This window comes from Malus domestica, chromosome 13, assembly GCF_042453785.1.
Source record: "Malus domestica chromosome 13, GDT2T_hap1".
NCBI classification, from domain to species: Eukaryota; Viridiplantae; Streptophyta; class Magnoliopsida; order Rosales; family Rosaceae; genus Malus; species Malus domestica.
Window position 1 is genome coordinate 20726163 of NC_091673.1, and position 71641 is coordinate 20797803.

A 71641-nucleotide genomic window follows, 5' to 3' on the forward strand; every position below is an offset into this window, starting at 1 on the left:
CCCTTTCATTTGTAGAGATTCAAACTCACCTCTTAGTACTTGAAGACGAACCTTTTTCACTTGTTCGGCTCCTTTATAAGAGGTTTGAAGCTTCTCCCATGTTTGCTTGGCAGATGAGGTAGATGAGGTAGAGAGCCTTCTTGTCTCTCTTTCTTGAATCTTCCAAACTCTCCTTCTGGGGTTGGGACAGAATAGCTTCATCTTCTGGCTCAATGTAGCCTTTCTCCACGACTTCCCATACATCATGTGCTCCCAAATGGGCCTTCATTTTGATACTCCAATTATCGAAGTTGTTGTTGTCGAGCACTGGAACTTGGAAGGTTGACATAGCGTTGCTAGCCATAGCTCTGGTACCACTTTGTTGGGGCTTAAAAAGACTTCACTACTTTGGAGACGTTTATCTCACAAAGAAGAATGTAATGTACCGGAATTGATAGGCAAGAGAAAGAAAGAACACTCAATGTATTACACAAGATTTTTATTCACTCACAAACTTAGTACAAGAGGAAACACTCAAACACTCTTAGAAGCTTTGATGCTTCTTCTCACTTCTCACTACTTGCTCTCTTGGTTGTTACAAATGGTGTGGATGCCTTCTCCTTTTATAGGCATGGATGGAACCTTGGAGAAGCATGGAAGCATCATGCTAGAGATATCTAGATAATTCCACTACCTTCCTAAGCTAGAATTATCTACATTAATCTTGTATGTTGGTAGAATCCTCACCATTCTTCTAGACTCTTCCACCAACTTGAACTTTGCTAGAATTCTCTAGCATGTGCATGGATCTTTCTTTGTGTATGGGCCCGATCAATTGTCTTAGGCCAAGACAAGATTACATTTCAACAGCGGTAGCCACAGGAGAATTCGGCCATGTTTTGATGTGGACACTGTTCTGTGTGTTTGTCAGGGTGCAGTTCTTGACTATGATTCCAGCCAGGGATTCCTCATTGTCGTATCTTCCGAGACTTCCAATGCTTATGCCATGACTTGGCCCACAAGAAACGTTGGTCACGGCGATTTGGTTGTTGCCATCACCTATAGAAACACAGTCATCCCCAGTTCCAATGTATGTATGAGTAATGTTGATCCCCGTTGATTTGCCGATATGGATTCCATTGGTATTTTTGCTGTCTCCAAGTGCTGTGATGTGAACATGTTGGAATGTAACATTGTTGCACCCGTAAACATGGACATGGAAGTTTTTGCTAATAAGTGAAGTTACGTCCTGAATTATGGAATTTGTGACGAAGTCGAACCTCAGATTAGCGAAACCAGAGCAATGTTTGCTTTTGCTGCAGTTATTTTGACTCCAAGCAAATGCTCCTTGGCCATCAAAAGTTCCGCCACCAGATACAGTGATCATGTCAACGTGCTTGAAACCAACCCAAGTCCCCTACATTGTGAGCTCACTGTCCTTTTCTGGTGCCTGCAATGTTCCCACTTGAAGCTCAATCGGAGCCTTGCAAGGACCTCTGAAACTTGCTCCACTTAACTTGTATGTTCCACTCGGAACAACAACTTTACTAGCGGAAGGTGATGCACACGAGTCATTCCAAGCCTTGGCCAATGCAAAAGTAATATCAGAGCCAGGCTTTGCACCATATTCCGCACTTGTCACGTCAAAAACACTAGACTCATGAGCTTTAGTTGCAGATGCTAGTAATAAGAACACAAACATTCCCAGTACACTCATTTTCGGACTCATTTTGATTTTCGCTTTCTTGATTATTTTTCGTTTTCTTTCCCCAAGGGATGATGGAACTCCAGTTTCGTTTTGGGCCAATTTATAGTCGGATTCGAAGGCTCAATACCATCGACATATCAACCAATCACTTGCTATTTTTATACAAGTCCTTAAGGAGTCGCAATGTAGTTCAACTTGGTTTTTTTTTTTTTTTTTTTTTTTTTTTTTGGAAAAAAGGTGCGAGATTTATAAGCTTTTTGGTCTTAGAAGCATCCATCACCAACAAGAACTTGCTAAGTTGTTAATAATATGCTTTCCTCCTCAAAGTCACTTGTTATTTTTAGTTGTTTGTTGGTTCAACTTGTGTTGTGTATCTTATAATTAGTAAGCTTTTTGGTCTTAGAAGCATCCATCACCAACAAGAACTTGCTAAGTTGTTAATAATATGCTTTCCTCCTCAAGGTCACCATAATGTCAGTTGATATTTCTCAAGTTTCGGCCGACTAATGGCCAGCCTTTCCAGAAAACGTTACGCCGAGGCTATGATGTTTGGTGTAAAACAAACCTCTACCATATTCTCACAAAATACGCACAGCAATGCCCTTTATCACCCAAAGAAAAGAGAAAATTCTGTCGTACGACGTACATCAACTATTTTAACCATTAGATGAGACTCTGAGACGGGTTCACTTTTTCCTCCAGAGTATAGAATAATAATTGTCATTGGATCTGCAACGTGTGGTAGATACAAAACAACACATCTATATTGCACTTGTAAAAATAGACTTAAGGTCATCTCCAATGGATCAGACCATAAGGTTATAGGCTCTTTTATGTACCGTTTGGTACGTGGGACAGGACAGAACGAAGTAGGACAAAGCGTTCCGTCCCACGTTTGGTGTGCCTAAAACGGGTGGAACGCGTTGTTCCATGAGACGAGTATTGGGTGAATTTTCGTTCCGTCTCACCCCCTGGAATGACTCGTTCCACATATATAGAACACAAAATTATAACATTTTAAGACAAAAATGCCCCTCCCCCATTGTCTCTTTCCTCATATCTCAACCTCTCTGTCTCCTTCTTCATCCACACTTCCATCCGAGCCCTAGTTTTCCACCGCATCTTTGCTCCCTCCCTTCGTTTTCTCTACTTTTTATTTTGTATCGAAGAAAAACGACGATACAAAATTCACATAAATAAATTATTTCCAATAATCAAAGTAAATAAATAAATAAATAAAGCGGAGAATAATGGGAAGAGAGGTTCCACAACAACAGCAGGTGGCGCTCACGGTGGAGCAACTGCTCGCCGTGAATCCGTACAACCCTGACATCCTTCCCGATCTCGAAAACTACATCAACGAGTAACTATGTATCTCTCTCTCTGTCTCTATCTTTGTCTCTTCATTGACGGGAACCGATACTTGGGTTTCATTAATTTTGATTGAATGACTGGGTTTATTTGGTTGTTTTTCCAGGTTTCTTCGCAAACCTATAGTCTCGATGCCAATCTCTGCCTTCTTCGCCTCTATTAGGTAATTTGAGAATTGGGTTTTTAATTTTAATTGATTTTTGTTTTATAATTATTGCAAAAGTGAATTCTTTTTAATTGGTTTATGTTTTGCAATCCATAATTTCCTACAAAGATGAATGTTTTTTAATTTGTATTGTTTTAGGATTCATAATTTACTGAAAAACGGAATTTTTAGTTGGTTTTTGTTTTAGATTATATAATTTACTACAAATTCTTTAGTTGGTTTTTGTTTTAGATTGTATGATTTACTGCAAAGCTGAATTCTTTGTAATTGGTTTTCGATTTTCGATTCTATAATTTTGCAAGCGCCGAAGAGTTTGCTGAGCGTGATGAACACTTACAATGTCAGCGGAAGCCCCGCAGTCTTTGCACCTCCAGTTGTGGCTCCATAGTCATTCAATCTTTTGGTTCCGTTCAGTCCAACACATACCAAACACAGAACGCGGAACAACCATCATGTTCCATCCTGCATGTACCCATTCCGTCCTGTCTCGTCCCGTCCCATCCCATTCCGTTCTGTCATGTCCCGTCCCATTCCGTTCCATCATGTCCCGTCTACGTACCAAACGGTACCTAGGAAAAAATCATCTCCAATGGAGGTCCATGCCAAAGGAAAAAGAAGATCCACTGGGCCAAACCTCAGCCCATGGCCATCGGGCTAGGCAATTGAAGCCAGCCAACCAGCCCGAAAAGCTAGGCCCAGCTGTCAACAACCTAAATGTTAGCTTACATAAACTAGCCATTGGATTTAAAATAAAATAAAAAATTATTATATTTTTTTAAGACGAAATTTTTTTTAAAAATTAAAAATTCTAATTTTTCCTATAAATATTTAAACCATTTCTATATCATTTCTCACATCCTTTTCACCCTTCTATACTATCTTACCTCATTTTATTTCAATTCTTCACATTCTTTACACTCCTATTCGAAATTTTTTTTAAGCAAAACAAACATAACGTTCCGAAAATTTATTAAGATTACATAAAGATAAGAAATATGGAGTTACTCAAACAATAAAATTAAAGAACAAACTTAAAATAATAAATCATTGAAGGGACTAAAAAATAACCCCATTCGGTTGGAGATGATATATAAATACGGTATGTCAATGTTCATTAAAAAATAATTTCTTGCAGGGCTATAATCGGAAGCTAAATATAGCCATTTCGGTTGGAGATGACCTAATCGACCGGACTTGCATTAGAGAGGAGCCAAGAACTTGTAGGCTGCAATAATGAAAACTAAAGCTCAAGATTGAACACCGTATTTGAGTGGTATAGAAGCAAAAAGTAGTTTGATTAGCGATCAGGCATGCCTTACAACAGAAAAAGTGTGAAAAAACAATAAAATCAAGGATCATAACTTGCGAAGATCAATCCCGGCCTTCTTGGCAACAACATCAATCCCATTCTTCTCTATGGTCTTCAATGCTTTGGTTGACAAGCGGAGTTTGAGAAAGCGCTTCCCAGCTTCCCACCAAACCCTCTTGTACTGCAGGTTCACAAACTGCAACTTCTTGGTCTTGTGGGCTGAGAAGGAGATCTTGTTTGCCCTGTTTGCTTTCTTCCCAGTGAAATGACAAATTCTACCTGCAACGGTCGATCAAATCATAAGGTAAATCAATTTTCAACATTCTAACGAAGATTAGTAAATTAATGAACGACCAATTGGCCGCGAGAGTTGAGAACAAATGCAACTACAAGGCGGATGCTATATCTTAAACCCCCAACAGGCCAAAGAAACACCGAAACTCTAAAAACTGCTAACGAACTAAGACATTCCTTTGAACTCTGGGAAACAGAAGCCTAGGGGGCAGACAAAAAACGACGCTATGCTAAAGCTCAGTTAAACCAGCTCCGACGAAATCTTCAAAAATCCATCTATTCCTCTCCATCTAAACCACCCAAAACAAAGCAAGGATCATACTACTCTTTTCAAACAATCTGATAACCAAATTGCCAATCAAGACTGTCGACATCGAAATTTTCGTGTTTACAAAGACAACCCATTTACATTTTTTTCGGATTAAAAAAATGGAAAGCATAGTCAATTATTCTAGCATCAGACTATCTGGTGACCAAAATCACTGTGTTTCCCTACTACCATGTAAATCAAATGCATTTGTACCCATATATTCCCACTCCTAAAAAACTAACGAAATGAGTAGACGTGTGTTAGGCCAGTTGGTTCGAGCAGCACGCCCACCCCCCTCACCCAAGTTTGAATCCAACTCCCCACAAATTACAGTAGTTTAGAATATCGTTGTGTCAAATAAAGAAAAACAACGAAATGAAACAATTAGCTGAGCTTCATTTCTAAAAAAAAAAAAATGAACAAATAGTATTATCTACGCTAAGGGATAAGGAAGTAAACTAAGCCTCATAATGGACACGCAACAATATAGTTAATGTGGTTCAAATTCGTCTTTGCAAGAAATGAAACGTAAAACCTCTCACTTGAGCAATACCACATAGAAATGGCACATCAAAATTTTCATCATGCAGAACAATTCTCCCATTCTTGTCCAAATATGAGAAACTAAATATTAAGTTTCCATAAATGCACTTAAATTACATAATTGACAAAAATTAAAACTGATTAACCGTAAAATATAAAATACCAATATATTAAACTGCGAAAGAATACATGGGATGGGAGATAGAAGGCGAGAGAAATTACGGGCAACGATGGGCTGAAGGCCGGGAAGGGAAGGAGTGGAGATACTTGGCAGCTGAGACGACATGTCGTAGGAGATTCTGACGCCGATCAGCTGACTGGTAACGAACCGACGTCGGAAACTGCCTCCGCCTTGAAGGGCTGCAGGAACCGCTTGGAAGCGTCGGCCCTGTGGAAGCATGGAGTTCGGGTGGTGCCGAAGAACACGGTGGCTGTTGCCGATGCTGCTGCCATTGCTGCTCTGCTCAATGAAGAGCTCTGGGTGCTCGTTATCTGTATTTTCTGAAAGCGGAGTTTGCAGTGGATTGAAGCCTCTGGTTTTGGAGGGCCATAACCTCAAGTCTCAAACCTGTATATTATTCCCAACTTTTGTAGCCATTGAATTCAAAATTTATAGAGTAATGTAATTAGAGAGTGGCATTTTTGAAATTTACATGCTATTATTATTTCTGAGTACATTCGATATATTTTTACTCTAAACTAATTTACAGGGAATTGGAAGCAAAAAAAATTTTATATATATATATATATATATATATATATATTTTAAGAAAATCGGAGGGTTTGAACATGGAACATACTGGGTTAAAGAGGATTCTTAATCACCAAAACAATTCACCACTTGTTATATTTTTACTCCCTACTTTAAGTAAAGAAAAGGGAGCAAGCCAAACTAATAAATGTAATTTTTCTTTCATATGACGTTTTACTGAGTGATCTGAAAAATCAACTATTAGCTTCTAAATCTTTGCAAACATTATATCTTGCATAAAATCCGTACAACTGAGTGGGACATAGCATTGTAGTGGGATCCAATAAAATGAGAACAAAAGTTACAAACAATAATTATCTATAATTAAAATAAAATTTAAAAAGAAGCAGATGACATTTTACCCCAATAATGAAAAGTAATATGTGTATGCACCCTGGTATGAGTTCGATTTTCACTGATTTCCTCTCCCTAATAGCTAACTGTCTAACCTTCTAACTATATCGCTCGAGTATAAAATTAAAAAATTAAAAAATAAAAACCAACATTCTCCTTCCCTTTAATCATGACAATTGCGGTGAAGTAAACAATCTTCAAATTGGGGATGTTAACTTGTAAGGGTAAAACGGGTATTAGAGCAACTACAATAGAAAAATGCAAATTTGAGATATAAAAACAGTATTTACATCTCATTCTACACTTGAGGAAAATGAAGCAATGGTTCCTCATTCGTCAACCCCGTTAGAGCTTACAAGTGTCGTTACGAGAGTCTAATCCATCCATTTTGCAGGTTTGTTTATTTTTATGAGGGTAAAAGTAAAATAGAGTTGAGGGAACAAAAATAGAATATTCAAGATGGGTTTAGAAAAAAGAAAACTAGACAGAAGACAGCCGTCTCAAGTACGTAGCTGGATAGAATGAAAGACGAGACAAGCATGCATGTACAGAGGTTGTGTTCGTCGAATTCTTTCTACTTGTTTTACTTATTACTTGGATTGTTTTCCGCATCGGTACGAGTCCGTTCAACAAAAACACAAAATATGAAAAAGAGAATCATAATCCTAGTCCCGCAGAAGACACAACGCAGTTGCTGCCGCCACCACAACCACCTCGTCAGCAGCCACAAGGGTAGTTTCCCTAAGAAAATCACCTCCGCTTTGAATTCGACCTAGGCATTGCAGCACAAAAATTTCTAACCTGCAACAAGAAAACAGCCCCAACCAGATTTTGTCACCAAAATCTCCCCACCAGAATTCGACCAAGGCATTACGAAATGAGCATTGTCACGAGCAACCAAATACGCTCAATTTGGAAACTGAGCCTTGTAATGATCAAGTGAAACATACTCCACAGTCACAATACGATCCTCAAAAGCCCGTCCATGTAAACAATGTGCTGCCTTTAAAGAGGCTTCTGCTCTAACAAACTCCACAAAAACACACCCGGGCTCAAATCTTCTTGCAAGATCATAATCCTGGTCCTTCCCATGATCCTTTTCATTAATTTCACTCTTTCGAATAGCATCTGATTCTGTTCCAGCACTGCCCTCCTTTCCAGCAAAAGTTTCTTCTCTCAATACCAACTTCCTTTAGAGTTGAATCCTCTTTAGCCATTGATTTGCTTTCCAAGCTTACGTCCTCTATTTTAATATCAGTAACCAAATCATCACAGCATTCCGAAGCATCTTTCATACCGTTCAGCTGGTTCGGGTGTTCCCCAAGAACATTGTTAGGTAGGTTGTCGCTTCCTTCAGCTTTCATATTATCATCTGATTGACCCATTTGACATGATTTTTCCTCTCTAAAACCATCTGCAGGCTTATCATAATAGAACCGGTTGTCTTCTGTGACTTCCTCTTCTTTTACTTGTTTGGCATTGTTTGGAATCTCCACTCCACTAGTTTCCCTGGTCTCATTTGCAATATGTTCTTCTTTAGCGTCTATTTTTGCTCCAGTTTCTTCGGACTCTAAGCTCTTCTGGTAGCCTCCAGATTTCGCATCATTAACAGCTTCAGATGTCCCTGGGGTGATGATGTGATTGTTGCGATACTTGACAACCTTTGCAGATTTAATAGTACCAAACCTGCATGATTTAAGGGCTTTAACACTTACTCAGATAAAGTTTAAAAAGAACATGAACAAAAAATGAATGCGAAATTTCTCGGGGACCTGGCACACTCTAATCGCACATCTTCCAGAACTTCTTCCATTTCTGGTTCTGAGAGCAGTGAGAAGTGCTCAAGATTGAACTAATTCACATCGAGGAACAATTAGGAAAATGATAAAAAAAATTGATCCCAATTTATTATACTAACAAACTCAAATATCCCACAAAAATTGTCAGATAAAAAACAATTCATCAAATAGTTCTTACTACAAGATACCCATTGTGTATTGTTTAGTTTTTCTATTCACCGTATGATTTTAAAATTTGTCTTGGTGACGAGAAAGTAAAAGACAAAGTCAGTTACTATAAGAAAAAAGAATTGAAACATAAAATCAAGCACAACCGCCATACCACATTTCTAAGCTTTAGGACCTGCGATGGTTGTTGGAGAAGTGGCTTTGCATATTCTGGTATCTCATATGATGTATTTCCACAATTTTCCTAGCATAAGTTTAATTCTTCCATCAGTAAACATGTCCAAGTAAAATAACAAAAACGGATAATGAACATCGTCTGAAAAGGAAGAGGGTGAAATTTGTACCAAGGATGATGCACCATGAATTGCTTGAACTGCAGTTAGCACTCTCCCTCCCAATTTCATACCGTTCAGACCCGCACATGCTTTGAGAGTAACTGATTGGTCTACATACTGACACAGCATCCAGATCTCATTAGCAAAAAGAAGGGGGCAATGGCAAACAACCAAACAACTAAAAGATACAACACTAGAGAGTTCAAAATCAACAATGGCAAACAACAACAAAAAGGCATGCGTCTTTTCCAAATAAATGTACTAGTACAACATGGTAATCAAACTACAAACAGATAAAATTGATGCTTACAAAAAACTTAGTACATATGTTTATAAAGAATATGCTTCAAAATATACTTCAAACAAAAATTAACTTGAGCCTTCAATATGCTCTATTACCTCCACAAAAGCACACGGTTCATTAAGTTTCTCGTTGACTTCAAAGTGGTATGCCTTCAAAGGTCCAAAGACACTAATTATCTCCAAAAGCTGGAAAAGCAGCATTAATGGCCAAGTCACTAAGTAGGTCAATGAACATAGGAACTGAAAGATGGGATCAAATTTGTTGGGAAAAGAGAACTATATGAATAATTAACATCATTTCATATTACCATTGTTGATGAAAGAGCATTTGAAATTCCACCAATGAAAATCTGCATAAATAAGCAGAGAACATGAAAGAAGTTCCAGGTATCAACAAAAGAAACAACATATCACAGCATTGAACATGTGGTACAGAATCAAAGAAGAAGAAAACATTTGAAAATTCAAAAAATCTGAAGCATGGCTATATTAGTAGAAGGTAGAACCTAGATGCTAGACATCACATGAAAAAGGGTTACGACCTCCCAGAAATAAAAAAAAATTCATGCAATAAGATAGATGACAGCACGCATAGATTTAGTCACAAATAAAAAAGTAGCATGTTGGTACACACTAAAGAGACTTCACAAATCACTAAAACACAAATGTTCTCTTGATGCATAGGAGCTAGACAAATGATTTATGCATTAAGGTATAAAGAGTAAGACTTAGGTACAACTCCTTATGTCAGGTTCCATAGGTTACGTTAAAAAGGTATAATTTGATGATCAGATTCAAGATTACAATTCATTACACTCTTGTACAATAGATGTGTACTATCACAAAAGTTCATTAAATTTTAACATCATAATGAATGTCACAACTTGCAAAACAAGTAAACTTTTCTTAATAAACTTTTTTTTTTTAAGACATTGGTCATGACCATCACAGTTGATGCTGAATGGATCCTAATGAACTTCAACTGTATATTTCACATTATGAAACCCTTGACAGGGAGAGTGAGTCACAGTTAACTGGTTCATTGTTTATTCTTTTGATAAAATTAATCTGTTGTTTATTGCACACAAACCTTTTGACCTTTTAATGTGCTACCCATCTGTATGATATTTCTAGTACAAATATTATCTGACTCAGGATACCTTGTTGGGGGAATCCTTCACAACATCACTCATTGTCTCAACCGCGGCCATTGATTTCTCTGGATCACCAGTCTGCATGAAAATAGCAACTGTCTGAAAACCTGCTCCATGGATAGTAAGCACAACATACCTCAGAATTTGCAAAGCAGTAGTAGAAAGTACTTCAGCCAAATAAAGTTTAAGCTTATAGCAAAGAAGAGTATAACCATATTGTAGGAACTAAAACTAAAAATTTAACGAAACCAGGGCTTCTGATTTCACTTATGTTATCCAGAAGAAAACATGCATAAATACGATTCATTGTAATTAATTTGTTGGTCATATTTATATTTAATCAGATTGAATCTACCAAACTCCATAAAAGATCCTTTATGACAATCTCAATTTCAAATTTGAAAAATTGGTAAGGTAAACAAAAATCAATATGGTCTTTTATCAATGACATTAATTCGCATCCCGAGTAGGAAACCATGTAATTGACATATTAGGTATTATTTTCATCCCGTGCTAATGGTTCCATCAAAAATCTAATTAATTTATCATTCATTGAGTAGAGATATATAAGGTTCAAATTTGATAAGAGTATAGAGTCAATCCAATGAGATCATCCATTATTCCAAGAATACCAATAAGCATTTACAGATAGAAAAATGTCAGGTTAGTCATTTAAATGGAAGATAATTTCAATAAATTGTTAAGTTGAAAAAAAAATAAAAATACATAATAGACTATAGTGCATCCATGATAAGCTAATAAGCTAGCCTGTAGGAAAAATGAATAATGAATACAAGTCTACAAGAGAAAACATTTGGCCAGATGGTTTGTTCCCATGAAGGTGTGCAACAAGACAAAAGGCAAGACTGATAAGGATGAATGAGTTTATTCGGCAAAGGACAGACATATGAAAATCACCAGAGGACTTGAATTGATCTGTAACTGTAATAGTCTAATAGTCTAATAGTCTAATAGTCTAACACTGCTACTATCTATCTCTGCCCCACTCCCTGACGTCATAATTGGGCATCTCTGGACTGGCTGGAAAAACTGGATGGCTACCATCTATTTGTCTAGAGCTCAAAATGGCAGTACTTATAATTATACTAATTAAACAATTAAGCACAGAATCATCCAGTGACAACAGCTAGACTCCTCAAAGCATGTTCCTTTTTTTCAATTATGTGTGGTGATGCTAAATACAATACTCAATGGACAACCGAAATTTCAGTAAAGTTTCAAAAACACTATAAAATAAGCCTATTACAACATGCTTATCGTGAAAAGGATGAAAGCTTATCCAGGCTCAAGGAGCAGATAATACCACTGGGAATGAGAGAAGGTATCCTAAAAGACAATATTAAATGCAATTTTTATGTTGAACATTAAATCAAGCCAACATTGTGGTCCATATCATTAATATTACTGCTTAAAATCCTAGATCAGTGACCCAAGTCCAAATCAAGAGAAGAAGCTGCAAGCACATCAAACTTGTCACTACACCTGGAAATCTTCTTATTTAGGAGTCAGCTTCATCACCATCCTGAATGTGAATTACGACACACCCAACATAAACATCCTATTTAAGAGATTACAACATGACAGTCAGAAAAATTCTGGTGTAACAGGACAAAATAAATAATTCCATGTACAACAGAAAGCTTGTGAAGCTACAGAAACGTATCCCAATGTTATATTTAACAAGCAATCTTGATTCTGCTTCCAAGGTGAAATAAATAACAAGGCACCTGTGAAAACTAAAAATGCCACCAACTAAAATTTCACAGCAAATAACCAAACCCTAGTCTTAAGGATATGTCTCTATGACCAGCTCCATCTACAAAAGGTGCAATGACCAGGAAGTCAGGAACTCAAGAATAGGATAGATTCAATCCAATTCGGCTCGGCATTTTCTTGCATTTCATATGTCCATCCCTTCCATTTCATAAAGAAAAGAAGCGATGGAAGTATGAATAAAAAAAAAAACAAATAGCCAAAGAGCAAACAAAATAGCCACTTTGTTAGATTATGTAATTTGAAAAGCTATTTGTATTGAATGATTTCGTAGTAGTCACCCCTAAGACATATATGAAATAATAGAAAATAACAAGAAATAATATGTCAAGGATTCCACAGAGAAAATAACTGAAATACATTGTCAACATATAACAGAGAAAAATAAGTGGTTAAACAGCTAAAATAAGAACAAAAAATTCAAGTAGCATAACTGCATAGATCGTATATCAAAAGAATAAGATCAAACAACTAAAAAGCAACATAAACCAGTATAAAGTAACAATGGGATAAAAAAATAAATAAATAAAATAAAAAAGGTAAGATGAGAGGAAAAAGTTATTTAATCATTCTTACAGCCACTTCAACAAAGTCTTTAGGGCGCCTTATTTTGAGAATAGAACCAGAGATGTCGGTGCCATCAAAAGATAGAGCAGCTATAGCGTCTTCCGGTGTAAGAAACTCCACAACAGCTTGACCTTTGTCTTTGGTAATCTGCAGTTAAAATAGTTAAGGCAGGCCTCATCCCTAAGTCATAATTGCTGTATCACAGGGATAAACATTCAAAATTTACTACGCTTACCGCACAACTAATGCATGGGCGTGTTCCTGGGATATGATTGACACCGGAAGACAACAAAACATTATTAAGAGATTCCACTAAAGTATTCTCAGAGGTTGTAGACGGAACATTGTCTACATAAAGCCTCCTCATAGGCCGAGTAGCTTGTGTTAGTTGGACCGAGTCAACAGAAGCATTCTTCTTAGTCAATAAAGAATTAGGATGAACCCCAGATATAGATTTCCTAGTAGCCGAAGCAACAGCAACAGCAATGGCCATCTCATGTACATTTGAAGACATGTTACAGTTTGATGAATTAAAAATAGAAGCAATCGAACCAGATAATACCTTGTCAGTTGCCGTAGGGGGATGATCCCACTTGGCACTTTTCTTTTCAGGCGAACGGTCAGGTGGGGATGGAGTCTTAAGAGCAGACTCGGTTCTTCTCTTCCTCGGTGAATAACCACCAAGCCTTTTCACCGGCCCACCATGTCGGCGATGGTGGCTATTGGAGCCATTATTAGATATTCTACTCCTGTCAATATCAGAATCCTGTGTTCCAGGCCTGTCTTTGAGTGAATGTGAAGATATCTCGCTGCGGATCCTCAAATTATGAGATGTATAATTGTGTGCCCTTGGTGAGGGAGACCTAAATCTATGTGTATCCTCACGGTCTCTACTCCTTGACCGTTCCCTTTTTAGCCTTGAATTTTCGAAATTGGATTTTGATGATTTTTTCCTCTCCTTTCTCTCTGAGGTTTCTAACAGATGATGTTTCCCTGAATCATGCTTCTTTGAAGCATTTCTGTCTCTAATTTTTTCATCATATTTATTTTGGTATTTTCTCTTGGCTTCTCTTTCAGATCTTCCTCTGTTTTGGCTCATGTGTCTCTCCTTTCCTGTCAAATCCCTTGAATGCTTCTTTACAGATTCTTTTTGGAAGTTATCTGAGCGCTCGTCAATTTTTCTCCTACCATGTATTTGTTTTTCAGTTGTGCCTCCTTTAGCTTCAGTTCTTCTATCCTTGCTCGGTTTATCCTTCAAGCTTTCTGGCTCATGCCCTCCCCTAACTTTCCCTTTGGAAAAACCGTCTTCCGTTTTAGAACTCTTGGAATTATATATTTCTTTCTTTCTGGAATATGCCTTCACTGGATCCTCCGAGGCAGGCTTTTTATCAACAGGGGGCAAATCTTTATGGTGTCTGTGATCCTTTTCAGACTCAAAACTCGCAAAAGAATTTTTAACCATAGATTCCCTTGGTACATTACCTACATCTACGACTTCCTTTACAACACTATCACATAACTTCTTGTTATTCCTCCTAAGCATAATCTCTTCAAAGCTGAAAGGCCTTGTTCTAGCAGCGCTTTCTTCATCATGGTTAGGCAGGGCAATCTGGCTAGTTTTTCTGTTAATTTCTTGTAGCTGACTAGACGTGCTCATCTGTCCCAATGCAAGTGCAGTTAAACAATAATTGCTGAGGTTCTAATAGAGCATAGAAACAGTTTAAACCAGTGCGCAAAGAGGTTAGTAGCAGCCTTGTTTTCTATTGACAAGTCAAAGTGAAAATCGCTGCACCAAGAAAAAAATGCACGTGATATTAGTCAAAGACCCATGTGGATCAACAAATTTTAGCCCCACTCACTACATTCCAGAACATAATGATAAAATAGTTTCGAACAATTCATGGATACCAAGAAGACTGTAAAAGGAAAAGAAACTATAAAATCATGAAAACTAGTGAAGCAGATCTGCATATTTGTTTTATACATGCTACATGATTGTGTGTCTGTATCATGTAACAAATTTCTTAACTATATGCATGATAATAAGGACAATTTTCACTCCAAAATGTACACCATTCATGCAATGCAATCAAAGTTAAAAAAAAAGGCCATTGGAAACTACCCGTGTCTTTCTGTGTGGTACAGTAATACGCATTTGTAATAGCACATTAACGTCTTTTAGAAAACCAAAACCGATCCAAAGTTGATGAATTGTCTAGTGCATGCATGTGACATTCACTGCTAATGTATGCATCCATAAGTCTTTTACACTCCTAAGCTGTCGCACTTTTGATACATTATGATTCGTTTCCTACATTACCACACCAAACCTACCTAAATTATGAGTTTCATTCAAAAATACAACATTAAGATATGGAAAAGCGAAAAAGGTTAAAAGTATACAATTATTTATTCATGAATATATAAGTTACAAAATATGGGTAAGAACATTAATGATTTGTCTCTTTTGAACATTATGTACTATACTTCATCAAAATTAAAATGGCACCCAAGAATCAAGTAATTCAGCCAATTCTTTGGATTAAACACAGCATTCCCACTTTCACTTTCATTATCTTTTCTCTGTTTTCTCAGCAACCAAAGGCAACAAAAGCCCAGTTAAACCCCAACTCCAAGTTGCAGAAAAGCATTACCTCAACTTCTTAAGAAACGAATAAAGAAGCTACTTAGATAAGAAACGGTTATCTTTGCAGAAAAGCAGAAGAAAAGGTTGTACCTTTGGGCCGGAGATCCGGCGGCGAAGTAGGCCGAGAGAGGTGACGTTTCCGAAGGCTTAGCGGCGGCAAGAGGCGGAAGTGGTAGTGGGGTGTGGAAGAGAGTGCAAAGGCATTTATGAATTGGTGGAGAGGGAGTTCCGGAGTTTGGGGGAATTGGGAAATTGCGAAAACGGGAAAACCTAATTGAGAAAGCAGAGAGGTGGTGGTTTGTTTATCCGCACACAAGGAATAGGGGTGTGCATTTCAGTCTACCGACTAACCCACCCGATTTGGGTTGGGTTGATATGGGTTGGGTTGGGGGTAGGGTAGGGTAGGGTAGGGTTGGGTTGGGTTGGGTTGTAAACCTAAAAAAATTTATTTCTATTAAGTTACTCAGTTAATAGGTGGATTGTGTTAAGTTGAAGTATTATTATTTTGATTAAAATTTATCCACTCGAATGACAATAGTTTTTAAACATACATGTATGATATATATTAAATAAATTTATACATGAAATTTAGTAACTTTTAAATGTACTTGTTTGTAATTTAATGCTTGATTTGAATGGTGAAATTTATGTATTAGTAACATGTACTGATATGACAACACCAAACATGATTTAGGCCTAATTTGACGTATAATTATATGCTCTCATACTTACATTAAGAATAAGAAAGAAACCGACCAAGCCCAACTCATGGAATCTGCCCAACCCAACTCGCCTAAGAATGACTTTGGATGGGTTGGGTTGCCGATTTTCTTAGGTGAAAAGAGTTTGAACAGTTCCAATCCAAGCTTATTGGATAGGCCAACAAATTAAAGTCTAAACCGACCAACCCACCCGCACCATCCCTACAAAGAAGAAAGTTGTGCTTCTGCGAGGAGTTTGGTTTGCCCTTTTGCCCGCACTTGTATTATGACACTTTCATCCATCCCTCTATTTCTTTGACACTTAATTGGTTTATGTAAATCGTCAATACTTTACATAATTTATACCAAATGGAGAATTTTTTCTGTTTGAAACCGGACTAGAGCCAATGAAAGATAGGGTGTGACTAGAGAGTGTTGTAGGTGTGGGCTTAAAAATCAGGAGATGCCGTAGGTGTGAATTTTTGTTTCTTGGCTGGTCGTCAATTGTTATGCTATTATTATTATTTTTATATAATTACAAATTTACAAGGAATATTATTACATTAAGCTAGATTTGAACTTTGAATGTAATATGTCGAAAAAAAAGGCTAGCTATTAGTGTAAAACACCACTTTTGCGTTGTCGCATAAGTAGAGTAGTAGAATGATAAGATCACGTAAATGTACTTCGTATTAAAATAAAAAATTATTATTGGCACTTCAAAAATCTCATTTTACACTCCAAATTTTCTACAATTAGAAAGAAAAATACACGTGTGAGAAGTTGTTTGGGCCCAAAATATTGGTTTGGGCCGAGTTTAGAATTGTTCTCAACCCGAAAGCGTTGCTCAGGGGCTGGCCATGTCCTATCAGGAAGGGGTAGTTGAATCCTAATACAAAAAGGAGTCTCGGCAGGATGAGGATGCAGAAGCTTGGGAATGAATGTGGCCTGATAAGGGGTTGAGTTCAAAGTCCTAATAGGAGTAGGACTGGCCGAGATAAGATTGGATCGGGGTACGGAGTCCTAATCCGAGTGTAGTTTTGATTCGATCAGAAGCAGGTTTGCTACTATAAATAGAGGGAGGAGTGCATCATTCAAGCCCCCTCCAATTTAACACACAAATTGCCCTTCGCAAACTCTCTCAACAACCTTGAGATTTTTATTTTCTTTTTCCGCCAACACATCTTCAGTTTGGATAAACAGCATTGTGAAGGCAACCAGTGATACCTTTAGTTTGGATAAACAGCACTATTGCCGTATAACTAGCCGACCGCGGAACACCTTCAATTTGGATAAACAGCACTGCGTCGAGGTTGACTAGTTATCTATCCAAGTCTCGGTCGAGAAAGACTTTCGAGTCTTTATTAGCAAAGGTCATCTCATTAGCCCTTTTGGCGAGGTGAGGTGTTACAGTTTACCAGCGCTCAACACATTGAATGCCGAGCTATTTTATGATTGGATACTCACAAGTACATTTTAGAGTTCGGCACGCCAACGGCCGAACTACATTCACCATCAAGACATTTATCTCTTTCGAGTATTTGTGTCCGTATAGTCTAGTACCGATTCGGCGTAGTTACATTCTCACAACTAATATAACTAAGACCGAACCCGGCACCGACAATCCGTGAACTTCGCAGAACTAGTAGCCTTGTCTTCAGGCTGTAGAACCCAAAGGTTGAGAGTGTTCCTTCCTCGGCCGCACATTGGCCCCTTTGTTAAGTTACACACTTCCGCTTTTTGGAATGACAAATGGTGTTAGTATTCACAACTTTAAGGGATGTTTTAGCAAATTATTTTAGAAAGTGACCAAATTGTTACATACCTAAACCAGACAATTGCAAAATGTGGTTGCCTTTAGGTTGGAGAATTGCGAGTGTACCGTAGATATGAAGACACTATGAGAAATCATGTTTCTTGTTTTCTTGTTGGACAAAGCATATAGAAACAATCTGGCTCAAATTTATGGTGGAGTGGAGTCACCCTCAATGTCTCCAAAACATGGCAATATGGAGGCACTCCCTTACGGTTGGGATCCTCTCCGGATTATCTTTGTGAGGATTCTAGGGATCTTCATATCCTATCCGTTCATCGTACATCGTGCAGTCAATTTTCGTTAGATACTGTGTGTGTTTAATCTAAACTACATATGCTAAACTACATATTAAAACAACTCTCATTGTCAACCAAAACATTATGAATTTACCATTTTAATCATCTAATTAAAACTTAACATGAATAAGAAATATGGGCAGAAATGTAATTTCACACAACTAAAATTTTGTTGTTTTTTTTCAAGGCCTCACTTACATGTAATTCATTTGGTTCCATTCGGATTTGTGAGGATCTTAAGAATCCTCACCCCTTATCCGTTCATCGTACATCATACGGTCATAAATTATTATGATTTTTTTATTTAAAACTAACATATGGCCACACACAAAGTGCCTATCAAAATTTGTTTGTTTGTTTTTTTTTTTTTTTTTAAATAGGAGAGCGGAAGAGAGTGAGGGAACGTGGGAGTGGGGAAAGAGGGAAGGGGAAGGGAAGGGAAGGGGAGGGGAGGTGCGGGGGAGGGGGGAGCTTCAATTTTTTTATTTATTTTTTAATTAGAGAGAGAATGGCTGCCCTACGGGGAATAAGGATCCTCGCTAGATCCTTTTTGTGAGGATCCTGGGAATCCTTAAATCACATTCATTCATCATATATCGTGCGATCAGAAATTATTGTAAATTTTTTTTATTTAAAATTGAATATAAACAGTACATAACGAAAACTGATTATCCAGTGTACAATGAACAAGTGTGATTGAAAGATCTCCGGAATCCTCCCAAAAAGGGTCCAGCGAGGATTCTATCTCCCCTAGGAGAGGCCTTGTTGTAGCCTTGATGAGCCTTAACAAGGGGAAGAGAACTGTAAACAAATTGAATCATCCAAACAACATAAGGAAGAAAATAGGCTGAGAAGATTAATAAAGGCTTATTATATTAACACCCCACAAATTGTTGAATAAACCTCACCCACTTAATACACCCCACATTTGCTTTTTCAATTAAAAATTATCTAAATACACCCCATATACTTCCTCATAATATTCTCACACCCTACATTCTCAACATACACCTTACATTTTCTACATACACCCCCACATTCTTTATACACCCCACATTTTCATACAAACACTGGTTTTTATATCTCATTTCTTTTTTTTGTTTTTTTTTTGTTTTCAGACATAAATTTTGCAGAGTTGCTGCTTTCCATGGGGCAGAAAATGAGATGGAATCCTATCTCCAAATTTGTGGGTAAATTATAAGGTGTCTGGACCTGTAAATATCTTAAAGGCTCGTTGTCCAGCAAGGAGGATCACCTTCTATAAAGTGCATCCACTTTCATATGTCTAAGCTTGTGTGTTATTTTTCTATTAACAAAGATTTTATAATTCTAAATGGAAATCTACTTTTGTCATCTTTTTTAGGTGTGTTATTGTGCCATTGTGTTCCCAATTTAACTAGTATATATGGTTGGAAAAGACCAGATTCTTTGGTTCTATTTCAATATATAATATCCGTCAATACTTGTCATTTTCTTGGGATGCATTCTCTAAATGATTATTGCACGCTTTCGGTTTACCTCATGTAAAACTTCTGAAACATCGAATTCGTGTTCCATTTGTCAAAAATAATCTTTCTCAACAACTTTTTGTAGTTTCGTTAGTTAGGATTTTGTTCAACAATGGAAGGTGGAAATAGTTTTGATAGTTGAAGAAGATAAATAATACATTAAGTGATTTGGGGTGTATTTAGAACCTAATAAGGTCGAAATTGTCATTCCACATTAAGGAACACAAGTTATTTAATATTAAATTTTAATGTGATATACATTCAACATTATGTGGAGTGCTAATAAAAAAAACCTTAATAAATAGTCTGAAATTGCACAAAACAACTAATACTGTTCAAGGTTTAGAATAGTTTATAGCCTTGAAGGTTCATCACGAACTCAAGGGTTTAACAACAGACAATGATAAAAAAAAACGTTCAGCTACTAAGCAAACTTTGGCATAATCGCCTTTTCACCAAGATATTTACATTGCTAGCCTTCCGTTTATTTCAACGGACATTTTCCCTTCGGCGCACATAACGGGTTCTGTCATTGTATCTTGGTCTGTCCTGAGCTCTCGAGGGCTGCGGCTCCACCCTCCTCTGCCTCTCAGGTGATCTTTGAACAATTTCTCCATTCACATACAACTCAGCTGCATTGAAGAAAGTTACATGAGTTACGAGGATAGGTTGCATTTAGAAATTTGAAAATAATCGAGATAATTAACAAATTTAAGAACAAGCATCCATTTAAAACAGGGGTGAACTTGGAACGGAGGGAAGCCAATAAGCAGAAAAAGCATAAATCAAAGTTAGCAAATTGAAAGCAACACAGAGTAAACGAGAGAATATGGCATCAAATATGAGTTAAAAGCCTAAGGTGGTTGAAATATCAAATGACAACTTGTCACCAAATGTATCGACTCCAATGATTCCGTAACTCCACAACATAAAGAAGCAACAGAACAGGATGGAGTGGATCATTATGAGTCCATTAGCATTCAAAGCAAATCATCGCCACTGAAGGCTATTAGCTTTGCCAAGATGGACTGGAAGTTATTATAAAAGAAAAATATTGGTTTAATCAAAAGAACTGTCAGCAAGGTTATCTTTTTAATGATAAAGGTCATCAAATGTATCAACTCCCATGATTCCGAAACTCCACAACATTCAAGAAGCAACAGAACAGGATGGAGTGACTCATTATAAGTCCATTAGCATTCAAAACTAGACATCGCCAACTGAGGGCTATTAGCTTTGCCAAGATAGACTGGGAGTTTAAAGAAAATAAATATATATGTTAATTGGACAAACTGTCAAAAAGAATTTTTGAAAATCTAATGTTAGTCAATAATCAATTCATCGGAGCAACTTCATAAAATAAAATAAAAAAACCCAAAGAAAGATGAATGTGCATAAAAATTGCAAAACACTGAAATTTCATATAGCATGCTTCATCTCTACTGATCCGCATCTCCACAAAGTATAAGAAGTCCATAAGCATTCAAAGTTAAATAATGCCTGCAAGGGCTATTTAACTTCTCCAAGACGGACTAAGAATTTTAAAAAGAATTCCAGTGAACCGTAGTACATGCTAAGATACACATATGGTGAACCAGCAGTATCTCTAATTTATGTGCTCCACTAAGACAAGTACACACATGACCAAAAATCTTCTCTAGCGCAAATATGCCGCTTTATTGAAAAGACCACGCTGATTAAAATAAGAACACACGAGATCTAATTCACACTAGTGCTTATACTTTAAATCCTTAAACACTTACCACCGTAGTCTTTGTACTCAGGATCAACATACGAATCCGGAAGAACAAAAAGAACACCGGGCAAGCCTGATAACAAGAAAATAATTCATAAAGTCAAATGATACAAGGAGACATGCACTCATGAGCTCACAAACATGCATAAACAGTATGTATAATCTAATAATCACACAGAAACTATAACACAGTTTCAATTTAATAGCACAAACCTTCAAGCTTATTCGAGGTCTCCTCATCAATCTCACAACCAAAACCAAAATACCTCTCACAAGAGACATTGTATATCTTCTTCTTTGCTTCTTCCTCGCTGGCACACCACAACAAGCAACAAAACTTTAGCGTAAACAAATTCCGAAGATACTAAACAAAATCAACCATTCAATTATACACATATCTTGATTCACAATTAAGCAGACATATCTATCAACGTCATTCGTCACACCACCAAGAACAATAGCTAGGAATATATAAGCTAAATCTCCTAAAAATAGAAATCCCTGTAGAAAATACACTATAAATATAATTCAGATATATCAGAAACGTTAATTTTCTTTTTCCAGTTATTTTCCTTCATTTTCCCAGCAACCAAACAATAAATCAAAGAACCCATTACCTCCCGACGACCTTGGCCAGGGTCTGAACATAACAATCGATCATCTGCTGCTTTGTAGCACCCTCGCCGCCGGGCTTATCCATGACGATGAGCCAGTGCTCGTAGTCACAACCAGGAAAAAGCGGGGCCATTTCAGTGGGTGGACGGTCGCTGAAGTTCGAACCCGAGTTGAGGGGCGAGTAAGAACCGCCAGATCGGTTGACCCGGCAGCGGATCGGAATGTAGCGGGTGGTAGGGGTAGGGAATCGGACGGCGTGGGAGAGAGGGGCGAGGGATCGACGGCCGAGCATGAGGGATGGGATGGAAGGGGGATTTGTGAGTTTGGAAGTGGAGAAGAGGCGTTTGGGTACTAGGAGAGAGATTGTGGGGTGGCGAGCGGTTGCGGTGGTGGTGGCGGTGGCCATGGCAATAGCTCGGATTAGGGTTTGAACCATTTTTGGGGGACTGGGGGGGAGTGAGAGTGAGGAAATGAGATGAGGGTTTAGAGTGGGGGATAGGGGTGACCGAGCATTTATCTTCGAGTTTTTTATTAGGTCTTTTGGGTTGGGCCACTACAACTGGTATTGGGCTACTTTCTGGGCTTGAAATCGATTTTTTTTCAAAATAAGGCCCACTTCTCTATCGCTTCATTTCTATCGTGTGTGCAGTCAGATAGTTATGTAATAGAGACTAGGATCCTCTCTTGAGCTAAGGATGAGGATCCTCCTCATCAAAGGGTGTAGGCCGTTGGATGAAAATTCAACGGCTACAATTATTATAACTTTAAAGGGACCCCCCTGTTTGTAGCCGTTGAATTTTCATCCAACGACCCATATCCCTTGATGAGGAGGATCCTCATCCTTAGCTCAGGAGAGGATCCTGGTACATGTAATAGGATTGTCCATAAACAATATTTTCAGAATCCATGATCAATGTTCATGCTTTATATGATTATGCACATCAAAACTAAATATGAGTAGCAACTCATTCTCTTATAAGTCCATGTAAGGTTGTTCCTTTCATCAATGTAGGGTTCATTCTCAACATGCCATCTCTCGTATCTATGGATGGGCAACGGTTATGGTAGGCAGGTAACTGCGGTTATTTACCTATAACCGTTTATGCTCATACCCGCATTACCGTTTACCCGTTGGGTAATTACCTAAACGGTTATACTCATACCCATAACCGTTTATAAATGGTTAATCATACCCATAACCGCATACCCATTTAACTGTAACCGTTTAATACCCGTTTACCCATTTACCATTTTTAACCCGTTTATCTTTTTTTTTTTACCATTTACCCCTTTTCACCCGTCTACATGTTTTTTAACAACTTGAAAATTAAAAAAAAAAATTGTCATAATTTTTGTTTTTTTTGACAATTAAACACCGTTATAGGTACATTCATCACACATTTCTGTATTTTAATTTTTTTAAGTCCTTATACCATTCCAATAATTGAAATAATAGTTTACGGACGATATTTTTAACTGTTACCAAATGAAGGTAATATAATATTTGCTAAGTATTCTTGGGTTACAAAAACTGTTTAGAAGATAGTATTAATGGATTATTTAACCCATAATGTAAAGTATTAACATAATATATATATATATATATATATATATATATATAATGAGCTACATTATATTATAATTAGCTATATAAACCATGCACTATAGTCAATAACATTGATATAAGTTTTGTCCGATAAAGAACATGGTTAAGAGAAGGATTACACTTGTTGACCATGAATCATGTCTTTTCGGCAACAATCAAAAGACGCAACTCAAATTGAAGAAATGTGATTGTTGGGTTAATAACACAACTTCTGATCCCCCGTCAAACAGCCGCATATATATATATATATATATATATAATTTTATTTTATAAATATTCAACATTACATATATAAAATAAATGGGTAAACAGTTACCCGTTTATAACTGCGGTTAATACCCATAACCACCCATTTAAATTTCAGGGATAAACGGTTATACCCATAACCATTTATTTATCTAAACGGTTACCCATAGCCGTAACCGTGAAGTTTAAATGGGTGGGTAACTGCGATTACCCATAACCGCAGGTATTTTGCCCATCCCTACTCGTATCTCCCTTTGCTACTTCAGTCAAACAAGAAATAGCCAATTACCTGGATGATCTAGCTCTTATCCTCTTTTCATATGTACCTAACAACATACAACACAAAAGTTTCAGAGGTTCCTTCTTTGATTCACTTGGGGCGTCCAAAAACCTTTTTCAGTAATATTGTCTTGCCTTTTTTGCTAATAAATGCCTTTCAAATACTTAGGGTTCATTTGGATGTGTTTTTAAAACAACTGAAAGTATTTTTGGTGAAAATATTTTTGGAACTAATCCTTAGTAAAAATGCAAGTAAATCATAGAAAAACAATTAAAGTGCTTCCAGGAAGAAGCACATAACTGGTGCTTCTTGCAGAAATCACTTAAAGTGCTTTTAGAACCCAAAAACATTTTCTCTAAAAGCACTTTCAGCCATTTTAAAAGTACATCCAAACGAACCCTTAAGTGTCTCTTTTCCTAGTAGACTGTGTTGATGCACAAAATCGGTGAGGACTTTGGTATAACAGAAAGTGTTAAGTTTGTGACCTTCGCTAGATTGCTCAGGTCACTAGTGTAGATAAGTATGCAAATGGATAGAGACAAAGAAGCAACCACAAAATGTACGTGGTTCACCCAGATTGGCTACGTCCACAGAGTAGATGAGTTCTCATTAATTGTGAAGGGTTTACACAAGTACATAGGTTCAAGCTCTCCTTTAGTGAGTACTAGTGAATGATTTAGTACAAATGACATTAGGAAATATTGTGAGAGAATGATCTCTATTTATAAAAGAGAGTTTCTAGTTTTATTCTGACATTGACACGTGTCGTGTTGTGATTGGCTTCTGATGTTGACACGTGTCGCGCTATGATTGGATTTTGATGTCGACACGTGTCGCGCTGTGATTGGCTTTCTGGTTGAAGGAAAACTCTTCTGGGTCCTTGACGGTATAACGTTGATCGGTGCTCAGTAGTTTTGGAATTGGTCAAGTATGGTACAAACAGTGCTCCCCTTAGTTCCCGAGTGAGGGAAGCTCCTTGGTTGGGAACTTACAAGATCCAAGCCATTGAGTAATCACGAAACTTCTAAGTACCAAAGTGTGGTATCATTTTCACTTGCCTTATCTGTCTCATATGTAGATGTGACATCTTCTCTAGAAGTAATTTTCCTCTATCCATGGGTGGTATCTTTAACCGATGAAGATGCACAAGGTAATGTATCAATTTCACTTGAAGCTTACTTGTAGTTTTGGGCTTGGTCAAGTGCGATACAAACCATATAGTAGGAGTCCCCCAAGTCGCCGAGCTAGGAGATTTGCCAAAGGAGGTAACATACAAGGTAAGCAATCAGACTTCCAAGCAAGCAACCTGGATCGGAGGTTTGACTTCAGCTTCCGGTTGATTGTTCTCATTCTCCTTGTGTCGTAAACAGCAACAAGGATAATGAGAAGAAAATAGAGAAGAGATGATATGAGATACTTTTGCTTTTGAAGAAGTAACTTTCCACATGCTTATTCTTGAACTGGGCTGGAGGGTTTTCTGGTTTCCTCTAGAGTATAAGGCCGATTCAAGAATTTGAGGGTCAAAACAAGTTCATCCAATCTAGAGTACGTTCGACCCTGATGATATGGGATACTTTAGCTGTTGACAAAGTAGTGGATGTATTGGCACGTGTTCTGTTACGCTTGTCTCCACATGCTTCCTTGTATCCTTCTCACTTGCCCTATTTGTTCCTCAGGCAGATGTGGTATCTTCTTTGGAAGCATAAGATGTTGAAGATGAGTACTCGAGAGCAATGCCAGGTAAGTAATCAGGTAAGGGGTTCCAGGCAATCAGTTCCTGACTGGAAGCTTGATTCCAAGTGCTGACTGATTCCTCTCATTCTCCTTGTCTTGTAGGTAAGAATAAGGCCAAAGGAAAAGACAGGGAAAAAACATGATATGGGATACTCTTTCTTTTAACCCTGATGACATGAGATACTCTTGCTCTGGTGTGGCTTGTTTGCAGAGGTATTATCGGGAGGAAAAGAACCTAAGTATTTCGAGAGACTCTGCTGAGAGTGCCCTCTCGGATGTGAAGAAAAGTTGAGCATTTTTTTTTATTTGCAGGTCTGCCTGGCTGTGGAGGATGAATGTCGACATATATAAGAGTCTCCCTAACAATAAGTAGTAGTGTTATTTCTTTACCCTTCTTGGTCATAGCAATGTAGTGAGAGCTGCAAGCTTCACGTGTTTTAACTTTGTCAGAGCACTTTGAAAAAGTGGTATGTGGTATCTGGAAAGCTGATGTTGTGTGTGAAGATTGCAAACAAGCTTTATCCAAGGAAATCTGGCTCTCGAAGTTCGGAAAGCGGTGCCTCTTCGGTTTTCGAACAAGCAATCCTGTTGGGGATCTGGCTCTCGAGATTCAGAGAATGGTGCCTCTTCGATTTTTGAGAAAACAATCCTATTGGGAGTCTGACTCTTGAGATTTGGAGAGCAGTGTCTCTTCGATTTTTTAGAAAGTAATCCTGTTAGGAGTCTGGCTCTCGAGATTCGGAGGGCGGTGCCTCTTCGATTTTAAGCACGTAATCCCGTTGGGAGTCTGGCTCTTAAGATTCGGAGAGCAGTGCCTCTTCGATTTTTGAGAAAGCAATCCTGTTGGGAGTTTGACTCTTGAGATTCAGATAGTAGTGTCTCTTTGATTTTTGAGAAAGTAATCCTGTTGGGAATCTGGCTCTCGAGACTCGGAGAGCGGTGCCTCTTCGATTTTTTAGCAGGCAATCTTGTTGGGAGTGTTTTCTCGAATGTGAGTAAAGGTTGAGCATTTTTGACAGTCTGCATTGTCACGGAGCACGGAGGTTGACACACATTGAGACTTTCTAGTTATCAAGCAGTGGTGCAGTTCCTTTACCCTTGTGGGTAATAGTAGGGTAGCTGGACCTTTAAAATTTATGTGTCTAAACTTTGTCAAAGATCTTTGGCAAAGTTATCTGTGGTACCGGATGAGCTGATGTTGCGTGTGGAAAGTGGTGTCTCTTCGGAATCCGGAGAGTGATGCCTCTTCGATTTTTGAACCAACAGCCTTGTTGCCCTTTCTTTTATAAGGGCACCAATTGTGTGCAAGAAATGCATTCAGAGAGTTATTGCTTGTAGGAATTTTCCCCTTACTTCAGAGATTTATTACACCTCATTTTTCCTTCATCATTTTTTAGAATGTCTGGCCCATCCGGCTGTCGTTTTGACTTGAACTTTGGTGAAGAGGCAGCCATGCCTTCTCAAGACAACATATGACGCCAATCCTTCTTATCCCCTACTGGTCCTCTTACTGTTAGGGACTCTGTGATGAAGAATGATATGACTGCTGTGGTGGTGGCCAGGAACCTTCTTACTCCCAAAGATAACAGATTACTTTCCAAACGGTCTGATGAGTTGGCTGTTAAGGATTATCTGGCTCTCAGTGTTTAGTGTGCAAGTTCTGTGTCTAATATGGCCCAACGCCTATTTGCTCGAACTCGCCAAGTTGAATCATTGGCAGTTTAAGTGATAAGTCTTAAACAGGAGATCAGAAGGCTCAAGCATGAGAATAAACAGTTGCACAAGCTCGCACATAACTATGCTACAAACATAAAGAAGAAGCTCGACCAGCTGCAGGAATCTGATGGTCAGATTTTACTTGATCATCAGAGGTTTGTGGGTTTGTTCCAAAGGCATTTATTGCCTTCGTCTTTTGGGGCTGTACTGCGTAATGAAGCTTATAATGATCAACCTTCGGTGCCTCCTCCTTCTGGGGTTCTGCCTAGTACTGACGCTCCGAATAATCACCCTTTGGTGCTTCCTCTTTATGGGGCTCTGCCGACTGCTGAGACTTCTCCTGAACAACCTTTGTGAAGTCTCCCTCTTGTTTGTTTATTTTGATTCATGTATATGTACATCTTTGTAACTTATTGGAGATATCAATAAACAAGCTTTGCTTTATTTCAACATATTGTGTTAAATACACCAAGGCCTTCTTCACTAAGTTCTTTGAACTTTTCCTTTTGTTGAAGCTTTGTGAGTGAAGCATGTAGGTTGAGGTAGTGCTCCCTTAATTTCTTGAGTGAGGAAAACTTCTCGTTTGGAGACTTGAAAAATCCAAGTCACTGAGCGGTCGTGAGACTTCCGAGTATCAAGGTGCAGTAGCATATGGTAGGAGTCTCCCAAGTCTCCGGTTGAGGGAGTTGAGGAATGAAGCATTTCCTTTCTAAGTGGTAGGCCAAAACTCATTCTTTATATATATATTTGTTATGAAAGTTGTTAGGCCCAAAGAAGAGGAGGCCTATGCAATTTTGGTTTTTCGAATTTTTTTTTTTTGAATTTTTTTTCGATTTTTTTTTGAATTTCCGAATTTTTGAATTTTCGAATTTTCGAAAAAAAAAAAGAATATATATATATATATATATATTAAAGCTTTGTAGGTAAAGCTTTGGTATTGAAGCTTTGTAGGTGAAGCATTGAGGTTAAAGCTTTGTTGGGTACAATGAATTGATTTTGCTTCACAGTATCTTGATCAAGATAGTGTGATGTTTTTGTGTTGAAGCTTTGTGGGGGAAGCTTTTGTGGTGGGGGAAGCTTTTGTTGGTGAAGCTTTTATGGGTGAAGCTTTTGTAGGTGAAGCTTTTGTGGTGGGTGAAGCTTTTGTGGGTGAAGCTTTTGTTGGTGAAGCTTTTATGGGTGAAGCTTTTGTAGGTGAAGCTATTGTGGGTGAAGCTTTTGTAGGTGAAGCTTTGAAGTTGAAGCTTTATAGGTGAAACTTTAGAGTTGAAGCTTTTATGGGTGAAGCTTTTGTAGGTGAAGCTATTGTGGGTGAAACTTTTGTAGTTGAAGCTTTGGAGTTGAAGCTTTGTAGGTGAAACTTTGGAGTTGAAGTTTTTGTTGGGTACCATAAATTGATTTTGCTTCACACTATCTTGATCAAGATAGTGTGAAGCTTTTGAGAATTTGTAGTTGTCCTCCATTGATGAAGCTTTTGTTGGTGAAGCTTTGGAGTTGAAGCTTTTGTTGGTGAAACTTTTATGGGTGAAGCTTTTGTTGGGTACCATGAATTGATTTTGCTTCACACTATCTTGATTAAGATAGTGTGAAGCTTTTGAGAATTTGTAGTTATCCTCCATTGATGAAGCTTTTGTTAGTGAAGCTTTGGAGTTGAAGCTTTTGTTGGGTACCATGAATTGATTTTGCTTCACACTATCTTGATCAAGATAGTGTGAAGCTCTTGAGAATTTGTAGTTGTCCTCCATTGATGAAGCTTTGTTGAATTTCTTTTTTTTTTTGTTTGTGTTTTTTTTTTTTGGAAATTAGAAATTTGGAAACTACAAATTTTGCTTCCACACTGTTGAGCAATAGATTGTGATGCAAACCACACTTTGTAGTAGTCGAAGGTTTGGATGAACCATATAAATTGAATTTGCTTCGAACAGTCTTGATCAAGAGTGTGTGAAGCTTTCTGCGAGTTGTAGTTGCCCTTCATTGATGAAGCTTTTGTTGGCACCATAAATTGGTTTTGCTTCACACTATCTTGATCAAGAATGTGTGAAACTTTTGAGAATTGTGGTTGAACTCCTTTGATGAGGCTTTTGTTGGCACTATAAATTGGTTTTGCTTCACACTGTCTTGAACAAGTGTGTGAAGCTTTTGAGAATTGTGGTTGCCCTCCATTGATGAAGCTCCTGTTGGCACCATAAATTGGTTTTGCTTCACACTGTCTTCATCAAAAGTGTGTGAAGCTTTTGAGAATTGTGATTGCCCTCTATTGATGAAGCTCTTGTTGGCACCATAAATTGGTTTTACTTCACATTGTCTTCATCAAGAGTGTGTGAAGCTTTTGAGAATTATGGTTGCCCTCCATTAGCTCTTGTTGCCACCATAAATTGGTTTTGCTTCACACTGTCTCGATCAAGAGTGTGTGAAGCTTTTGAGAATTGTGGTTATCCTCTATTGATGAAGCTCTTGTTGGCACCATAAATTGATTTTGCTTCACACTGTCTTCATCAAGAGTGTGTGAAGCTTTTGAGAATTGTGGTTGTCCTTTATTGATGAAGCTCTCTTGTTGGCACCATAAATTGGTTTTGCTTCACATTGTCTTCATCAAGAGTGTGTGAAGCTTTTGAGAATTGTGGTTGCCCTCTATTGATAAAGCTCTTGTTAGCACCATAAATTGGTTTTGCTTCACACTGTCTTCATCAAGAGTGTGTGAAGCTTTTGAGAATTGTGGTTGCCCTTTATTGATGAAGCTCTTGTTGGCACCATAAATTGGTTTTGCTTCACACTGTCTTGATCAAGAGTGTGTGAAGCTTTTGAGAATTGGGGTTGCCCTCCTTTGATGAAGCTCTTGTTGGCACCATAAATTGGCTTTGCTTCACACTGTCTTGATCAAGAGTGTGTGAAGCTTTTGAGAATTGTGGTTGCCTTCCATTGATGAAGCTCTTGTTGGCACCATAAATTGGTTTTGCTTCACACTGTTTTGATCAAGAGTGTGTGAAGCTTTTGAGAATTGTGGTTACCCTCCATTGATGAAGCTCTTGTTGGCACCATAAATTGGTTTTGCTTCACACTGTCTTGATCAAGAGTGTGTAAAGTTTTTAAGAATTGTGGTTGCCCTCCATTGATGAAGCTCTTGTTGGCACCATAAATTGGTTTTGCTTCACATTGTCTTGATCAAGTGTGTGTGAAACTTTTGAGAATTGTGGTTGAACTCCATTGATGAAGCTCTTGTTAGCACCATAAATTGGTTTTGTTTCACACTATCTTGATCAAGAGTGTGTGAAGCTTTCTACGAGTTGTAGTGTTTGCATTGTTACAGAGAGGAAATGTCTGAAGCAGATGCAATATGGTTGAATAGCTTGATCTTCGTATGTCATGCACTGAAGTTGTTGTTGGCTTGCAATAAGACTTTGTTGGTGACTATAACTCTTGTTGGGCATAAGTTCTCCCCTAGTTGAGTTGTCAAGCTTGAGAGTTTTTGATTATTTGTGAATGCTAGGAGTTCACATGTACAAGTTGTACCATTCGTCTTCTGGTAGGTGGAATGAATGGTGAGTTGCTTTCATCACTTAGTTGGTGGTACGAAGGTGAGTTCATTCATCACCTTTCATCACATTCCATCACCTGGTTGGTGGCACGAAGATGAGTTCCTTCTTCACCTGGTTGGTGGAATGAATGGCAAGTTGCCAAATGATATTAGAGTACGGGTTGTACATTTCATCACCTAGTTGGTGGCATGAAGGAGAGTATGGGTTGTACATTTCATCATCTAGTTGGTGGCATGAAGATGAGTTCCTTCTTCACCTGGTTGGTGGCATGAGTGGCAAGTTGCCAAATGATATTAGACTACGAGTTGTACATTTCATCACCTGGTTGGTGGCATGAAAGAGAGTACGGGTTGTACATTTCATCACCTGGTTGGTGGTATGAAGATGAGTTCATTCTTCACCTGGTTGGTGGCATGAGTGGAAAATTGCCAAATGATATTAGAGTACAGGTTGTACATTTCATCACCTGGTTAGTGGCATAAAGGAGAGTACGGATTGTACATTTTATCACTTGGTTGGTGGCATGAAGATGAGTTCTTTCTTCACATTTCATCACTTGGTTGGTGAGAATAAGGGCAAGGTGCCGAGTATAAATGTGTGGGAATGTATGATGTTTATGTTGATTGATACGAGTGATGCTTATGAATGTTTTGCTATGCATGAAGGGATCCATGCTTTTAATATGTGAACCATGTTGGTTGTAACCCTTAGTATCACATACTTTGTGTCAAAGTATGCATGTTGACGCTCTGAGTTGGAGTATAAGGGTAGATCAGCGTAGACCAAGTGTTCCAGTGCTAGGAACGCAAAAAACTCAGAAGAAGTTGTCTGAATTTCCTCTTCTTTAAATATTTTTCGAATGGCTTGTGTGACAAAAGATCTCAAGCGGTTGAGAGTCAAAACATTTGTAATGTGTATGCCTTCTTATAATAGCATTTCCTTCAGTACCTAGTCCTCCACTTTGAAAGAGTGAGGCTTGGCCCCATAGTCATAATAATCGACGGTATGTTCACCCCTGGTTGTCTTGATACGAACTTTTATCCCTCTTGTTGTAATGGGCTTACTGAGAGTAAAAATCCTTCATCTTACCAAAAGATAGATACGTTTGGTAACTTAGCAGTAGCTAAATGAGGCAGGAGATGATGCAATGGGTGTCTGAATGGCCAATATCTCCTCACTTGGTAAAACTTGACTTCCACTTCCCACTTGTTGATAGGGGTTAACTATATGGGGGTTCCCTTGGTATGTCATTGCTTCAGCGGATGCGTGGTTGTAAGCCTATGCCATCACCTCAGAGTAAGTCTTCCAAGTGTTGGCCTTGATTATGTACTTGAATAAACAATCACATAGGCCTGCTGTGAAGGCCTTGAGGGCGGTCTTGTCATTTGCCTCAGTGCAGCGAGAATACTCATGGCTGAAGTGACAGGCATACTCTCGTAGTGACTCGTCCGACTTCTGGCGAATAGTGTACAAGTCATCTGTAGAATGCAAGCGATCGGTCTGGAAGATGTGTTGAGAGATAAACAGTTTCCTCAGTTCCTCAAATGAGTCTACTGTCTCAGGTAGAAGATGGCAATACCAGTTTAGAGCTCCACCAGAGAGGGTGGAGGGGAAGAGAAGACATCGCTTTTCGTTGGTGTGCATCCGATATGCCATGGTGGACTCAAAGAGGTTAAGGTGTTCAATTGGGTCATCCCTTCCAGTATAAAGTTGTAAAGCAAGCTTTTGTTTTTTCTTCGCTTGAAGAGGGGTGTCGAGGATCTTTCTTGTGAGAGGGCCAGGCCTGGGTTGGTTCCAATCAGGTATCTCAGCCTGACGTTTGGCCTTCAACTTGTTTACTTCCTCAATTAGCTGTAGGATAAAAGGGTTCTGAGTGGAGTCATGTACCACTGGAATTTTCTTTCGTAAGTCTCCATCGCCTTTTGGAAGTAGGAAAGTTTGAGCAAGAGCATGTGGTTTTTTCTTGGACTCGCCGTACTGACTTCTAGGGCGAGTCTGTCGGAATATCTTAGTCCCCTGTACCTTCATGTTCCTCTGGGACCTGTCATTCATTCTCTAGATTGGCAGCTGGCCTGGGTCGTGAGAGGGGACCGAGTCTTTCAAAAACCTTTGGGTCATTGATCTTCGAGCATATGTGGAAGGGATTCTTTCGACGTTGCTTTAGGAAGCCTCGGCGGTCACGATAAACGGCTTTCAATCCTTCCAACCTTTATGCAAGGAGGTGTCTTCCTCCACTTCTTCTGCTTCGAGTCAAAGCATCTGGGTTGAGAGAAGTCTCATGTTGATCAATGTTTTGATGATTAGCTTGCTCCTCATCAGGGATACCCATGTCGGAGGGAGGTGACCCTCCGTGTTGGGGGGCACCCAGATGATGGTTGATGTCCACAAAGGCAACGAGCTCTCGTGTTTGAGTACGCCTAGTTTCGTGGAGCGTCTCAAAGAGCTTCTCATACTGCTCCTGGAGGACCTCATTCTTCATTGCTATCTTATTGTTCTGAGCTTTTAGCTCATCGACTTTAGCTTGAAGAACAACCCTCTTTCCTTCCTTCTTTCATTGCTTCGCACTAGGTGCAAGATGGGTGTCATTATGTGTGTTGTGGCTTCCTTTGCTCCCCATGTTGGAGAGGGATGCCTGGTCAAAAGAGAGTGTACGAATAGTAGAAACCAGCTTGGCAAAGCTGAAGAGAGTGGGAATAAGTGTCGTTCCCACAGACGGCACCAAATGTTGATGCACAAAATCGGTGAGGACTTTGGTATAACAGAAAGTGTTAAGTTTGTGACCTTCACTAGATTGCTCAGGTCACTACTGTAGATAAGTATGCAAATGGATAGAGACATAGAAGCAAACACAAGATGTACATGGTTCACCCAGATTGGCTACGTCCACGGAGTAGATGAGTTCTCATTAATTGTGAAGGGTTTACACAAGTACATAGGTTCAAGCTCTCATTTAGTGAGTACTAGTGAATGATTTAGTACAAATGACATTAGAAAATATTGTGAGAGAATGATCTCTATTTATAGAAGAGAGTTTCTAGTTTCATTTTGACATTGACACGTGTCGTGTTGTGATTGGCTTCTGATGTTGACACGTGTCGCGCTATGATTGGCTTCTGATGTCAACACGTGTCGCGCTGTAATTGGCTTGCTGGTTAGAGGGAAACTCTTCTGGGTCCTTGACGATATAACGTTGACCGGTGCTCAATAGTTTCGGGATTGGTCAAGTATGGTACAAATAGACTGTAAAAATTAAACAAAAATAAGAGTACCATAAATGGTTTAACTAGAATAATGGCTTCATAGATCATTTGGCTATTTCAATTTCCTGCAAAATCTAAAATTGTTTTGTTATGGTTTCAAAATTTTGTATAAAAGTACTCTCATAATTAAATTTGTTGATGCACAAAACCGAGAGGTCTTAAAACAACGTAAATCTGACAGTGAATCTACAAGAAAGTAAAGAACACAAGATGTATCATGGTTCACCCCAATGTTTGGGCTACATCCACACTGATGTTGATATTGTTTCACTCTGAATGGTGAATATACAAGAATGCTAGAGACAATGTGCTCTCTAACCTATTTTCTCTCTTCACATGGCCTAAGCCTTGCCCTTCCCTAATGAGGAGATTGAGGAGTCATTTTATAGAATAAGGGCTCCTCACTTATTACATATTTGCCCCTTCATTTAGTACATAATTACATTGAGTCCCCCGAGTATTTATACGAGGTCTAAATACGGAGGCCCTAAGTATCGTACAAACAGTAGTCCCCCAAGTCTTCAATCAAGATAGTTTTTTGGCTGGAGACTTGAAATTCAGTCCATGTGTGGGCCGAAGTAACTAGATGTCGTCTAGAACTGATACTCGATATGAGGCGGTGTTCAATGTGCAATGATGCTCAACTAGAAGTAACACATGTTGCGAGGCTGCTCGGCTTGTGGCTATGTTGCCTTGGTTGGCTCGGCTTGTGGTGTTGAAGGTGAGGGAGTCCCTTTTATAGAATAAGGGCTTGCTTCTCAATACATAAATGATGGGCTAGAGTTGATGCTCGCGGCGAGGCAGTTGCTCTACAGGTGGCGACGCTCTCTAATGATGGTAAGGGAGTCTCTTTTATAGAATAAGGGCTTGCTCCTCAATACTTAAATGATAGGCTAGAGTTGATGCTCACGGCGATGTGGTTGCTCAGTAGGCGGCGACGCTTCCTAATGATGGTGAGGGAGTCCCTTTTATAGAATAAGGGCTCGTTCCTTGATACATAAATGATGGGTTAGAGTTGATGCTCGCAGCGAGACGGTTGCTCAACTGGGGGCGATACTCTCTAATGATGGTGAGGGAGTCCCTTTTATAGAATAAGGGTTCGCTCCTCAATACATAAGTGATAGGTTAGGAGTGATGCTTGAGGCGAGGCGGTTGCTCAGCAGGTGGCGATGCTCTCTAATGATGGTGAGGGAATCCCTTTTATAGAATAAGGGCTCGCTCCTCAATACATAAGTGATGGGTTAGGAGTGATGCTTGCGGCAAAACGGTTGCTTAGCAGGCGGCGATGCTCTCTAATGATGGTGAGGGAGTTCCTTTTATAGAATAAGGGCTCGCTCCTCAATACATAAGTGATGGGCTAAGAGTCTCTCTCTAATGAAGGTGAGGGAGTCCCTTTTATAAGATAAGGGTTCACTCCTCAATACATGAATAATGTGTGCTCTCTAATGAAAGTGAGGGAGTCCCTTTTATAGAATAAGGGTTCGCTCATCAGTACATAAATAATGGACTAAGTCCCCCAAGTATTTTTCATGAGGCCCAGTTACGGAAGCCCAATATATGGTACATAGTGTAGTCCCCCAAGTCTTCAGTCAAGAGAGTCTTTTGGCTGGAGACTTGAAATTCAGTCCATGTATGGGCCGAAATGGCGGTTGTTCGGAGACGGTCTTTGTATACTATGTAATGAAGCTTTATAGGTGAAGCTTTGAAAGTGAAGCTTTGAAGCTAGAGCTTTTGTAAATGAAGTTTTGAAGTCGGAGCTTCTGTAACTGAAGCTTTTGAAGCTAATTGACATGAGTGATGCTTATGAATGTTTATGTTGATTGACATGAGTGATACTCATGAATATTGACATGAGTGATGCTCATGAATGTTTATGTATGATTGACATGAGTGATGCTCATGTATAATTTTGGAGTACTGGACATACTTTTGATCACCTAGTTGGTGATAATAGCGGCAGGCTGCCAAATAATTTTGGAGTACTTGACGTACTTTTGATCACCTGGTTGGTGATAATAGCGGCAGACTGCCGAATAATTTTGGAGTACTGAACGTACGTTTAATCACCTAATTGGTGATAATAATTTTGGAGTACTGGACGTACTTTTGATCACCTGGTTGGTGATAATAGCGACATACTGCTGAATAATTTTGGAGTACTGGACATACTTTTGATCACCTGGTTGGTGATAATAGAGGGTGAACCTTAAGTAGAGGGATGGAAATTGGAGTTTGAAGCCATAGGGCCTGGCTCTTTTGGGCATATGGGCCTTCGCCCTCCAAATAACATTCTAGTCCACTATTTTGGGCTTGCCGACATTTTGCCCTTTTTTTGTTTTTTTGGCATACTGCCTTCTTTCTTTATTTATGATTACACATCATTATAACTATATAATAATTGCTCCAATTTGTAGAAGACAACTTAATAAAACATTCATCAATGATAGTGGGTATGGGTGTGCCATGCTTTCCACTTCCTCCTCGGCTTTTCTCCATCTCTAGACATCCTTTCCTTTTTCATTATTTTCCTCCATTTTTCTACTTTTGCTTATTCTTTTTTTTTTCTTTTTCTTTTTCGTAATTCCAATGAATGAAGATGATGTTTATCCTTGAAAGGTGTACCAATATTTGATTCTGACACCACATGCCTCAAATTCTTTATGACTAAGCCTCCCTTTAATTCCTTAAGGCTCCCCAGCTCACCAAGACCAGCACTACCGCCCCTCCACAAACAATTGCTTTCTGCTTTTCTTTTTCTGTTGCATGGTCCACGAGTCCACCCCCAAGGCTCCATAATATTCTCACACGCTACAATTTGTGCTTTCTTTAATAGCCTTAAATTGTTGGTGGACAAGATGAACAGTTGGTGCCGAGAAAATAATCAATTATTTGGAAAGTGGATACGTTTGGTGCCGACAAAATGAAAGGGCATCTTCTGGTGTGCTTGCCTTTATTGCACCTGATGGAGGTGGAAACGTTGGGCATAACGGAACTACCAGGGACGACGAGACGTGAACGGCTTGTTCTTCTGCGGTTGATCAAATTTCCTCACCAAGGACCAAACGAGACACACAGGGGCTTTGATGTGCCTGACTAGAGCCGAAGTGCACTGGTTTTCTCTGGGTACGTGCCTGTGGTTGTGCTCCCTCTTGCGTTCCCGATCTCGGTCCTGCTCGCGTTCCTTGTCGTGGTGGTGCCATTGCTCAGGATAAGACCAACCTAACCAATTAAACCAATTAAAAGATAAGCACTGGCCTCAGGAAGATAGTAGAATTTATGGCGGCGAAGGACATGGCCAAGGACGAAAGAGAGGACAAGCATTTTGATCTGGAGAAAAATGCCAACCCCAGCGACCTGCTGCTCATTCCCTGGAGTGGTCCTATTGGCATCTGCCGGAGATATCTGGATCGCCATTAGTTGGTGTTCATCCTCCATTGCCATTAACTGTCCTACTGCTGCTCAACTTCTTCCAGTGGCCGCACTTCCCCTCCATCCTCAAATCTTCATCGTCCGTCTCATCTGGGCCCTCCTTCAGCGGTGACAGCGCCTCGAGTAGCCTTAAGCTCCCGGATCTTGGAACCATCAGCAGCTCTGGCTGCGCCACGTGGTGGTTCCTCATCTGCCTCAATAAACCCGACATTGGGGATCGGCTCTGTGCCGAACTCTTCGCCCCCAACCTCCCCAGCGACAAACCCCTCGTCACCTCCTCCTTCAAAGCCTGTTTCTTTCCATTTTACAAGTCTGCCCCTCACCCAAAACTCTGTAGAAGATGTAGAAAGAATAGAGCTTTGGTTTTGGGTTTTGCATGGAAAAGTGAGAGAGTGAAAAGAAAGACAGAAGCTTTGGCGAAAGCAACTTCTGGGTTTGATTATGTCGGTGTGTTTAGTGAGGATGGAGTGGTGGTGGTTTAGAGAGAAGGCTGAACATAGCCATTTCTTCGGAGGAAATGAAATGAAAGGTTTTCTGAAAAAGCCCAAAGAGGGAGGTTTTGGGTTCTTCGGTTGCGCAGATTCACGGTAGTAAGATGAAAAAAATGAAAGAGAACCGACATAGCTTTTCGTGTCAATTCCCACAGACGGCGCCAAATGTTGATGCACAAAACCGGGAAGTCTTGGAACAACGTAAATCCGACCGTGAATCTGCAAGAATGTAAAGAACACAAGATGTATCGTGGTTCACCCTAATGTTTGGGCTACGTCCACACTGATGTTGATATTGTTTCACTCTGAATGGTGAATATACAAGAAGACTAGAGGCAATGTGCTCTCTAGCCTATTTTCTTTCTTCCCATGGCCTAAGCCTTGCCCTACCCTAATGAGGAGATTGATGAGTCCTTTTATAGAATAAGGGCTCATCACTTATTACATATTTGCCCCTTCATTTATTACATAATTACATTTGAGTCCCCGAGTATTTATACGGGGTCTAAATACGGTGACCCTAAGTATGGTACATACAAAATTAATTAATTATATATATACAAGCCCTTAGGTGTGGGGCTCATTCTATATCAAACTTCAACGATTCAAACTGTCTATTTTGTAAGTCTCGATTCATAGATCATCCTTGCAAAAATTCAATTCAATCCGAAGTCATTTGCCTATTTAATTATCAAGATAAAATTTCATTGTTTCATATATAACAAAGTATTTGTTAATTTCTATGAACCCAATTAGATGTCTTAAACATTTTCAATTTAGCTAATATTTTGCAGGGATGAGTTATGAGGTGTAACTTGAAAAATGGACGGTTCGGATTAGGGTTGGGCATAAAAACCGTGGAACCATGAAACTGAATTAAACTACGACAAAATAAACTATAAAAACCGTGTTGACAAAAAAAAGTCAACATAAGTTTAAGAATCGATCGAACTGTTCATACTAGTTCTGATTCCGGTTTTCATGTTAAATTAATAAGAGTGTTTTAATCTTTCGATTCTAAATTGTTAAATTAATAACCGGAATGGGTTTGGTGAGCTAAATTTGTTAGTTATGTGTTTGTGTTTTGTGAATTATGAATTGTTGATATGAATAATATTTATTAACTTTGTAAGGTTTTGGTGCCATTAAATTTTTAAATATTCTTCTATTGTGGTCCATCATTCTAATATAACAATATATCTACACAAAGAAGTTGGGAGAAAATTGGTCTCGAACTCACCATCCATGAAATTCAAACCTAAGCATCTCACTTACAAGTATCATCATATTAAGGTCAGTTTGGTGAATATTTAATATTGGGCCTAGTGAGGATGAAGGCCCAAGAACACAAAAAGTGAAGAGAAGATTAGGCTCGGGCAAATCGACGGCCCAGGAAGAATTAAAAACCATTTTTGCAAGGAATAGGCAACAAGCCTATGTGAGAAGTGATGGGCGATAGAGGGCAGCTCACCTCTAGCAAAAAGCATTTTTCAAGGGCAGGGATAAGTAAATAATTGGTGACTCACTATCCTCTGAGGGTCATCACCAGAAGGCAAAGCTTGAACAGTCTGGCTAAGAGGTCTATAAAAGCAGAAAAGGACACCAGAGACAAGGACACTCAACTAATTAATCAAAAGACATCCAACTTTGCTCTCAAGCAAGAAACTAGAAAGCTTCATTTTGTCTAGACTCTTACCCTTTTTTAGTCATAGATCCTCCATAGAAAGTCATCTTTTCTCTATTTTAGAAGCTCTGCTACCTTCCCCTAATGTTGTAGTATCGATTCCCTTTAGTAAATCATATTTACATCCCATTCTCCAAAGATTACAACCATTATAAAATACAAGGAGAAGTGGTTGCAAGAGGATAAACCTTGACCAAGTCTCTTTTGTTTGCATTTATATCAAGTAGATCTGCTGTTTAATGTATCTTCCATTATGTTATAAATCAGTATTCAACTGCTTTTCGTTCAAAGTTTCATCTATGATCAAATTTAGCTAAACTAATGAACCATGCTTCTTTAAAGTTAATTGTAATAAAAGAAATGGTTGGAATGACCTTGAACCCCCTTGATTTTGAACATACAATATTATGAGTAAAAGTCATTGTTTACAAGGCAAGAAAAAAAAACTTTATATAGACTTAACTCATCTGTAACAATCCAATAAAATCAAGAAGTCTAAGTAACTTGTGGCGCAAGTAACCAACCCAATTCATAATAACAAAAGAACAATCTGTTATACAAAGATAACATTGGCATGCTCAGATCCATGTTAGCTTTGATTGTGAGCCTCAAGGCCTAACAAAGGCACCATTCAAACTAACAGCAAACTCATATTGCAGCACACCAAACAGCAAACCTTGCCCGACAGGCAATAACCCAAGGAAGCTGTGCGAGGGACAAATCTAGCTCAAACATGATCACGTTCTTCATTTGTATTAAATCTTGTCTCTCTCCCTTTCATAAATGAAATATGTCGTATTCTCTTTCAAATCTGAGTAACAACCTTTAAGAGTCCAGAAAAAGGATTGTTAACTCCTTAAAATGCCCAACACTTGGCAAGCAAGCAATACTCTGCATTCGAATGAAACCATCCATGCGACAAGGGTCTTAAACCCAAAGAGAAGGCAAGCAAGATAAAGAAACTTGAGGAGTCTGGAAGTACAAATGCAATACTTCGCAAATAGCTACCTGCCCTTTTCATATTCGAAATGCAAGTACCACACAACTAATTGACTAATTAAGATCCTGTTAACAAAGTCGGGAAGCTCTCCGAACTATGAACGGAAATGCAGACAAAATTATTCATCCAGGGAACAACGTTGATAACACTTGTCTCAGATTGAGGCTGTGCTCACACTCTTACAACACGATACTTCTAAGATTTTGTTTAACAATGCCAGGCAGTACAAACCCCTATATGGCATACAATACAAGGAGTTTATTGATAAAGACACTTAAGTTACAACACCTGCCTGTGTATGCGGCATATTATTTCCCTTGCATTCTCGAAACCATTTGCTCCGGCTTCTGTCCATCAAAAGTGAAGATTTTAAGCAACATTAAAGCAAAGGATTACGAACGATTTCAACTGAATGAAATTTTGTGTAAAAAGGCCAGGCGGCACTGACAACTCGAGGGAGATGCAAGGACCTTATTGATAAAGGAATCATAAAGTATGGATCACCTGCTTCAGCTTGAGGCTGTGCGTTATCATTCCAAACGCAACCTTGAAACCATGTGCTCTGACTTCTGTAAATAGGAATGAAACAATGTACGCATAAATAAAGCAAAAGAAAAGGATATTAACTGAACTAAATAACGTGGCTCGGACTGATTAACATGCACTATGCAGTATTTCCAAGCGCAAGGAGATGTATAGGATGAATATACTTATTCAAGGTTCTTCAACAACTCTGATTCTATGCACTTGTGATACTGGCGTTATCTCCCCAACCAAACTATATTGGTGTACTATAATAATGCCCTTCTATATTTCAAGGTTTATAAAAGTGCCCTAATTGAAAGAAAGAGTAAGAAAGGAATAGAAAATAAGCTCTCCAAAACTGCATCTTCTTGAATCAATTAACGACGTCAATGGGATTTTGCCGGTCTTTTTTAATTTATGCTTTCAGTTTGAAGGGCTTCATAGTCAAGAAGAGTCGTAAATTAGACACATATGCTTTGTTTGCTAGAGGGTTGGATTAGAGTGAAGAACCCTCTAAATTCAAGGCATATTGACGGATGAGCATTAGACATGAAGGAACTTCTCTTTCTAATCCTACCATTTTGGGGAGGATTGGAATGGATAAGATTTCTTCTTGAGTAATCCATTTCCTAACTCCAAGTTGGTCACAATTTTTTCATTTCCACCTTCAACATACCTTGACAATAGTATCTTATCCAGTCCAATCCAATGCTCAATACCAAACGAGGCCACAAAGCACAATTTGAAGATTGATAAAAAAACCACTTTACTTTTTATCCGAGGCACTTAGGTACTATATTAACACTTAGGATGTAGACGATCGATTTGGTAAAGCTTTTCAACTATAAGTATTGTCCTAGATGGGACATCAAGTGTCCACTCCAACAATCATGAAGTACAAAAGGTAGCACCTTCCATAGCATGAGCTAACTTGTAAACTCATCCAGATTATTGGAAATCAACTCCAGTTGTGGCCCAAATTGTCACCCAGATTCCAAACAGAGGATAGAACTGTAGGCCTAGACTCTCAGTGACTTGGTCTAGAAATATACATGCCCTTGACAAGACAAATACGTACTACATTTTAAACAGGACCAGCCTTACTAGCAGGCCTTGAATTTTTCCAAATAGAATAAATGAAGGTCAGCATATCATCTAACCTAGGCTGTTGGTGTATCATTTCTAACTTTTAACTCACCTTATGGAAAAAAAAAAAAAAAAAGAACAGTCAATCTGTCACATGAGCTGAATATTGTGCCAACTAAGATACGTCAAACTTGCACGCGTTAGTTTAATGTTGCTCTTTGTTAAATCTAAAGATTAGAGTTGATCATTTTCAATCATGAAGAACTATAAAAAGTTGAATATAAATTCTGCTGCTGAAATATCTTACTAATTCACTGCAGATTTTTAGATTAACTTTTCTGTTCAATTTCTATTTTTTACAAGTTACTATCAGAATAAGGCAGGAATAGCAACTGACCTGCTCAGAATGAGGTAAATATTTCCCATCAAATGTCAGGACTACCCGATCCTTGCCATCCACACCTTTAACTTTGTCGACTGAACAGTAGAAGTCTATAGCTGACATACTATCATAAAACGAGAGTGTTTAAAGGTATTATAAATTTCTCTAGCCAGGTAAATTGAATAACACATAGTTGCATACAAATTTTACAACAGTTTTCTCAGCCACCAATCATACAACTATCACATAACAATCTCAGTGACAATCATCAACTACCAGTATGTCAAAATTCGTTGCAATTTCAGTAGCATTTTATTAAAATCAATACACAAAACACAAACTTACATTCCATCACCAAATTCCTCATTGACAATCTCCTTGATGCTTTCACCAAAATGCATAACTGCCTCATTCAACCTGCAGAATTGAAAATCAGCAAATGAAAGGAATACCAGCTAGAAGGATAAGTAACTTTGATGAAACAATCAGAGAAAGCTCGTTTGACTTCTTAACATCAAGATTTTCGTGAATCATGAAGGTAATAGATGTGACTATTGCAGCAGGTGTACACCTTCCAACGAACGATATAAACTTTGGGCTTGACCAAGAATCATATCGAGGTTGTTTCAAATCATTTCGTTGGCGTTTCGCTCCAGTTTTGCATTTTAAGTCTATCACGTCGGCTTTAAGTGTTCTCATACTTAAATAATATACCAATGCGATACGTTGACAACTCATACAATCCATTGATACCTTAAATAATCAGCCTCCAAAAATATATTGCAACGATGGGGAATAAATTGGTTCGAAATCACCGTCTACGAGATTCAAACCTTACACCTTTCGCTCACAAGTCAAGAGAAATACTACTAAACCAAAATGCTAAGGGGATAGAATCTAAACTCATGAGAAAAAAGTTAATTAAGGGGAAGAAATTGAGAAGACCTACCTGTAAATAGTGGGGTCCTGGATCAAATTAGGATCGTAGGACCTCAAGGGTGGAATCATCATCTCCTGAATGAGTTCTTGGGGCAGGTCGGGCAGGGCAGCCTGCAACTTAGGGGCAGTCTCAGGCTTGAGCTGAGCTTGGCGCCTGAGAAGCTGGGCAACATAAACGTTGGTGAGGCCCGTCTCCTTGGCAAGCTGGCTGTAGGACTTGCCGGACTTGTGCTTCGCGGCCTGAAGCTGGTGGGTTATGCTTGCTTTCTTCTCTGCCATTTTTTCAGTTTTGGGATTCTCTCTCAGTCCCTCTGTCGGTCTGTGTGTCAGTTTGTAGGCGCATACAAATCCAGTGAATGTTGGGTTTTGTTTGGATAAGTTTCGCTTTATTGGGATTTCTTTGAATAAGAAGAGGCTGCTAAAGGTTTGCTTCAATAATTAAAAGCGGAATTAGTGTTCAATTCAATTGAATTCCATTCGTCTCCACCCCACTTTGGAACATTTGATGGTCTATCAAGTTTGAAGTCTTGTCAGCATCTCCAACAAGAGCATGTTTTAAGAGGAGAGAAAGTGAATAGTTGGAGAGTTTTAATAATTCTTCAACAGTTTAGCAAATGTTAAAGAGCATTGCTACATATGGGTAACAAAACCAAAACTCTATTTTAAAAAAATTCATCTCCAAAAGATGATGTACAAGGGTTTATATTATAACAAAATGAATAATCACTCTTTAAATTTAGAGAGCAACTATTTACTTGCTAAATATTGAAAAAACAATAAAACTCAAAGGTGGACCCTTGAGCAAGGAGAAAAGGAAGAGAGAGAAGGTTGTTTAAAAATGACTGGGTTGTGTTTGAGTTGTTAATAATAAAATATTCAAAGTTTGTTAAAATATAGTGTTCTTGGAGATAAAAGTTAAACTGAGTAGCTAAAATAGTTTTTGACCACTGTTCACTCGTTAGTTTAACAAAAATATAGAGTTTCTCTCGGAGATGCTTATTCTCTCTCCTCCTCTATTAGTTTATAGAGTGACTTTTCACAATGTTAATTGAGGGATTCGTTTATAGAGTCTCTTGGAGCAAGGTTTTGTTCCTTTTTTTGCTAAAATAGCTACCATAAGTTTTTTAGAGTGTCTTGGAGATGCTGTTGATAACTATTTGTTTTCAATTTTCGGTTTTTATATTTTTACATTTTTCTGTAATTGAGAGCTACTTTCTTTGGTTGTTCGTTAATTGTTTTAGTTTTCAGTTTTCATATGATAAAACATTGTTAAAGCACCTCCAAGAAAACTATTTTAGCTATACATTTTAAATTAACATCTCTAACAATATTCAATATTTTATTAATTACCCAAATTTTGGAAAGAAAGATAAATTATTTATTTACGACTATTCTAGAGAGATCACATTTTGTGAACAACATTTAAACCATCTCTCTCATAGAGGTGGGCAAAAGTAAGTTCCACCTCTATGAGAGAGATGGTTTAGATGTCGCTTACAAAATGTGGTCTTTCTACTATTTTTTTAACATTTAGCTTTTGTTTAGTTTGTCTCTCATCCTCTATAAACTAAAAGCAACTATTCACTATGCTAAAATATAAACTCGTTTAAAGAGTCTCTTGAAGATGATTTTCATGGGTTTGACTCTTTAAACTAACTTTTTAGGAGGTTTAAAAATCTCTTGAAGATGCTCGATTTGTTTGTCAAAAAAAATATTATTATGATTCAAAGAAACTCAGTTTGTAGTTTGAAGTTTGACCCAAACTATAAGGACTAACCCGATCCAATCCCCTTCAGCCCATTAGTTAATGGCTTAAGATGTTAGGGAGATGGAGGGCCAATTTGAGATTGTTGTGTTTAAAAAAAAAAAAAAAAAAAAAAAAAAAAAAAAACTGTTTTTGCTGTACTTTGAGAATAATCAGCTAAAAAATAAAATAGTTAAGCGTTTGATAAATCTTAATGTAAAAGTGATATAATTGCATATAGTGACAAAAATGGACATGATAGAGTGCGCGATGACGACAACAAACGTGGCGAGGGCAATAGTTGTGATGGTGGTGATGGTGCCAATAAAAGGGTGTGGTAGTTGGGCTTAGAGGTAAAAAATGATGGAGGGGCGGCGACAATGAGTCATGGCGACTGTGGTTGTGGTTGTGACGGCAACGTTGGTAGTGGCGGTTGTGTTTATGTGGTGGTGGTGGCAGTGACGACAATGTTGGTAGTGGCAGTTGTGGTTGTAGTACGTAGTAGTGGTGGCAGGTATAGTTGTGATGGTGGTTGTAATGGTGGTGGTGGTGGTGTCGCGATTGTGGTGTGGTTGTTGTAACAATGGTAGTGGTAATGGCATTGGTTGTGTAAGAGATTAGAGTTCATAGTGGTAGGTGGTCGTCACATTGTTCTCCAAGGATTAAATGTGTCTAGAATGATAAATAATATCAATTTTATAATTAATGAGCATATTGCAAGTTATTTTTAAAAGCTGCTGTCTAGAGGCTATTGCTTTTAAAATAAGAAAGATATTTTATTTTTATCAAACATTTTTTTTACTGCTTAACTTTACAATGAAGCAGTTTTTGGTAAAAAAAAAAAAAACAATACCAAACTGGGCCTGAGTCCAATCTAGCACACTTATGTTATGGATGACAACAAGATGGAGCGTCGAAGCACATTGTTGTTTTAATGAATAAAATATATGTGACCTTCCATACTTTGTCAAAAATTTAATTAGGTTGCTTTTTAAAGTTGCTGTCTAAAGATCATTGCTTTTAAAATAAGCAAAATATTTTATTTTTACCAAATATTTTTTTACTGCTTAACTTTAAAATGAAGCAGTTTTGGTAAAAAAAAAAAAAAAACAATAGCAAAGTGGGCCTTTGTCCAATCTAGTACACTTATATTGACAATAGGATGGAGCGTGGAAGCACATTGTTGTTTTAATCAAACAAAATCTATGTGTAAAATTAAATTAACAACATAAAATTTGAAAAAAGTAACAACAAAATTGAGGCTAAAATAGTTGTTTGATATTTAATATAGCTAAGGTGCTAACTTTAGCACTACATGGCTGGAGAAAAAAAAATTTGGTGATAAAAAATTTGTTCAGTGGGCCTATTTTAACATTTGACTCCATAACATTAGAGATGCATGCCATATTGTAAATTGTTTTTACGATGAAATATCAATTTTTATCTTGGTATTTAAGCAAGTTGGTCCACATGTGAAGGTTGAAGTCTAACGATCAAACGTGCTCCATATGACCCGATTCGTATTGTCCACAAATTAGGTTTGAGAATTTGCCACATGTCAACAAGTCTTTTGAGAGTAAATCTCACATTACAAAATATTGTTCAGTAATTTTATAGTAAAACCTAACTTTCTTCATTTATAATGGTTGATGTGTCTCTTCAAGTAATTAATACCCATTCTATTAAAACTAGCCATTCATAAAGAATTGTAAATTTGTTGTATAACATAATGCATGTCCCTTAAGACAAAAAGGATTGGATGGCTGGTTGAAATGCAATTTTTGATGGGGCCTGGGAGGAGCACGATTATGTAGGGGGAATAGGTGTAGTAATAAATGAAACAGAAACGTTTGTGGCTGCGAAGACGTTGAAGATGGTTGGATTTCATCGCCACTGCAGGTTAAGATGGAAGCAGCGAGAATAGCAGTGATGTTTGCACGGGAAGTGTCTACAAGGTCGGTGGAATTTGGAGGTGATGCCCAACGCCCAACTGGTCCTTGCTGTGTTAAATTTGGAGGCAGTGGAGTGAATGATACTTCTCCGTTGGGGCATGTGGTAAATGATGCTTGGTATTGTTTGCATACAATTCCTCACATAAAGCTCACTTGCACTAGATGGGAGGCACATGCAAATAAGGTGGCTCACAGATTAGCAAGATTGTGATTGTATTTGGAGCAACAATTAGTTTGGCTTGAGAAATCACCTGATGTAATCACTGATCTCTGTTAAGACTGCAGAAACCTTGAAAAAAACTTGAAGAAGAAAGATTCAGAATGCAAAAAGAAGGAAGAAGAAAGAGAGAGAATCGAGCTGAGAGAGAGAGAAAAACTATTCGTTGTATTTCATGAATGTTAAGCAACAGTTTACAACAATCTGTTATATTTGGTTACAAAGCTTTCTCACTAAGCTAGAGACTAACTACCTTATAACAACCTATGTAATCTCTTGACAAGTGCACTCATTTTTACCATAGATTCATCTTTCATTGTGGAGTACTGAGCGTACTTTTGATGCCCTAGTTGGTGCTATTTTGGGCTTATGGACCTTCGTCTCCACAACATGCCAGCCCATTTATTTTGGGCTTTGCCGTTTTTTTTAATTTTTTTTATTACCCTCTGATGGGGTTTATACATATTATCCTCTGATGGGGTTTATACATATTACCCTCTAATGGGGTTTATACAGATGCTTCCGAAAGATAAAATAAATTACATCATTCTGGTGGGATTTTTATTCCTTGTTTTTCCTTGCTTTTGCTTTCTGCTTTTGCTTTCTCTTTTATCTAAAATGACAGTTGCTTTGGACAGCCTTTCTGACATCACCCATTTGCTTTTCTCTGGCTTTCAAAAAATAGGAACATGCATCCTTAGGTGGTCTACAAAAGCAAAAGTAAAGGTTTCCCATCATAGACCTCGGCGAAAACGCAAAGTGAAAAAGCAGCTTTTAGGGCCACTAACAGCAATAACCATCATCTCTCTTTTTCCTTTTCTCTGCTGCACTTAATGGGCAGCCATGCTTTGCTCTTTTTGCTTTTCCTTCGCACTTCTCTCTGTAAAGATCCTCCAAACTGCACACCAAATTGCTCTCAATAGCCGCAACCTTCTTACTTTTCAAATTACCATTATGCCCTTCGCCATTCACACTGCTCTTCTTGAACACCTTGTTCCCAACGCCGCCAGATCCATCGAAAAACTCGATGAAAATGTCATCCGGGTCGCCGCAATTGAGCCCCTCCTCGCCATAGATGTCGTAGATCTGGCGCCGCTGCGGGTCGCTGAGAACATCGTACCCCTGGTACACCTGCTTGAACTTGGCCTCCACTTCCTCATTGTCGATCAAGTTCTTATCGGGGTTCCATCTCATCGCCAGGCACTGGTACGCCTTCTTCAGGTCTTCCTCTTCAGTATCAGAGAGCTCTCTCTTAATCTTATTGTCATTTAAACCCTTGGAATTACAGTTGATCTGGGTGAAGAGTTTAAATGATGAATGCGATGAATATTAAAGAGAGAGAGCGTGTTTGAAGGAAAGTGTTGGTTTGTGTCGACAGTGAGAGGATTCGACGTGCCAAGGAGGCGCTCGAGTCGAGAAGGGTGTGGCTGAAGGACCAAATGGTGGATAACAACGGACATGATGTGGATGTTGATGGTGCTGATAACGACGATGCATGATGATTCAGGAGAAGCACGTAGTGACTATCGTATTGGATTGCCGCCATCTAAAGTTTGGTTTTTTTTTTTTTTGGATCGTGCGGTGGTGGAAAATGATGGCTTGGAGTGCTGGGTTTGTTGTTGGCGATGATATTGTATGGGATGTGTTTGATCTTCAGGTGTGGTCAGAGAAGAGAGACAAGCTAAGGGAGAGAAAGTGGGTGGTGTGATTTATGGGGATGACAGATGAGGCTGAGATTTAAGGTAGAAGGGCCTGCAAAGGTCATGTATTTCTTCAATGGCACTTCTGGGTTTAATGATGGGATTTGGAAGTGGTCCTGGTTTGATCTCCGACAGACCCTCGAAAGATTATGATCAAGCATGTCCTGGGTATGCAGGGTGATAAAGTCACCTACTTTGTCGATCCCAAGCACGGTGACAGCGAACGGCTCTGGCCTTGACTAGAGGTTGCGGCGCTGGTGCCTTGACATAAGTAACCTTAATCTTGAGTTCCTCATGATCATCAATTGATGAAGCCCTAGCAGTGAAAACGGGAACAGTAGCAAAAAGAATGAGCAGGGCTTTGGAAGCCATTATCAAACAGCTGGAAACATCCAGAGCTGAAAAGAAAGTACTGAGAAAGTGATCTGTAGAGAGAGGGAGGAGAAAGAGATGGGACTGGTTTCTTGGGTTTTTGTGATTTTGCAAATTCACGGTGGTGAGATTTGATGAAGAAATGAAAGAGAACCGACATAGTTTTTTATGTCGATTCCCACAGACGGCGCCAAATGTATATATATAGGGTTGACTAGTCTTTACTGTCTGTACCATAGTTGACCAATCCTGAAACTGCTGAGCACTGGTCAACGTTATACTGTCAAGGACCTAGAAGAGTTTCCCTCTAACCAAGAGGCCAATCACAGCACAACACATGTCGACATCAGAAGCCAATCATAGCGCGACACGTGTCAACATCAGAAGCCAATCACAACACGACACGTGTCAATGTCAGAATGAAACTAGAAACTCTCTTCTATAAATAGAGATCATTCTCTCACAATATTTATGAATGTCATTTGTACTAAATCATTCACTTGTACTCACTAAATGAGAGCTTGAACCTATGTACTTGTGTAAACACTTCACAATTAATGAGAACTCCTCTACTCCGTGAACGTAGCCAATCTGGGTGAACCATGTACATCTTATGTTTGCTTCCTTGTCTCTATCCATTTACATACTTATCCACACTAGTGACCGGAGCAATCTAGCAAAGGTCACAAACTTAACACTTTCTGTTGTACCAAAGTCCTCACTGATTTTGTGCATTAACATTTGGCGCCGTCTGTGGGAACGACACTTATTCCCACCCTCTTTAGCTTTGTCAAGCTGGTTTCCACCATTCGTACACTCTCTTTTGACTAGGCATCCCTCTCCAACATGGGGAGCGAAGGAAGCCACATCACACAGAATGACACCCCTCTTGCACCTAGTGTGAAGCAACGAAAGAATGAAGGAAAGAGGGTTGCTCTTCAAGCTAAAGTCGATGAGCTAGAAGCTCAAAACAACAAGATAGCAATGAAAAATAAGGTCATCTAAGAGCAGTATGAGAAGCTCTTTGAGACGCTCCACGAAACTATGTGTACTCAAACACGCGAGCTTGTTGCCCATGTGGACATCAACCATCATCTGGGTGCCCCGCAACACGGAGGGTCACCTTCCTTCGACATGGGTATCCCTGATAAGGAGCGAGCTAATCATCAAAACATTGATCAACATGAGACTTCTCTCAACCCAGCTGCTTCAACCCGAAGCAGGAGAAGTGGAGGAAGACACCCCATTGCAGAAGGGTTGGAAGGATCGAAAGCCGTTTAACATGACAACCGAGACTTCCTAAAGCAACGTCGAGAGAATCCCCTTCACATATGCTCGAAGATCAATGACCCAAGGGTTTCTGAAAGACTCGGTCCCCTCCCACAACCCAGGCCAGCTGCCAATTTAGGGAATGAACGACATGTCCTAGAGGAACATGAAGGTATAGGGAACTCTGAGGTATTCCGACAGACTCGGCCTAAAAGTCAGTACAGCGAGTCCAAGGAAAAATCACATACCCTTGCTCAAACTTTCCTACTTCCAATAGGCGATGGAGATTTACGAAAGAAAATCCCAGCGGTACATGACTCTGTTCAAGACCCCCTTGTCTTACAGCTCCTTAAAGAAGTAAACAAGTTGAAGGCCGAACGTCAGGCCGAGATACCTGACTAGAACCAACCCAGGCCTAGCCCTCTTATAAGAAAGATCTTTGACACCCTCCTTCAAGCCAAGATAAAACAAAAGCTTGGTTTACAACTCTATACTGGAAGGGAGGACCCAATTGAACACCTTAACCTCTTTGAGTCCACCATGGCATATCGGATGCACACCGACGAAGAGCGATGTCTTCTCTTCCCCTCCACCATCTCTGGCGGAGCTCTAAACTGGTATTGCAGTCTTCCACCTTAGACATTAGACTCATTTGAGGAACTGAGGAAACTGTTTGTCTCTCAACACATCTTCCAAACCGATCACTTGCATTCTACAGATGACTTGTACACTATTCGCCAGAAGCCGGACAAGTCACTACGAAAGTATGCTGGTCGTTTCAGCCATGAGTATTCTCACTGCGTTGAGGCAGATGACAAGACCGCCCTAAAGGCCTTCACGGCAGGCCTACGTGATTGTTTCTTCAAGTACATGATCAATGCCAACACTTGGAAGACTTACTCTGAGGTGATGACACATGCTTACAACCATGCCTCCGCTGAAGGACATATTAAGGGAAACCCCCTACAACCACCCTTTATCAACAAGTAAGGAGTGGAAGCTAGATCCAACCAAATGAGAATACCTCGTCCTTCCAAACGGCAGCGGTGCCTTCTCATACCTTACTTAATACTTTGCCAAGTCAACAGACATATCAATCTCAGGGCAAAAGGAAAGATTTCCATCCTCACCAGTCTCATTTTAGTAAAAGGAGTAAGGGACACTACCGCGATAACCAAGGGTATCGCCATGATAATCCCTGACCCCAGGCAGTCAACACAGTGGGTCAAGCACGTGTCAGGACAGCCCCTACCCTGAGGTATGAGGCATACACACCTTTGAACGCCACATGCGTGGCCATTTACCCCAGCATAACACACTTGATACCGAAGCCAAAACCGAGGCACTTGGATTACAAGCCCACAAAAAAGACAGGCACGTTTTGCTGTTACCACGAGCATAACGGCCATGATGGCGAGAAGTGTATCACCCTTTGTGATCATATTGAAGCTTTGGCACGTCAAGGAAAAATCGATCAATTCCTCCGTTACCCTCCAAGGGGTAACCGTAACCAACGCCAGGTAAATGTGATATATTCCATAAGTGGTGGCACACCCATATCTAAATCTTCCAACAGGGCCATGAAAAATAATGAACGAGCTTTAAGGTCTGGTCACCAAGTGTTTCACGTGGAAGACATCAGGGGAGGTAAGTATCAAAAGCCTAACTGGGATCCAATATGTTTCTACCCTGAGGAAGAAAAAGGTATCATCTACCCTCATAATGACCCACTGATCGTGGAAGCTCACATAGCCAACTTTGAAGTACGACGAATCCTGGTAGACACGGGGGCTTCGGTCAATATCATGTTTGTTGAAGCTTTCAGGGCACTTAATATAGCTGAACACTTGCTCGATCGCTCGATTTCCCCTCTGATAAGCTTCTCCGGTGATATCGTGCAACCTTTGGGGAGCATACACTTACCTTTCACCATTGGTACAGACCCTTACACAGCTACCATTACCACTAACTTCCTGGTGGTTGATTGCCCAACGGCATACAATGTCATATTCGGACGCACAGGCATCAATGATCTCAAGGCCATGGGTATCCACACATATGTTGTTGATGAAATTTCCAACCCCCTATGGCAATGGTTACATCAGAGGAGATCAACTTAGTGCATGATCATGTTACAACACTTTGGTCAAGCAACAACACCTGCCTGTGCCCAAGGAAACCCTTTCTATACATGACCAAGTCATAAAGACCAGTCCAAACGAAGCCAACTTGGATCTTCATGATGGCAACAGTCAACCCGACGATTCTCAAGATGACTCTTTCACCCAGCAAGCACAACCCGCTGAAGAGTTAGAGAATGTCTCTATCTTAAAAGATTATCCGGATCGCATAGTGAAGATTGGTACCACCTTGTCACCACCTATTCGGTTGGCATTGATCTTTTTTTTGCAAGAGAACACTGAGGTCTTCGCCTGGTCATACGAGGATATATTAGGCATCTCTCCCGATATAATCTGTCATCGCTTAAGTATTGACCCCAAGACCAAGCCAGTGAGACAAAAGCGATGATCTTATGACGCTGAACGGTACGAGGCAATGAAGGCAGATGTTGAAAAACTCAAAGGCATAGGCTTTGTCCGCGAAGTCAATTATCCAACGTGGGTAGCAAATGTTGTCATTGTTAAGAAGAATCCGACCAAAGAAAGTCTCCTGCTCCAAAAGGTCTTGTGGAGAATGTGTGTCGATTACACCGACCTAAACAAAGGATGCCCGAAGGATAGTTTTCCTCTTCCTCTCATAGACAGACTTATAGACTCTATGGCAGGGTGTGAACTTCTGAGCTTCATGGATGCTTACTCAGGATACAACCAAATCCTCATGAACCCTCTGGACTAAGAACACACAGCCTTCACTACTAACAGAGGACTATATTGCTATAAAGTCATGCTTTTCGGCCTAAAGAATGCAGGAGCGACTTATCAGAGACTGGTCAATTCAATGTTCGCCGAACAGATTGGGAAGAGCATGAAAGTTTACGTTGATGATATGCTAGTCAATAGCAAACATGCTGACCAACACATCACCAACCTATCTGAAACTTTCACCATTCTAAGAGGTATGGAATGAGGTTGAACCCCAACAAATGTGCCTTCGGCGTAGGCTCTGGCAAATTCTTAGGTTTCATGATAAGCCAACGAGGCATTGAGGCTAATCCCGAGAAGATCAAAGCAATCATCGACATGAAGGAACCGGTAACTTCAAAAGACATCCAGAGCTTTACTGGTAAGGTGGCAGCCTTAACTAGGTTCATCTCTAATGCCACAGACAGATGTTCTCCTTTCTTCAAAGCACTTAAGGGAAGTAAGAAGTACATTACATGGACTAATGAATGTGCTGAGGCATTTAAGAACCTCAAAGACTACATGAGTAAAGCCCATCTGCTCTCCAAACCTGAGGTTGGTGACACTCTCATTATCTATCTGTCGGTATCGGCTTCAGCAGTAAGTTCCATTCTTATTCGAAATGATGGTAATGTCGAACGGCCTGTCTACTACGCTAGCAAAGCCTTACAAAATGCAGAGACACGATACTCCAACATTGAGAAATTGGCTCTAGCATTGGTCATGTCTGCTCGAAAACTTCGCCCTTACTTCCAAGCACACTCCATCATTGTGCTTACCAATCATCCTCTTCGACAGATACTCCAAAGTCCTGACACTTCCGGGTGAATGATCAAATCGGCGATAGCATTGGGTGAGTTTAACATCTCTTACCAACCAAAGCCAGCTGAGAAGGGCCAAGCAGTGGCAGACTTCATCGCCGACTTCACATATCCTGTTGACATTGTTTCTACGCCTAAAAAAGTGGTTTCATTACCCTCGGAAGCTCATAAAATAGAACCAATAGCCCTAGCATGGAGTCCATATGTTGATGGCTCGTCCAACCAACAGGGTTGTGGAGCAGGACTAATCTTTACGACCCTGACAAAGTGGCGATGAAGTATGCTATTCGTTTCAAATTTAAGGCGTCGAACAATGAGGCCGAATATGAAGCCCTCCTAGCAGGCTTACGTTTGGCCAAACAACTTGGGGTTAAACGAATTGATATCTTCAGTGACTCCTAATTGGTGGTTAACCAGGTCACCAACAACTTTGATGCTAAGGATAACTCTATGGCAGCATATCTGGCACAAACATAATTGTTGATCCAGCACTTCCACTACCAGATCACCCAAATTCCTCGAGTGGCAAACAGTCATGCAGATGCTTTGGCTCGCCTCACCTCAGCGGTGGAAGACAAGATTGGGAGAAAAATTCAAGTCGAATTGTTAGCAGCACCAAGCACCATGGTTGTGGAAGTGTGCAACTTACAACAGGGGGATTGTTGGATTACCCCGATTTATAGATTCCTTGCTCATGGCACTCTTCCAAATGACAAAGTCTAAGCTAAGCAAATTCGATACAAGGCTACCTGTTACTTGATCATTAATGACCAACTCTACAAATGGGGTTTAACCTACCATACCTAAGATGCCTTACGCCCGTATAGGCGGAAACTGTCATTCGGGAAATACATGAAGGAGTTTGCGGAGATCATGCTGGATCTCGATCTCTAGCACACAAGGCTTTTCGCCAAGGATATTATTGACCAACACTCCACCAAGATGCCATCAGAATATCCCGCTTATGTGATAAATGTCAACGCTACGCAACTATTCCTCACTCCCCTCCCGAGCCGATCACTCCCATGATCAGCCCTTGGCTCTTCGCCCAATGAGGACTTGATTTGATCGGCCTAATGCCTGCAGGGAAGGGCAAGGTCCGCTATGCAATTGTTGCAGTTGACTACTTCACAAAGTGGGCCGAAGTAGAACCCTTGGCAACCATTACTGAGGCAAAAATAGAAGACTTCGTATGGAAGAACATCCTTTGCAGATTCGGCATTCCCAATGCGATAGTCACTGACAACGGGCGACAGTTGGACAACAATAAGTTCAGGATGTTCTGCTCTAAGTTCAACATCAACTTATGTTTTGCCTCCTTAGCTCATCCCCAGTCTAATGGACAAGTTGAAACCATCAACAAAATAATCAAGCGAACTTTAAAAACCAGCTTGGACAAGGCTAAAGGTTGTTGGCCAGAATTTGTACCCCAAGTTCTTTAGTTATACCGCACTTCGTATCGGACATCAACAGGAGAAACTTCATTTTCACTTGCCTTTGGTACAGAGGCAGTTGTCCCAGTTGAGCTTGAGCAAGCAACGTTCCAAGTCCAGAATTACGTGCAAAGTGAAAATGACAAACAACTTACCTTCAACTTAGATCTAGTCGAGGAACACAGAAACCAGGCTCACTTGAGGAATGTCGCCTACAAGCAGCGCATCTCCAACTCCTATGACTCCAGGGTCAAACCTCGTTCTTTCAAAGTGGGGGACTGGGTATAGAAGAAAAGATTACTCTGCGATAGAGTCTCGAGTGAAGGAACATTTAGTCTAAACTGGGATGGACCGTTTGAAGTTGTTAGCATCAGTCGCCATGGCTCCTACAAGCTTAGAAGCTCCGATGGCAAGACCCTTGGCCATCCATGGAACGCTGATCACTTGAAGTACTATTACAAGTAAATTCACATTGTACAAGTGTTAAGCTTCAGCCGTTCGGCATCCTATGTAACGAAGACTATTTGGCATGAATTCAATAAAGAGGTGATTTAGACAACTTGGTCCTAATCCTCTTACATTCCTAGCAATGAAACACTCGGGTTCAAAGCTTCGACATGAATGCTTCCAACAGGAAATCAAGTCTAAGTATATGTCAACAAGACTATACAAATAAACAAACAGTACTGGACAGAACTAATACATCTAAGTTATGGCTTATATCTAAACAAAGGATTTGCTCCAACATAGCCAGGCATTCATCAATGATAGTGCAAATACTTGGTAATTAACAACAAACTAGTACATCCAGAGTACATGGCACTGCCACACAAACAACAAACTAGTACATCCAGAGTACTTGGCACATGCCACACAAACAACAAACTAGTACATCTAAAGTAAATGGCACAAGCCACACAAACAACAAACTAGTACATCCAGAGTACATGGCACATGCCACACAAACAACAAACTCGTACATCCAGAGTACATGCAAAAAAAGAGGGCACTACGAGTCATCCTCATCTGAGGTCGAACCCTTGACAATATCACTCTGCGTTTCAACTCCATTGTCATCACCACCTTCCTCAGCATCTCCAAGACCATCCTCACTCTCCTGAGACTACTCACTGTTACTAGCCTCATTATCAGAGTCATCATCACTATTAGGATCAACTGCGAGGACGAAGGCTTCATCCTTTTGTCGGTACTCATCCATCTCATCACGGTACTTTCAGATAATGCTTCCATTGTGGTAACGCTCAAGGACGGCCATCCATTTCCCCTTTTAACCTTGGAAACTTCAAGGATGGTTGTCTCCAACTGTTCCTTAGTTGCTTCCAATTGTTTCTTGAGCCTCACGTTCTCAGCCAAAGCTTTGCTCGTTTTTCTGGCATTATTCACAAGCTGCTTATTCTCTTTAAACTTTGCCTTGTACTGCTCGACTTCTCGTAATCTGTCATTGTACTCGATCATGACCTATATGACAAGATAATTGTCACTAACAGGAAAAAGAGGGGAGAAAGCAAAGAAATGACAAAGTAACACTTACATAAGAAGATAACCTCATTATCCAATCACGATCTGATTCGTTCTCATCTAGCGGCTCGCCAAGCTCATTAACAGTGGATCGACGTCCTGCTAGGCAATTATTGACATACCTAAAACTACTTGGCTGCATGGCAACCTTCAAGTCATTCCAATGAATGCTGCCAACCTCTTCCTTGTACTTTCTCTTCCGACTACAGCTAGGGCCACCTTCTTGGTCAGTAGACTCCATGGTTGGAGGAAATATGAGATTAATGGTAGGAAGAGGAGGCAACAGTTGTCTCTCCTCCCTAGCAACTATGGTAGCAGCATACCCGATGGCCTCAGCTTCAACCTTTTTTGAGGCAGCAATCTTGAGGACCTTCTCTTGCGACTTAGGTTTAGGGGTTGGCCTCACCCGGTGCTTAAGAGCTCATTTGTGAAACAAAATGCATCTACGGGAACTAACATGGGTACTTTCCCTTTCTTGGCGTTAGTCTCCCCTTTCTTACCCACTTTCTCCACTGAACAAGAAAAATCAAAGTAAGGAATGTAACTTTGTAAAAGAAAGAGGGGGTGAAATGAAAGACATAACTTACTTGCTCGTCTCTGGCACTCCGACACTGAAGGCTGGAAACCATACTTTCGAAATAAGGGTCGTAGCTTGCTCAAATGTCTATCTTCTTTGGGCACCCTCAACACATTCTCTATGTCAGCTAGCTTCCGTCCAGACAGCTTGATCGTCCCTCGCGTCACTGCATGAAGAAAGAATGTTAGAAGCAAAAGAAAATCACAACAAATAGCAAATAATGCAAACAATGGCTACATTACAACGTACAGTCTGGAAATGAGTAGGAACACGTCGCTCAGGCATGACACCTTTAGCATACTCCCAATCATTATAAAGAAAGCACCAACGGTTTTTCCAAGTGTAATACGCCTTTTTCTTACCAAAGACAATACGCTCTCTCTCACTCCGACATGCACACTCGGCATACCCAGTGCATGCTTTCACTGGGCGCATCTTATAGCAGTAGTGCCATTAATGAAAGGAAGGCTCACCCAACCCACATTCCATCCAAATAATATAAAACCCGATTAAGGTATCCCAAAAACCAGGGTAGAGTTGCCCAGGTGCTTATCCAATGAAAGACAGCATCCGTTGCAACCACGGGTGCAAAGGCAGCTTCACTCCTAAAGTCAATAATATCTGGGTATAGAACATAACATGACCCTTGGGTGGTTCAGAGGACAATTCTTCATGATGCACCAAACGCATTCCTACACTACAGGGGATACTACATGACTGCCTTAGGGCCTCAAGCTGTTTTTCGCTATCTAACAAGTTTTGGACTAAATGGTCTGCTGTGAACTCAGAGCGAAATATGGGTATGGCGTCATAAACAACCCCCTCACCCACTAACATTAAAGAGGAAGAACCAATATTGGCTAAGGCTTGGCAATTGCGAGGATCACCCAATCTCGAATTTTTTGTGCAAGACTCAAACAAAGGCCCTGAAGACTCCAACATTGCAAGCTCAAATCTAGAGTTAAAGTTAGGGGAGCCCCCATCACTAGGACTTCCAAACTTTGACATCTACAACAAACAGAAACAAACTTTATCACCACATGAAAGATCGAAACATAAGGAAGTTCCTAGGGCGTGGAGAAAAGCTCAATTAGTTCATTATGTTCTCAACCAAATACATGAACACTCAAACAATTCAACAAGAATGAAAGCATGTGATCTAGTGAAGAAGATTACCAACCTGAAGATGGTGCAAAGCAATGCTGGAATCCCTCTCAACTATAAGAGCACTCTATCTCAAAAAATCACTACAAAATGAGCAAATGAAAACAATGAAAAGAGTGGAAACTTCTCATCCTTATAGGGTTCAACATGACCAAAGAAATTCAAAATTCAAAATTCAAACCATGAGAAAACCCCACATAGAAAGTCTTCAAACTTCCACACAAGCTAGGGAGTTTTCAAATTTCAAACTTGCAGCACCCCCTCTCCCGCTCAAAAAAAAAAAAAAAAAAGGAGGTGAACACATTAGCTTCATCAATTTATGGTGCCAACAAGAGCTTCATCAAAGGAGTTCAACCACAATTCTCAAAAGCTTCACACACTCTTGATCAAGACAGTGTGAAGCAAAACCAATTTATGGTGCCAACAAAAGCTTCATCAATGGAAGGCAACCAAAATTCTTGAAAGCTTCACACACTCTTAATCAAGACAGTGTGAAGCAAAACCAATTTATGGTGCCAATAAGAGCTTCATCAATGGAGGGCAACCACAATTCTCGAAAGCTTCACACACTATTGATTAAGACAGTGTGAAGCAAAACCAATTTATGGTGCCAACAAGAGCTTCATCAATGGAGGGCAACCACAATTCTCAAAAGCTTCACACACTCTTGATCAAGACAGTGTGAAGCAAAACCAATTTATGGTGCCAACAAGAGCTTCATCAATGAAGGGCAACCACAATTCTCAAAAGCTTCACACACTCTTGATCAAGGCAGTGTGAAGCAAAACCAATTTATGGTGCCAACAAAAGCTTCATCAATGAAGGGCAACTACAATTCTCAAAAGCTTCACACATTCTTGATCAAGACAGTGTGAAGCAAAACCAATTTATGGTGCCAACAAGAGCTTCATCAATGGAGGACAAGCACAACTCTCAAAAGCTTCACACACTCTTGATCAAGATAGTGTGAAGCAAAACCAATTTATGGTGCCAACAAGAGCTTCATCAATGGATGACAAGCACAACTCTCAAAAGCTTCACACACTTTTGATTAAGACAGTGTGAAGCAAAACCAATTTATGGTGCCAACAAGAGCTTCATCAATGAAGGGCAACCACAATTCTCAAAAGCTTCACACACTCTTGATCAAAACAGTGAAGCAAAACCAGTTTATAGTGCCAACAAGAGCTTCATCAAAGGAGTTCAACCACAACTCTCAAAAGCTTCACACTATCTTGATCAAGATAGTGTGAAGCAAAATCAATTCATGGTGCCCAACAAAGCTTCAACCTTAAAGCTTCACCTACAAAGCTTCAACACAAAAGCTTCACCACCAAAAGCTCTATCAATGGAGGACAACTACAAATTCTCAAAAGCTTCACACTATCTTGATCAAGATAGTGTGAAGCAAAATCAATTCATGGTACGCAACAAAAGCTTCAACTCCAAAGCTTCACCTACAAAGCTTTAACTCCAAAGCTTCACCCACAAAAGCTTCAACACAAAAGTTTCACCCACAAAAGCTTCACCCACAAAAGCTTGACTCACAAAAGTTTGACCCACAAAAGCTTGACCTATAGAAGCTTAACCCACAAAAGCTTGACCTATAAAATCTTGACCCACAAAAGCTTGACCTACAAAAGCTTCACCTACAAAAGCTTGACCCACAAAAGCTTCACCTACAAAAGCTTGACCCACAAAAGCTTCACCTACAAAACTTCAACACAAAAGCTTCACCTACAAAAGCTTCACACTATCTTGATCAAGATAGTGTGAAGCAAAATCAATTCATGGTGCCCAACAAAGCTTCCACCTCAAAGCTTCACCTACAAACCTTCAACACCAAAGCTTAAAATATATATTTTCGGAAATACAAAAATTCAAAAATTCAAAAATTTGAAAATTCAAAAATTCGAAGAAAAAAAAATTGCCTAGGCCTCCTTGATGCGATGAGAGTTAAGCACTCAAATTAAACCCTCTTTTGACAATTGTAGTATATGTATAAGTAGGGATCGTTCTGGACCGGGGATTATGAGGGATTGCTAATCTAAACTAAACTGACTTACAAAAAGAAACTTAAAAACACTTAACTAGACTCTATAAACTCAAAACACTTAAAAACACAAACTAAAACAGATTTTAACTACTTAGACACACTAAAGTAAAGGGGGATTGGGTTTTGGACGAAAATAAAGTAAAACAAAACAGAAACTAGAACTAAACAGATTTGCACGAAATTGGTTGTTTTGGATGGATGATGGGCTAGCTAGAAGGTCTTTCTCCACACATGACACACTTGCATACAAATCAATCTCCAATTGCTTTTCAATAAACTATGATGCTCAACACCCCAGATTAACCGTGATGCACAAATTAACCCTCAGATTTTCCTTTACTCATTGAATTGGATGAATGCATGCGACAACCTAAATCATTCTCTAAAAGTCCCCTATATGAATGCATAATAGAGATACAATTAAAGATCATTAAGTTCCATGAAAATCATAAGCGTTGACAAGGCAATTGTAACTATGAATGCATGATACTTTTGCCAAGAATTCAATTAACGCGATTGTGACAAGCAACCTTCACTACTCATGAATATAAACTTGTAACGATTAGGTGAAACTTATTTATATCCTAGCATCAAATTCATGCATGAAAACTAAGTATGCATCCTTAATAAACATACACAAATCCGTTATGAATAAAATAGATAATTGAATTGCAATCACAACTTATCAAATCACAATTGGAAGAAATCAATTCATATTGCAAATATATTCATGGTTTCGAATTCTCCTCTAGCCAAAAGAGGTTTAGTTCCTCATACTTGCAATTAAACATAAACAATTGAAATTAAACATTGAAAACCAAAGTAGAATACACCTAGAATGCTCCAGCAATCCAAATTGAATGACTAGCACAACTCCAAGCAAACCTCTTTCCTTGCAAATATGCGGCACCAAGGTGTGAGTGGTGAATGGATGGTCTCTTGTGGTGGTGGATGGATATAGGTGAGTTATGGTGAAGGGTGGAGAGTTGTGTAGATGATGTGGTGTCTTTGGATGATGGCCCCCAAATTACGGTGAAGGGTGGATGTATTTATAGGCTAGGGAGAGGAGTGTATGGAGTTGTAATGAGTGGATGTAATGGGTGTAGTGGGTGAGTGTTGTGGTAATGAGTGGATGTAATGGGTGTAGTGGGTGGATGTTTGGTAATGAGTGGATGTAATGGGTGTAGTGGATGAGTGTTTGGTAATGAGTGGATGTAATGGGTGTAGTGGGTGGATGTAATGGGTGTAGTGGATGAGTGTTTGGTAATGAGTGGATGTAATGGGTGTAGTGGATGAGTGTTTGGTAATGAGTGGATGTAATGGGTGTAGTGGATGGATGTTTGGAGAATGGATGTGTTGGGTGAAATGAGTGGATGTAGTGGTAGGTGAATGTGTTGGGTGAAATGAGTGGATGTAGTGGTAGGTGAATGGATGTGTTGGGTGAAATGAGTGTGCTAAAATGGTTACTTATAGGGAGAGGATGATGCACAAACTTCAAATTTCGTCCATTCCTTTTGCTCCAAGCATATGCCATCCATTCCATGCCCAAAAATGCTCCAAAATGCACTTCTTTGCCACATTAACCCTTTGAACCTACAAACACACGAAAATAGCTTAAAATACTAAAATAACTACGAACTAACAACATAAATGCTAAGAAACAAGCTAACTAAGTCGCATAAATATGCTCCTATCACTCCTCTTCTTTGGGCCTAACAACTTTCATAACAAATATATATGAAGAAGGAGTTTTGGGCTACCACTTAGAAAGGAAATGCCTCATTCGTCAACTCCCTCGACCGGAGACTTGGGGGACTCTTACCATATGCTACTGCACCTTGATACTCGGAAGTCTCACGATCACTCGGTGACTTGGATTTTTCAAGTCTCCAAACGAGAAGTTTTCCTCACTTGGGAAATTAAGGGAGCACTACCTCAACCTACATGCTTCACTCACAAAGTTTCAACATACAAGCTTCAACAAAAGGAAAAATTCAAAGAACTTAGTGAAGAAGGCCTTGGTGTATTTAACACAATACATTGAAATGAAGCAAAGCTTGTTTATTGATATCTCCGATAAGTTACAAATATGTACATATACATGAATCAAAATAAACAAACAAGATGGAGCCTTCACAAAGGTTGCTCATGAGAAGTCTCAGCAGTCGGCAGAGCCCCAGAAAGAGTAGGCACCGGACGGTGATCATTTGGAGCCTCAGTACTAGACAGAACCCCAGAAGGAGGAGACACCAAAGGTTGATCATTCGAAGCTTCATTAAGCAGTACAGCCCTAGAAGACGAAGGCAATAAATGCCTTTGGAACAAACCCACAAACCTCTGATGATCAAGCAAAATCTGACCATCAGATTCTTGCAGCTGGTCAAGCTTCCTCTTCATGTTTGTAGCATAGTCATGTGCGAGCCTGTGCAACTATTTAATCTCATGCTTGAGCCCTCTGATCTCCTGTTTGAGACTTATCACTTCAGCTGCCAATAATTCAACTTGGCAGGTTTAAGCAAACAGGCGTTGGGCCATATTAGACACAGAACTTGCACACTGAACACTGAGAGCCAGAGAATCCTTAACAGCCAACTCATCAGACTGTTTGGAAAGTAGTATGTTATCTTTGGGAGTGAGAAGGTTCCTGGCCACCACCGCAGTGGTCATATCATTCTTCATCACAGAGTCCCCAACGGTAAGATGACCAGTAGGGGATAAGAAGGATGGGCACCATATGTTGTCTTGAGAAGGCATGGCTGCCTCTTCACCAAAGTTCAAGTCAAAACGATGGTCGGATGGGCCAGACATTCTCAGAAATGATGAAGGAGAAATGAGGTGCAATAAATCTCTGAAGTCAGGGGAAAATTCCTACAAGCAATAACTCTCTGAATGTACTTCTTACACACAATTGGTGCCTTTATAAAAGAAAGGGCAACATGACCATTGGTTCAAAAATCGAAGAGGCACCACTCTCCAGATTCCGAAAAAGCACCACTTTCCATATGCAACACCAGCTCCTCGGGTACCACAGATAACTTTGCCAAAGATATCTGACAAAGTTTAGACACATATATTTTGAAGGTCCAGCTACCCTACTATTACCCACAAGGGTAAAGGAACAGCACCACTGCTTGATAACTAGAAAGTCCCAATGTGTGTCAACCTCCGTGCTCCGTGGCAAGGCAGACTGGCAAAAATGCCCAACCTTTACTCACATTCGAGAAAACACTCCCAACAAGATTGCTTGCTCAAAAATCGAAGAAGCACCGCCCTCCGAATCTCGAGAGCCAGACTTCTAACAGAATTACTTTCTCAAAAATCGAAGAGACACTGCTCTCCGAATCTCAAGAGTCAGACTCCCAACAGGATTACTTTCTCAAAAATCGAAGAGGCATTGCTATCCGAATCTCGAGAGCCAGACTCCCAACAGGATTACGTGCTAAAAAATCGAAGAGGCATCGCCCTCCGAATCTTGAAAGCCAGACTCCCAACAGGATTACTTTCTCAAAAATCGAAGAGACACTGCTATCTGAATCTCGAGAGCCAGACTCCCAACAAGATTGCTTTCTCAAAAATCGAAGAGGCACAGTTCCCTGAATCTCAAGAGCCAGATCCCCGACAGGATTGCTTGTTCAAAAACCGAAGAGGCACCGCTCTTTGAATTTCGAGAGCCAGATTTCTTTAGATAAAGCTTATCTGTAATCTTCACACGCAACATCAGCTTTCCAGATACCACAGACCATTTTTTCAAAGTGCTCTGACAAAGTTAAAACACGTGAAGCTTGCAGCTCCCACTACATTGCTATGACCAAGAAGGGTAAAGGAATAACACTACTACTTGTTGTTAGGGAGACTCCTATATATGTCGACCTCCATCTTCCACAGCCAGGTAAACCTACAAATAAAAAAAATACTCAACTTTTCTTCACGTCCGAGAGGGCACTCTCAGCAGAGTCTCTCGAAATACTCAGCTTTTTTTCCTCCCGATAATACCTCTGCAAACAAGCCACACCAGAGCAAGAGTATCTCATATCATTAGGGTTAAAAGCAAGAGTATCCCATATCATGCTTTTTCCCTGTCTTTTCCTTTGGCCTTGTTCTTACCTGCAAGACAATGAGAAATAGAGCAATCAGTCAGCACTTGGAATCAAGCTTCCAGTCAGGAACTGACTGCCTGGAACCCCTTGCCTGATTACTTACCTGGCATTGCTTTCGAGTACTCATCTTCAACATCTTATGCTTCCAGAGAAGATACCACATCTGCTTGAAGAACAGATAGGGCAAGTGAGAAAGATACAAGGAAGCATGTGGAGACAAGCGTAACAGAACAAGTGCCGATACATCCACTACTTTGTCAACAGCAAAAGTATCCCATATCATCAGGGTCAAACGTACTTTAGATTTGATGGACTTGTTTTGACCCTCAAATTCTTGAGTCGGCCTTATACTCTGGAGGAAACCAGAAAACCTTCCAGCCCAGTTTAAGAATAAGCCTGTGGAAAGTTACTTCTTCAAAAGCAAAAGTATCTCATATCATTTCTTCTCCATTTGCTTCTCCTTATCCTTGGTGCTATTTACGACACAAGGAGAAAGAGAACAATCAACCAGAAGCTGAAGTTGAACCTCCGATCCAGGTTGCTTGCTTGGAAGTCTGATTACTTACCTTGTCTGTTACCTCTTTCGGCAAATCTTCTAGCTCGGCGACTTGGGGGACTCCTACTATAGGGTTTGTATCGCACTTGACCAAGCCTGAAACTACAAGTAAACTTCAAGTGAAATTGATACATTACCTTGTGCATCTTCATCGGTTAAAGATACCACCCTGGATGGACGAAAAGTATTTCCAGAGAAGATGCCACATCTACATATGAGACAGATAAGGCAAGTTAAAATGATACCACACTTCGGTACTTAGAAGTTTCGTGATTACTCAATGGCTTGGATCTTGCAAGTCCCCAACCGAGGAGCTTCCCTCACTCGGGAACTTAGGGGAGCACTGTTTGTACCATACTTGACCAATCCCGAAACTACTGAGCACCGGTCAACGTTGTACCGTCAAGGACCCAGAAGAGTTTCCCTCCAACCAGGAGGCCAATCACAACACGACACGTGTCGACATCAGAAGCCAATCATAACGCAACACGTGTCAACATCAGAAGCCAATCACAACACGACACGTGTCAATGTCAGAATGAAACTAGAAACTCTCTTCTATAAATAGAGATCATTCTCCCACAATATTTCCGAATGTCATTTGTACTAAATCATTCACTTGTACTTACTAAATGAGAGCTTGAACCTATGTACTTGTGTAAACCCTTCACAATTAATGAGATCTCCTCTACTCCGTGGACGTAGCCAATCTGGGTGAACCACGTACATCTTGTGTTTGCTTCCCTGTCTCTATCCATTTACATACTTATCCACACTAGTGACCGGAGCAATCTAGCGAAGGTCACAAACTTAACATTTTCTGTTGTACCAAAGTCTTCACTGATTTTGTGCATCAACAAGCCTTTTTCTTGACAATTCCACTTTTTGACCTTGTCTGCATTTGATGCAGATTCATATGGATGGGAAAATCAACAATTAATTGCTTTTGTTGGAAATTAGGATTAACAAGGATATGGAACTGTGTAAATTCATGCTGGTAAGGTTCTGTGGGTGTAGATTGTAAGTGTGTATTTGAACCATGTAATAAGGGTTTTTGAATAGAATCTGAGGCATTACATGATTGTGTTTCCAAGAACTCTAAGGTTGTAGATTGGTAGGGAATTATAACGCACCACAAAGTAGCACACAATAATCCTATTAATTTTCCTTATTAACACTAAGATTTGTCGATTGTAGCATATGAAAATAAGGGTCTTTCCCGCAGAAGATTGTTTTATCCAAATACTTAAAATGTCACAAAAACGGGTGGCTGTCTCCACTGACCAGCCACCAAACAATAATTATTAAACTAACTTATACTTATCCAAATGCAACGAAATTTTATACACATAAACTAGACACACCAAGCTATGCTCACACAAATTTTTGGGATTTTTGGATTTGATTTGCTATTTAAATTAAATCATGCAAAAACAGTACAGAAACCAATTTTAAATAATACCAATAGATTTTAATTCACAAGTTAAGAAAATGAGTTAGGGGACATGCTTTCCACCACCAAATAATCATGAGTATGTTATGTTTCATTCAAATTGCTTTTATTTCCGGATGAAGATTCTCAAGTTGGCTCAATGTTAGAACACAACTTATTACTCTTTCTTACGTAGTATGTTAAGAGAATGGTGTTTTCAACTTAACTTAGTCCCTAGCATGCAATCTAGAATGGTGTGTTCATAGATTTAACAAGTAGAAATCATTAAGAATAAAAAGAGTTTGAGTCATCACAAGGCATCGTAAGTACTGGTGTTGTCTTACTTCTCCTAGAAATCGTTTCACATGTTAACCACAATTAACAAATGCTACTCTAGAACATATGTAGGTCCTCATTCAACAAGGGCAGGCAGACATATATTCATAGCATTAAAATCCTAGATATGCTCACTATGTATGCATCCATAGAAACACATAAAGAATTTATCAATGAGATAAGTAGTGAAACAATTTTCATCCTTTCATAAAAGTCATTCAAACAAAATATCACAACAAATTTACGATCATATTCGGGGCTTCAAAACAGCCCCTAACTACTAAAAATTAGTTACACATTATCCTCAAATTAAACCAAACGTAAAACATGAGTTTGAGAAGATAACACCAATAAGAATGGAGTGAAGCCCTCTGCCTCTGTGCTCCTCTTCTTCCCTGTGCTTATTTCTGCGCCTAGCAAGTCCCTGACTTGCCCTTTGATTTCTCACTGCCCTCCTTATTTTCTGCGCTCTTCTCCCTTTTACACTGCTATCTTGGCCCTTTTATTTATCGTTGTGCCCTCTCCCGTGTGCTGCCCTCCTGTCAGTCTCTCTGTCCTCTTTGTATTCTTTTTCTCCATGTGCCATCCTCTCTGTCTTCTTCTTTATTTTATTTTGCTGTCAGTGATCTCCTCTTTCTCTCCGTTGGTTTTCTCCATCTGCTTCTGTTTCCTGTCTTCTCCAAGCTCACGCTGCAAAAGCAGCTGCTCTCCCGCACCTCAAGGCAGCTTTGCTGCTTCTGTACCTTTCTCACGCTGCCAAGGGCAGCTTTTCAATTTGGTCATTTTCTTCTGTGCTGGCACTCACGCTGCAAGGCAGCTTTTCTCTTCTTTCACTGGCACCCTCTGCACTCACTCTGCTTTTCTTATTTCTTATTCCTGCCAGTCTGCCATCCACTGCATTATTCTTTCTGTATTTTCTTTTGCTCTCAATCTTTCTTACTCTCTCTTCTGTTTCTCGTCTCTCCTGCTCTCCGTGTCTGCCCTCTCTTTATTTCCCCGCTCTTTTATTTTTCTTTTCTGCTTGCCATGCTGTTTTCTGCTTTTCTCGCTGGTTTTTGTATTGCTGTCATGCACTCCTTCTTTCTTCCACTAGTCCATGTCCTCCCACTTATTCTTTTATTTATTATTCTTCTCACTGCTCTTTTGCTTTCACGTTTTCTGCCTTCTGATTTCTTTTCTTTCTGCCATCCCCGTCAGTTTCTCCACCTCCTACAGCCATTTAAATTCACAATTAGTGCTCCACTTGCTCCACTTTAATGAAAACAATGCTAAAACAAAAATAACTGTATATTAACACAAGGTAAGGTAAAATGCCACAATTTTAACACAAAAACATCACAAAGACTTTAGAAATGGATGGTATAAATGCATGAAATATATGAATTATCAAATACCCCCAAACTTACATTTTTGCTAGTCCTCGAGCAAAACAAAGAAAACATGAAAAAGGAATAACATGAAAAACATTAGTTTTCCCCTATGTGACCCTCATAGAATTTTATTCAAGAAAACAAATCATCAAGAACCATAGCTAGCATCAAGGAACTAACCCAAGTTCATCTTCCTTATTCAAATATTAGCAGTAATCTTTGAATCATCCTTGAAGTGTAGTGTGTGAGATAGCCATGCTAATTCAATTTCAAAATTTTTATATTTTTAAAATCATCATATGCAAACTAGCAACCTTCTCACGGGATATACACTCAATCACACATGTGTTTAGTTTAAATGGGTTTCGCTCAAAGAATCAAATGTGAAATTTCTACCATAAGCTTGCATAAAGATCTCATCTCCACAATCGTAATTGCAAAACTTAAATCAAGAGGACTTTTATTGGATGTAATGAGGTTTAGGGAGAGGGTTTTTGAAATGAATGAATAGGCAAACACAAGTTCCAAGCTACATTGCAAGCAATTCTTTTGTTTAGATTTATAAGAACTCAAGCTCTCCAGCAATTCTTCTAGCACCTCCAACCACACCTTTAAACTGAAAAATGAACAACTTTTTTATTTCATTTGTATACAATCTTTCTTTTTCTTTTTTTTTTCTTTTTTCTTTTTTTTTCTTTTTTTTTTTCTTTTTTCTTTTTAAATACAAACATGAAATACCCCCACACTTATTCTTTTGCCAAACACCTTCAAAGTACTTCACAAACATTTCTCATAAGACATTCTCACATTGCTCACTAGCTTGCTTGGAAAGGGTAAGGAAAAAAAGTTTCAGGCATAAGGGTAGACATATCTGGTGATAAGAAATAAAAGGCTCAACATACACGGCTCAAATTGGCAATCTAATGATATCATTTTTCTTTGGGAAACATGGTTATTTGGGCCATAGTGGTAAACCTAATGCCTCTATCATTTCCAAGTTCATGCAATCAATGACAAACATTTCGAAAGATCGTTACGCAAGTTCTAGAGATGTATCTCACATAAGTTCATCACACATGAAAGAATAGGAGTGTATGAAAAATGCACACACTTTCAATCGGCTCAAAAACTTACATAGGATGTATATGGTCACTAAATTCACATATGAAGCTTTAAGTCATACTTTAGTTTCACATTAACAAGGCTATGTGCATTTGGTTTTTCAAAGATGGTCAAACATGTACAAAACTAACAAGAGAATTAGGAATTTCACAAAACACATGTTAACTAAGTTCTTGATGATCATGGTTCAAATTTGATCCAATTATATCATTGGGTCAGGACACTAACAAAAATCTAATTTAAAACAATAAGGGAAACAAGACAATATTTTTGGATTTTTAAATTTTCCGATTTTTTTTAAATTTTTTTTTTATTTTTTTAAAAGAAAACAAAACTAATTAAGAAAACAAAAAGCAACAACATGGAAACAAATGAAACTTGTTCGTAGTTGAAGGTACAAAAAATTTCAATTTGGTCATTTTTTATACTCTTTACCCCCAAACTTAAACTGGACATTGTCCCCAATGTCAGAAAACACTATAATGCAAATAAAAATAAAATAAATAATAAGAAACAAAATAAAACAAGTGGACTGAAAACTTCCCTAATTTGCAGTAAAATCAAGCGATGACCCCCAAGCTAAAATTCTGCAATCAACTTCAAGGGTGGAAATAACCAAAAGTTCCTGCAAAGAAAAGAAATAATTCAGTTAAGTGACACAAGAAAATATAAAAAAAATTGCAAACGAAAAATTGAAAATCACAATAAAAGACAATGAATAGAACTAATAAGTGGTCATTGGTCGTGCTTGTTGACTTTCCACAGCTTTCCTCTTGAACGGGGTGACACTTAGCTTTTTACTTGCAAGTGATGATTTGATGATATTGTACGGCGAAGCTTTGCTCTTTGGTGATGTTGCAGTTCC

General features: G+C 39.3%; 4 protein-coding genes and 1 pseudogene across 8 annotated transcripts; all 5 read right to left on the minus strand.

The window, feature by feature from the left end:
- LOC139190858 (exopolygalacturonase-like) overlaps positions 1-1681 on the minus strand; it is a 6233-nt pseudogene extending 4552 nt beyond the window's left edge.
- A 2796-nt stretch (positions 1682-4477) lies between these two features.
- On the minus strand, positions 4478-7656 carry LOC103430870 (large ribosomal subunit protein bL28c-like). Its single transcript, XM_017331084.3, has 4 exons — positions 7587-7656; positions 6932-7030; positions 5903-6241; positions 4478-4812 (listed from the first exon to the last, which is right to left on the minus strand). Exons 1-4 carry the CDS (start codon positions 7654-7656, stop codon positions 4580-4582), a joined length of 741 nt encoding a protein of 246 aa, XP_017186573.3. The 3' UTR covers positions 4478-4579.
- On the minus strand, positions 7280-15899 carry LOC103430867 (uncharacterized). 4 transcript variants are annotated; one of them, XM_008369006.4, is made up of 10 exons: positions 15643-15899; positions 13468-14691; positions 12915-13052; positions 10551-10622; positions 9699-9740; positions 9487-9576; positions 9097-9204; positions 8907-8996; positions 8558-8637; positions 7280-8471 (listed from the first exon to the last, which is right to left on the minus strand). In XM_008369006.4, exons 2-10 carry the CDS (start codon positions 14560-14562, stop codon positions 7895-7897), a joined length of 2292 nt encoding a protein of 763 aa, XP_008367228.3. In that variant the 5' UTR covers positions 14563-14691; positions 15643-15899; the 3' UTR covers positions 7280-7894. The 4 variants fall into 4 exon arrangements, with proteins under 4 accessions (XP_008367228.3, XP_008367226.3, XP_070667611.1 ...); XM_008369004.4 differs by having other exon boundaries at positions 13141-14691; XM_070811510.1 differs by having other exon boundaries at positions 13468-14562; positions 15643-15844.
- Positions 15900-20150: 4251 nt separating this feature from the next.
- Positions 20151-22749, minus strand: LOC103430868 (multiple organellar RNA editing factor 2, chloroplastic-like). Its single transcript, XM_008369007.4, has 4 exons — positions 22247-22749; positions 21843-21940; positions 21637-21702; positions 20151-20505 (listed from the first exon to the last, which is right to left on the minus strand). The coding sequence occupies exons 1-4, from the start codon at positions 22678-22680 to the stop codon at positions 20363-20365; spliced, it is 741 nt and encodes a 246-aa protein (XP_008367229.3). The 5' UTR covers positions 22681-22749; the 3' UTR covers positions 20151-20362.
- Positions 22750-41321: 18572 nt separating this feature from the next.
- On the minus strand, positions 41322-44757 carry LOC103430865 (cyanate hydratase). 2 transcript variants are annotated; one of them, XM_008369002.4, is made up of 5 exons: positions 44169-44757; positions 43565-43636; positions 43235-43343; positions 41731-41795; positions 41322-41573 (listed from the first exon to the last, which is right to left on the minus strand). In XM_008369002.4, exons 1-4 carry the CDS (start codon positions 44435-44437, stop codon positions 41757-41759), a joined length of 489 nt encoding a protein of 162 aa, XP_008367224.1. In that variant the 5' UTR covers positions 44438-44757; the 3' UTR covers positions 41322-41573; positions 41731-41756. The 2 variants fall into 2 exon arrangements, with proteins under 2 accessions (XP_008367224.1, XP_008367225.1); XM_008369003.4 differs by having other exon boundaries at positions 41322-41570; positions 44169-44701.
- Positions 44758-71641: the final 26884 nt, after the last annotated feature.

Bases quoted from the DNA above. Each gene is read 5' to 3' on its own strand.
- LOC103430870 (XM_017331084.3), bottom strand. From the start codon at position 7,656: ATGCCTTGGTCGAATTCTGGTGGGGAGATTTTGGTGACAAAATCTGGT. The intron at 6,242-6,931 runs GTTTTTATTTTT...TACAGGTTTGAG, and splicing joins TAAAGGGAAGGAGAATGTTG to ACTTGAGGTTATGGCCCTCC. The intron at 4,813-5,902 runs GTAATTTCTCTC...CGACCGTTGCAG, and splicing joins CCTTCAGCCCATCGTTGCCC to GTAGAATTTGTCATTTCACT.
- LOC103430867 (XM_008369004.4), bottom strand. From the start codon at position 14,562: ATGAGCACGTCTAGTCAGCTACAAGAAATTAACAGAAAAACTAGCCAG. The intron at 10,623-12,914 runs GTAAGAATGATT...ATTTTCATGCAG, and splicing joins AAGACTTTGTTGAAGTGGCT to ACTGGTGATCCAGAGAAATC. The intron at 9,741-10,550 runs GTATCCTGAGTC...TTATTTATGCAG, and splicing joins TGAAGGATTCCCCCAACAAG to ATTTTCATTGGTGGAATTTC.
- LOC103430868 (XM_008369007.4), bottom strand. From the start codon at position 22,680: ATGGTTCAAACCCTAATCCGAGCTATTGCCATGGCCACCGCCACCACC. The intron at 21,941-22,246 runs GTAATGGGTTCT...GTGGTGTGCCAG, and splicing joins CTGGCCAAGGTCGTCGGGAG to CGAGGAAGAAGCAAAGAAGA. The intron at 21,703-21,842 runs GTTTGTGCTATT...TCTTGTTATCAG, and splicing joins GACCTCGAATAAGCTTGAAG to GCTTGCCCGGTGTTCTTTTT.
- LOC103430865 (XM_008369002.4), bottom strand. From the start codon at position 44,437: ATGGCAGAGAAGAAAGCAAGCATAACCCACCAGCTTCAGGCCGCGAAG. The intron at 43,637-44,168 runs GTAGGTCTTCTC...TCAATTCTGCAG, and splicing joins CAGGACCCCACTATTTACAG to GTTGAATGAGGCAGTTATGC. The intron at 43,344-43,564 runs GTAAGTTTGTGT...GTTTTATGATAG, and splicing joins GAGGAATTTGGTGATGGAAT to TATGTCAGCTATAGACTTCT.